The sequence below is a fragment of the Carassius gibelio genome, chromosome A22, assembly GCF_023724105.1.
Source record: "Carassius gibelio isolate Cgi1373 ecotype wild population from Czech Republic chromosome A22, carGib1.2-hapl.c, whole genome shotgun sequence".
In the NCBI taxonomy this organism is placed as follows: Eukaryota; Metazoa; Chordata; class Actinopteri; order Cypriniformes; family Cyprinidae; genus Carassius; species Carassius gibelio.
In genome coordinates, this window is record NC_068392.1 from 8,728,739 (window position 1) to 8,789,840 (window position 61,102).

General features: G+C 35.9%; 6 protein-coding genes and 1 long non-coding RNA gene across 9 annotated transcripts in view; 5 read left to right on the forward strand and 2 right to left on the reverse strand.

Annotated features, from left to right (window-relative positions):
* ankrd29 (ankyrin repeat domain 29) overlaps positions 1-3,989 on the forward strand; it is a 6,547-nt gene extending 2,558 nt beyond the window's left edge. For both annotated transcript variants that reach the window (XM_052538111.1, XM_052538112.1), the window contains exons 4-10: positions 368-466; positions 540-638; positions 1,469-1,567; positions 1,674-1,772; positions 2,079-2,174; positions 2,255-2,353; positions 3,254-3,989. In XM_052538111.1, coding sequence (XP_052394071.1) covers positions 368-466; positions 540-638; positions 1,469-1,567; positions 1,674-1,772; positions 2,079-2,174; positions 2,255-2,353; positions 3,254-3,337 — 675 coding nt within the window. In that variant the 3' untranslated portion in view covers positions 3,338-3,989. The remainder of the gene's footprint in view (positions 1-367; positions 467-539; positions 639-1,468; positions 1,568-1,673; positions 1,773-2,078; positions 2,175-2,254; positions 2,354-3,253) is intronic.
* Positions 3,990-4,547: 558 nt separating this feature from the next.
* LOC127943257 (vacuolar protein sorting-associated protein 4B) lies at positions 4,548-9,450 on the forward strand. Its single transcript, XM_052539582.1, has 11 exons — positions 4,548-4,695; positions 5,343-5,454; positions 6,205-6,355; positions 6,441-6,496; positions 6,585-6,704; positions 6,780-6,936; positions 7,041-7,189; positions 8,162-8,243; positions 8,326-8,545; positions 8,650-8,790; positions 8,866-9,450. Exons 1-11 carry the CDS (start codon positions 4,675-4,677, stop codon positions 8,965-8,967), a joined length of 1,311 nt encoding a protein of 436 aa, XP_052395542.1. The 5' UTR covers positions 4,548-4,674; the 3' UTR covers positions 8,968-9,450.
* A 215-nt stretch (positions 9,451-9,665) lies between these two features.
* On the reverse strand, positions 9,666-14,998 carry plekhb2 (pleckstrin homology domain containing, family B (evectins) member 2). The gene is made up of 8 exons (XM_052539583.1): positions 14,892-14,998; positions 14,536-14,590; positions 13,328-13,480; positions 13,039-13,141; positions 12,916-12,955; positions 12,699-12,785; positions 11,458-11,575; positions 9,666-11,381 (listed from the first exon to the last, which is right to left on the reverse strand). Exons 2-8 carry the CDS (start codon positions 14,570-14,572, stop codon positions 11,248-11,250), a joined length of 672 nt encoding a protein of 223 aa, XP_052395543.1. The 5' UTR covers positions 14,573-14,590; positions 14,892-14,998; the 3' UTR covers positions 9,666-11,247.
* A 6,914-nt stretch (positions 14,999-21,912) lies between these two features.
* On the forward strand, positions 21,913-35,174 carry si:dkey-121a11.3 (uncharacterized protein KIAA1614). Of its 2 annotated transcripts, XM_052539766.1 has the most exons (10): positions 21,913-22,798; positions 24,423-24,492; positions 25,630-25,770; positions 27,585-28,765; positions 29,811-29,867; positions 30,191-30,338; positions 30,941-31,199; positions 31,301-31,425; positions 33,445-33,617; positions 33,696-35,174. In XM_052539766.1, the coding sequence occupies exons 1-10, from the start codon at positions 21,913-21,915 to the stop codon at positions 33,887-33,889; spliced, it is 3,234 nt and encodes a 1,077-aa protein (XP_052395726.1). In that variant the 3' UTR covers positions 33,890-35,174. The 2 variants fall into 2 exon arrangements, with proteins under 2 accessions (XP_052395726.1, XP_052395727.1); XM_052539767.1 differs by lacking the exon at positions 29,811-29,867.
* Positions 35,175-39,765: 4,591 nt separating this feature from the next.
* stx6 (syntaxin 6) lies at positions 39,766-44,851 on the reverse strand. Its single transcript, XM_052539363.1, has 8 exons — positions 44,603-44,851; positions 43,596-43,765; positions 43,420-43,514; positions 43,281-43,343; positions 43,065-43,193; positions 42,858-42,964; positions 42,100-42,194; positions 39,766-41,496 (listed from the first exon to the last, which is right to left on the reverse strand). Exons 1-8 carry the CDS (start codon positions 44,635-44,637, stop codon positions 41,420-41,422), a joined length of 771 nt encoding a protein of 256 aa, XP_052395323.1. The 5' UTR covers positions 44,638-44,851; the 3' UTR covers positions 39,766-41,419.
* Positions 44,852-47,073: 2,222 nt separating this feature from the next.
* Positions 47,074-48,616, forward strand: LOC127943150 (immediate early response gene 5 protein-like). The gene has a single exon (XM_052539362.1). The coding sequence runs from the start codon at positions 47,381-47,383 to the stop codon at positions 48,194-48,196; it is 816 nt and encodes a 271-aa protein (XP_052395322.1). The 5' UTR covers positions 47,074-47,380; the 3' UTR covers positions 48,197-48,616.
* Positions 48,617-50,804: 2,188 nt separating this feature from the next.
* On the forward strand, positions 50,805-58,564 carry LOC127943291 (uncharacterized). The gene is made up of 3 exons (XR_008149620.1): positions 50,805-50,877; positions 56,987-57,075; positions 57,385-58,564. It is a non-coding gene; the product is annotated as an uncharacterized LOC127943291 (long non-coding RNA).
* Positions 58,565-61,102: the final 2,538 nt, after the last annotated feature.

Below are 61,102 nucleotides of genomic sequence, written 5' to 3' on the forward strand. Positions count from 1 at the left end.
AATCAAATGTAAATTCATTCGACATTTATTTATTTGTTAGTTTATTTTGTTCTATTATTTATTTTACTGTATTATTTGATTTATTATTATTTTTAATTTAATGCATTATTTTAATCTGATGTTATATCTATATCTATCTGTCTGTTTGTTTTGTATATTATTTTATCTCACTAGCATTTCTGCTGAAATCAGCCAGGCAATAAGCAGCAGTGAAAGCTATTTCTGTCTGAGCTAAATATATAGCTAGAGTGACAGGTTGTTAATAGTGCAGTAGTAGGTGCTAATATTACTCCTCATATGGCTGTGTGAGAGCTCAAGTGTGTTTGTGTTCATAAGTGTGCTGATGATGATGTCACTCTTCCTCCAGACTGGTTCCACCGCGCTCTTCTTCGCTTCGCAGCAGGGCCATAATGAAATAGTCAAGCTCCTGTTTGAATTCGGAGCATCCACAGAGTTTCGGACAAAGGTGCGGCATGTTTTATTGAAGAATGCTGTGAATAACTGTGATGATTGAGAGCTGACTGGTCTGTGTTCTCCAGGACGGGGGCACGGCGCTCTCCGCGGCCTGTCAGTATGGTCACTCCAAAGTGGTGGAGACCCTCCTGAAGAACGGCGCCAGTGTCCACGACCAGCTCAATGTTAGTCAACACCTGAGGCCAGGCCGCTGCTCTCTCTCTCTCTCTCTCTGAAAGCCTGATGCATGCTTGTGCCAGATCCTCTAAGGTTTCTGCTGATTCAGTGTTTAGACTCTGAGACACAGTTTAAAATAAAACATATCCTTGGGAGACACCAAACATTTTCAAAGAATCTGATGGAGATATTATTTGAAGAATTTGCCAATAATGTCATTGAATTTATTTTTTATTTAATGTTATTTTAGTCTAATGTTACATTTATTTATTTTGAATTTAATTTTGATTTAATATTATGTTACTGTAATCTAATCTAATATTTATTTGTGTGTTTATTAATGTTTTATTATTTTCACTGTTATTTTTAACGTAATGTTTAATTTTGTTTATAATCTTTTAATCTAATCTAATATTTATTTAAATGTATCATTTTTCCATTCATTTTATTTTTAATTCGATTTTCTTCTATTAATTATATTTATTAATATATTTTTTTAATGTAATGTTAATTTAATCTCATGTGATTTTTAAGTGTATTTATTTTTTTTTAATTCGTTTTTTTTTTTACATTTATTCTTTTATTTTATTTTTTATATAATGTAATATTATTTCAGTGTAAAGTAATATTTATTTATTTGGTTTGTATTTTATTTTGTCTGATTTGTATTTTATTTAATTAGGTTTTTATTATATTTATCAATTGTATTAGAATTATTTATTTTAATTTAATCAAATTGAAAAATTTGATATAATTGTATTTTATGTATGAAAGCTCACATTCTTTTATTCTCTAAATAGCATTTTCATCTGTTCTTTGATCATCTCCTCTTTTTCAGGACGGTGCAACAGCCTTATTTTTGGCATCCCAAGAGGGTCATGTGACCGTAATCCGGCAGCTTTTGTCATCCGGGGCTAAAGTCAACCAACCCCGAGAGGTCTGCTCTATAGTCGTGGCTTATGCCTTGTGGTTTGGTTTTGGTTTGCTAGCATGTATATTTGTTCTTCATGTTGATTGTGTTTTCTGTTTTTGGGTGGGGTAAGGATGGCACAGCTCCGCTCTGGATGGCGGCCCAGATGGGACATAGTGAGGTGGTGAAAGTTCTGCTGCTACGAGGAGCAGACCGTGATGCAGATAGAAAAGTACGCTTAAGAAATTTAAGTTGTTTATATTTAAATTTAATAGGTTAATTTTTCTACCCAGATATTTTATTTTACTTTATTTCATTTTATTATTATTTTTCTTTTAGTTATTTTACATTTAATTTAATTGTATTCCTTTTTTCTTTTTCTGTTCTGTTGCCCATATCTGTTCATATTCTACCCTGGTTTGAATCAAACTTTTCAGCCAGGTAGAACAGAAGCTTATTAGAAATGCATGAAGTGTTTGCCAGTGCCTCATTTATTGTGTGATCTGGGTGCGTGAGTCTCTCATGTTTTTGGCTGAAGGACGGCTCCACGGCTCTGTTCAAGGCGGCACATAAAGGCCACTGTAACGTCATCGAGGAGCTCCTGAAATTCTCCCCTTCACTCGGCCTTCTCAAGGTACGACAGCATCGTCTGATGTCCAAACAGTCCAGCAAGTGGTTTGATTGTGATGGTGTGTGTTTTGCCATGCAATCTAGAACGGTTCCACAGCTCTTCATGCCGCTGTCATGGGTGGGGATCCAAAAACAGTTGAGCTTTTGCTGAAGGCGAATGCTGATCCAGCTCTATCCAACAAGGTAAATTTGAGACATGGATTATAACATACCAATCCACACCACTCAAATATAGATCTTTTATTTAATTGTATTTTTTAATAATATATAATAATATACACTATAATATAATAATATACACAATTATTAAATTATTATTTCATTTATTTATTTATATATATATATATATATATATATTTTTTTTTATTATTATTATTATTATTATTTATTTTTTTCTTATTTGTGTAATTTATTTTATTATCCACAATATTTTCTCCATATGAAATAATGATATATAAATTATTATAATTTATTATTATGTTTTATATTTAATTCATTGTTTTATTTTTGCATTATTAGTAGCATTACTAGTATTAGTAGTATTAAATTGTTTAAATATTATTCAATATACATTAATATAAATTGTATGTGTGTGTGTGTGTGTGTATATATATATATATATATATATATATATATATATATATATATATATATATATATATATATATATATATATATTGCACTAATATTAATTTACATGGACAACTTGCAAAAATATTTATTTATTAAATTTTTATTTAAATTATTTTATGTGTGCGTGTATAAATATATATTACACACACAATATTTGTGGAATTTGTCCATGCAAATTACCATAGGAAAGATCCTTTTATTATAGGTATATACAATTTAAATGTTTTGTCTAAAATTTGTAGTTTACATGTTGAACAAAAAATAGTTGCTTGATGTCCCTCTCAGTGTTTTATTGTTCATATCTAGCTCTGCCATCTACTGGTCAGTGTGAGCGTTTCCGTATACTGAATGTATTGCAGACAAATAGCTCAAAATATGATAAATGCTCTATCTAATCGAATCAAATCATAAAAGCACATGATAATATGGTTTCATCTGACACTTTTGCAGAACAATGAACTGCCGGAGGATCTGACGAAGAACGAGCGCATCCTGCGAGTCCTGCGTCTGGCCGCGCTGAACGGAGAGAGTTGATATCTGCTGGGTTCGCTCTTAGCTCTCTGCTGTCTTAGTTTTTAAGTTGTTGAAAAACAAATGCACTACATCCTCCTGAGAGAGGAGAAATCCTGTAACAGCTTTCCTGTCTCATACAGCCGATGTTATAATGGTGCTTGCTTGCAACAACACAAATGCACTGAAAAGCAGAATTGCATAATGTTGTAACATGATGTAATGTCATTAGCATAAGCATTTATTAAATTTTTATGTTTTGTAAGAAGCAGATTATGCATTTTGTTTAAACAAATTAAATGCTTAAAAATGAGTTTATAAAATGAATAAATTATTTTTATTTTATTTATATTATTTTAGTAGTGTCTTGTAGCCTGCAAATATATTTTAATTTTATAGCATGTTTTCATCAGAAGAGATGATGAATCAGTGTTTGTGCCATACGACTACAACAACAAAGAAAGGAAAACTTCACAACCAAAAAAAAAAAAAAAAAACTCAATACTAATTCGATAAAACACTTCTCTTGGCTCTAGTAGTTTTTCTTGCCATATTTATTTTCGTCTTAAATGTAATGTACACTTTATTTTCTTTAGAAAAGTTTCAATATTAGCATTTTGTTTGTGAATGAAGAGTGTTAAACTGTGTATATAAAACAATAAATGTTCACAAAAATGCTGCTTTTTAAATGTCTTTCATTTAATGAATGATTATGAAAATCATTACATGATTTTTTTTTCATTTGATTTGAATTTTATTGCTTGAACAAAATTTCATTTTACTAAATTTTATTTATTTATAAACAGTACCTCTTAGCTTTTTTATGTGTTTTTTTCTTGCCATATTTGCTTCCCACTGACATGGATTTTGGACTTTATATTTAATTTATAACATTTTATCTAGCATTTTGTCTGTGTATGAAGTGTGTTAAACGGTTTATTTTTCCAAATAATAAATGTAGTCGAAAATACAGCTTTTTATGAGGGAGTAAAATATTTTAAAATATATTTATTTGATTACTTAAAACGTGAATTCATATTTTATTGTATTCTGTATTTCATTTATATCACTTAAAAATATTCCACTTTTATTTTATTTCATACATTACTGTCACCATATTTTACATTATTTGTTTCAGTAAACTCGAAATGTTTCAGTTAAAATTGCAGTGGGCGTGTCCTACGCGTGGTAAAGGTGTGGCTCATCGCTCGTCACTCGTGACGTCACTGTAAACACTAAACGCGGAAGTGCAGGAGATACACATCGAGATTCTGCTACGCATTCATTTAAAAAAAATGTATACATTTGAATTGTTCCAGCAGTAACACATTATAAGTTCACCTTCAAAACACTGGTCAACAATGACGAATGTCAACTTACAGGTAAGAGACTTTACGAGGGGTATAACTGCCATAAAAATTACCTTTTTATGTATTAAATGTAATATGCGTATTATTTATGATTCGTTGTACTTTTTCTGCTCTATTTAAACGTGTGCTTTGACAACATACAGTTTAAAATGTACTTATATTGTTGTGGTTTTTAATATATGAATCGTATAACCGGTAAACATTCAAATGTTCGTAATATTTACGAGGCTTGTTAAATTTTTTGATACATACATAAATGTAAGAAAGTACTTCTTAACTTATTTGGTACATTGTAAAGTTTTTTTTAACCCCTGTATGTATTCATCAGCCTGTCCTTAAACTGGTCTAACCAGTTATCCGTACATTACACCACACTATAACATAATCTTCTACAAAACAGACAGTCCTACACAGATTTAATTTGGATTTCAGGTTTGAAACATTTTAACCTGATCAAGTGATCTATATATGGACAGACAGTATTGCATTTGATTGTTTCATTTTTGTGTGCAGAATCATTTTATTACCAATTATTTTTATTTATGTTATTCCCAAAATGTGAAATATTGTACAATATTAAATTAGACTTAGCAAGAAAAAAAAAATGGGAAAATTTATTTTCCCTTTTTAAATGTCTCTTCTTTACCTGTGCTCAATAGAAAGCCATTGATTTGGCAAGCAGAGCCTCTGAAGAGGACAAGGCCAAAAACTACGAGGAAGCCCTGCGCCTCTATCAGCATGCAATCCAGTATTTCCTTCATGTGGTGAAGTGTAAGAAGCCAAAAGCCACTGTTTATAAACCTCACTTACATTTTACAGCACTTTTAAATATATTTATATTTTATTTTTATGTTTATTATCTATAATTATAAATTATTAGTACATCAATATAAAATATTATTAATAGAATCTCATAAAACATATCTTGTTTTAATATACACATATTTTATATATATATATATATATATATATATATATATATATATATATATATATATATATATATATATATAATTGGATTAATTAATTCATTGTATTATTTTGATATATGTATATATTTAATATAAAGGATTGTGCTTTATTAAATTTTTTTAACATGGATAAACAGATGGATTGTTATTATGTTTTTATGTATTGAATATTTGAATATGTTTAAAAAAAAATCCTGCCTATATATATATATATATATATATATAAACTAATAGTGGCACTTTTTAATGTTTTGTGGTGCAGATGATTGTAATTTATTTTATGGGGAAAATAATCCATAAACAAATAAAAGCACAATTTAATGTTTAGATATTTTTATGCTGCAGATATTTTAAGTGTAAAATAATATTTAAATTATTTTTATTAGGTAGATTATTTAATAGGTTTACATTTTTATTTATATTTGTATACTACTGTCTTTCATGTCTTACATTTATTCAGTGCTTATTTAAAAACGCAATTATTTGAGCAAAACATCCATGACCTAATGATGGCATGTGTTGATTATTATTCTGATACTTAATGGTGCAGATGAAGCTCAGGGGGAAAAGGCCAAGCAGAGCATCAGACTGAAGTGTGTCGACTATCTGGACCGAGCGGAGCAGCTCAAGCAGTACCTGAAGAAGAAAGAGAGCGCGCCGCCCTCCAAACCTGTCAAAGTTCCCCAGTCTGATGAAAAAGGGTGAGAGGATCTACTTCCTACTCGATCGGCTAATCCACTTCCTGTTACACAGAGTAAATAAAATGTTACATTTCATCTTGTACAGGACTGATAGTGATGATGGCGATGCGGAGAAAAAGAAATTCCAAAATCAACTTCAAGGTACAACATTTTGGGTTAAAAACACACTTTTTTTGAAGTCGCAATAGTATCTAAAAAAGAAAAAAACATGGATTTGCATGCTTTCCAGGTGCTATTGTTATGGAAAAACCCAATATAAAGTGGGACGATGTTGCTGGTTTGGAAGGAGCCAAAGAGGCCCTTAAGGAAGCAGTCATCCTGCCAATAAAATTCCCTCATCTTTTCACCGGTATGATGAGTTTCATGAATTCAAATGCCTGAAAATGTTTTTCTGAAGTGTGCTGAAGCTCATTATTATCGACAGGGAAACGCACTCCGTGGAGAGGGATTCTGCTCTTTGGTCCTCCAGGAACAGGAAAGTCCTACCTGGCTAAAGCAGTGGCTACCGAGGCCAACAACTCCACGTTCTTCTCCATCTCTTCTTCAGACCTGGTGTCCAAGTGGCTGGGAGAGAGCGAGAAGTAAGTGCTCTTCAAATGTAAAGCGGGAAATACATTTAGAAGTTTCAGATGTTTCATTGTTCTCAGCATGTTTTGTTGGAACTAATTCTGTTATTGTCTTTTAGGTTAGTGAAGAATCTGTTCAGTCTGGCTCGAGAGCACAAGCCTTCAATCATCTTCATTGACGAGATCGACTCCATGTGCGGCTCGAGAAGCGAGAACGAGAGCGAAGCGGCCCGCAGGATCAAGACAGAGTTTCTGGTTCAGATGCAAGGTAAACGCAAAGCTGGCGATAGCTTTATCGCAACAGCAAATTTCTTGTTTTGTCTGGGTCTCATTTGGCAGGGTTTTAATAGTTTTGAAAAAAAAAGATTCTTACATAAGTTCAATTTCCCAATTCGTTTTAATTGTTCAGAAATGTTTTGATATTTTGTTTATATTGTTTATAAATTATTAATTTATTTGATATATAATATAATAATATGATCCATCCGTCTATCCTTTCTCCAAACCACTTATCCTCTATTGTGTTGCTGAAGCCTGTATAATGTCAATAAATCAAATTCCCTCACACATATATATTATAATATACTTAATTTTTTTTACTTACGTTTTTTCATTGCTTTTTTTTAAGACCATCATTTATTGTAATTCATGTTTTACAATTACTGTGAATGAAAAATGAATAATAATATTTTCCAGATAATATTTTAATAATTTATTTTGACTTATTTTGACTGGGGTGGTCAAAAAGTAATTATATTTAAAATATTTGGTGAATTTTGATAATATTTAAGAAGAAAATTCAAATGTACATTTAATATTCATTTTGACAGCCCTAACACACACATATATATATATATAATTATTATTATTGTTGTTGTTATTATTATTATTATTATTATTATTATTATTTATTTATTTATTTTTGTAAAAAAAAAAAATTGTTCATAGCATTTTTATGTTCATGAATTAAAATATATTGATTATAACCTTAATTTTCCCAATCTATATGCTATTCAGTTATCATAAATTAATAATATTTTCCAGATAATATTTATATTACTTTTGACACTACTTTCTACATAGATTTATGTAATATTATAATAATTTAATAATGTTATAAAATAATATTATATTGAAGTCCTTTATTTGTATTTAATATTCTATTTACCATTAGTTTTCTTCACCGTTTTAAATATTTATAATGTTATTGATTCTGAACGTAATTTTCTCATTCTCGCAGGCGTAGGAAGCGATAATGAAGGAATTCTGGTCCTTGGAGCGACAAACATCCCCTGGACACTGGATTCTGCCATCAGGAGAAGGTGCGTCATGCAAATCCAGAAAAATTCTCATGGCTTTAAATGTCTTTAAATGCATTGGTTTATTATTGTCTCATGGTTATAGGTTTGAAAAGCGCATCTACATCCCTCTTCCTGAGCAGCACGCTCGCTGCTCCATGTTCAAGCTGCATCTCGGCTCCACTCCCAATAGCCTCGATGAAGCTGACTTCATAACTCTCGGGAAGAAGACCGACGGCTACTCAGGTGCCGACATCAGCATCGTCGTTCGTGACGCCCTCATGCAGCCCATTCGCAAAGTTCAGTCCGCGACCCACTTCAAAAAGGTACGGAATTACATTTCTTTTTTTATTGCATGGTGGAAACAAGCTTCCATAGGTTTGTACACCTAGAGAAGCGTTTAATAGTACTCTCATGTCTGTTTTATCAGGTCAGGGGAAATGCATGGAACAACCAGGATGTTGTGGTTGATGACCTGTTAACGCCCTGCTCTCCAAACGACACAAGTGCGATCCAGATGACCTGGGTGGATGTAGCGAGCGATAAACTCCTGGAGCCGATAGTCAGCTTGGTAAGTTTGCAGCTAGTGCGGGAAACAAAAGCTGAAGTCCCAGAGCTTGTTTTGACCTTCTTGTCTGTGTCTCAGGAGGACATGTTGAAGTCACTCGAGAAAACCAAGCCCACCGTGAACGAGGAGGATCTGGTGAAGCTTCAGAAGTTCACTGAGGACTTTGGTCAAGAGGGATGAATTTTTGCCGGATTCATGTGGCATTTATTTATATTTTGTCACCAAGTTTACAAAGCTCCGTCTACATATTTTTGGTCAGTCTTTAATCCTGAGATTTTTTTCAGGGTGTCACATTTTTGTGAGCCTCAATATTATCCTGAACACAACCAATCAGCACTAACAGCCATTTGAAAAATATTATAACAAAAAATCCTCTTATTTTTAAAAGGTTTATTGCAAATGGGTCATGATATTTTTACTTGTACTTGTATTTATGTTGGTCACTTGTGCCTTAATGGCTGGTTACTTAGTGCCAAATAAGACTTAAAATCACTAGCATTAACCTTAACTCTCGAAATCAAAGACAACCAGTGAGCTGTGAAATATATGAAATATGTGAATACTTGTTTTGGGTATAAAGAGCTTTCTTTGTCATCTCTAAAGTGTTTATTTTGTTCTACTCTGTTTCTCTCCTGTAAATTAAATATATAAACTACCTCTAAATTGCGTGATTCTCCTTTTTGTTGCTTCATGTATTGTACACATAAGGTTCTAGATAGAAAACGCAAACGGACAAATAACGCTAATGCAACGTTTTTCAGTTTACACTTACAAAACTGTGTCCACTGGTGTATAAAACACTACGTTTCATTTGTGTCATTTGCAGTGTTTCTTATAAATGACTGAAAACTGAAACTAAATGAGTGAACTGACTCGAATCACAAGACATCTTATTTTTAATAGTTTAGAAGAAAAAAAACAATTATGTGGGTACGTATAAACAAGTCAATTATTTTCTTGAGGTTCAAACAGCAAAGCAATAAAGAAAAGTGCTTTAGTTATATAATGCATTAGATGACAAATGTTTTGTGAATCACTGCTCCATTTAACTCAAACAAGGGAGCGGAGTTAAACGAAACCATGGCCTGAAATCCACTGATACATGTTCTATACATTAAACAATTACCTCTTATACACTCATGATTATACATGTTATGTAAACTCACCAAAGTCAAAGTACAGTAAAGTATAACTCTGTAAATCCAACCGATCACATCGATCCAACTTTTCCCTGAAGTTTCCCTAATCGCATCCCATCACAAACATTGTGAATAATAATTGTGCTACTTCATTTAAAAGATTTTGTCAAGAGAAAAACACACACAAACAGGAATCGAGACAAAATCAATCACATTTTTCAAAGAAAATAAAGCTCAAAGAAAGTGTCACTCCATAAAAAAGGGAAGAACACACACTTGATAACACGGAGTATAAATAAACACAATAAAAGGAGTTAAATAAAGGCTGCCACAAAATACAAAGGCAAAGAAAAGAAAAACTTGATAAAGGGGGAAAATAGATTTAAGAACGCTCTCTTTACTCTTTCCTGAATAACATCAAAATCCCCATCAGAGTATTGATCATGTTTCATCAGTATTTTACGAGTTTTTCTGTCAAACTAGATTTAAATGAATTTTTCGCACAAAAATGTAAATTCTGTCATAATTTACTAAACCTTACATTTTTCAAGTGAACTATTCATTTTAAACAAAAGGCAAAGAACGGAAAAAGAGATGTTCATTTAAGGATGAACTCTCTATAATTCCTGAATAAAATTGCAATTGCAGTCTGCATTATTACATGCTTTCTTGTCAAATTATATGTAATTTCTTTTTATTATTATACTAAATAAGTAATGTCCTGGGTGTAAATCCATCTTTATAGTATGGAAAATAGTATCCTGAACATCTTGTTACAGGATTTTTCTTTTTTTTTTTACAGATTATTTTTTTTAAAACTAAGATTATGACCGAATTTTCATTTTTGAGTGAACTATTCCTTTTAAACGAGACCGTCACAAACATATTTAATTCAACACTTTTTTGGCTTTGCAGCTACCAATGAAACTAACATTCATTTCATCAAGGCCTGAATCATCATTAGTATAAATACGACCCATTTTTATACTCAAAATCAGACACCTTGTGTTTCTAAACAGCAGCTGATCTTTAAACCTCACTGATTAGCATTATTTTAAGACAAGCTGCCAATATTGTAGTCTACATCTTTATATGCTACAGATTAAATTTTATTTAAAATTAATTTTAAAGTTGGTGCCTAATCCAAATTACATAAACTTTGGTACAAAGACAAATACAGAAAGGTAAATGAATATTATCCCAGCCCGGCTACATTATCAGACCTGCGATTTACGAGGCGTAAAGGGAAAGTTAAAACAACACTGGAAGGGTTTTCTGCACTGTAGGTCAGGTGGGGTTGGGCTGGGTTCACAAAAACACATTAGAATACGGAAAACAGGGAGCCGAGGGCCAATCCCGTCGCTGCACCAGCCAGCATCCCCAGAGCAATGTCACCTGAGTCCTCACGCCGGCGCTCCTGCACTATGACATGGTTGACGCCAGGTGCGTATCCCCCTAATAGAGACAAATAACAAATCTCAATCGAACTACATAAAACACAAATGTCAAAGGTCAAGCAACTTCCGGTTACCTTGATAAAGATACGGGTGGGCTACTGCATACTGCTGCCCATCTGCTGAGTAGACCATCTGTGTGGCATAAGGAGGAGGATGAGGAACATAACCACCATATCCATCAGGATAGAAAACCTAGATCAATTTAGAAAGAAATTAGGGGTGCATGATTTATCAGAACCAGGTATCATTTTTTAATTGGCATACATATATTGATTTTTTTTTTAAATCTGGATGCTCATTACATTTAAATTCTTTTTTATAAAATATAATTTATGTATACTTTCTTTGAGTTACTTATTTTTTATTAAATTAAATTAATTGTTTTATTATTTACATTATTGTATTATAATTATATTATATTATTTATGTAAATGTTATTTCATAAATATTTTTAAAATTATTTTTAATTTCAAAATATTTAATTTTTAAATGATGGATGCTCATTACCCCTATTTTTCGATTTCAATTATTTTGTTTTTATTTGTTTAAATGTATTTTCATTTTATTTTAATAATTGATTTTATTTTTCATAAAATTATTATGTACTATTAAATTATTATTTTTAATTAACCATTATTGTTCTTTTATATTTATTTGGTTTTTCCTACTATATAGTTACATTATATATTATGCTTAATAATTATAAAAGTTTTTTTTGTTATTTTTTGTAATAACAAAAAAAAAAGTAATTACATTATAACACGATTCAGAATATTGAACATTTTAATTGTGCATGTTCATTTTTTCTATGCTACTTATAAATTAAATGTGTGTGTGTGTGTGTGTATAAATATTTATACATAAAATTTATTAAACAATTGTTTTATTTAAATATTAAAAATACACTTTCATACTTATAAGTTATAATAAAACAAATGTATTATACATTTAGCATATCACAAAATTACAAAACAAAAATTATAAATTACAATTAATTTAGATAAAATAGCACAGAATTATAAAATTAGCCATAACATAACATCCTGTTTTCATCAAGTAGTTCATTTCAAGCAGTCTTTTGTCGGGATTTTGATAACATTTTTATAGGAGCCAATGCACTTTCAAGCATTGCTTGTAAACATAAGCCGTTGTCAATTCTTTTTCGTCAAACAAGTTTATGATCAAACAGAAATGACAAAGTCAACATCTAAAAAGAGCTTTAAAACACAAGCAACGACATAAGCTGGATATCCAAGTAAGAAAATATTATTTTCTGTAGTAATCTGATACATTCATGTTCCTTTAAATATATTACCTGTGGAGTTGGGTTTAACTCAGAATAGGGTGGAGGAGCTGATGCCACGATGTCCTCGGCAAAACCAACCTGAGGATGCTGCGCAATCTACAAAACACACCAACTCATGTCAGCAAATGCCTCTGTAACACTTCTGAAATCAGTTCCAGAAGCTGTGCGACAGGGAAGGTTAAATGTGAACGTGTTTTCCCACTCAAACTGCATTTGTGTAACTCACAGTGTTGAGTCTAGCATCCTGGAGAGCCATGGTCCAAGCCCTTTGCGAGAATACACTGAGTTAGTATCAAAAAATCAGATCTTGAAGCACACATTGTGAATATTAGTAACAAATCTGACTCACAAAGCATCGTCTGAACTGTCTGCGCAGATGCTGATGACCCGACCGTCCCGGCAGACGATCTGCAGGAGGGAGTCTTTGCTCTTGCCTTCAGGCGGCATGAGATCTGGAAATAAACCACGAACAACAACAAAACATGGAGACGTTCAAGTTACATACTATTCACTTTTTCATCCTCTCTTTGTCAAGTACTACATCAAAAGGCGCTTTTGACGTTTTTTTTTGCATCTTCTGCATTTCAAAAGCAGAAGGAAAGACAGCGGATGAAGACTAAAGTGTGCATCAGTCCCACCTCTACACGCGCTGGCGTTGCGGATGTTAATGCAGTCCACCTTCATGTGGATTTCGTCCTCCATGTCCCGCCGCTGCTGGTCATCGTAGAAGACCAGACGTCCATCTGACCAGAGGTCAAACCAGTTCCTCTTCCAGCGGCGCAAGAAGGTGCCTGATAAACGACAACATTAGATTCTAGAATTACATTTTAATTACTTTTTGTAATGATAAAATTGTATTATTTTGTTTTAATTACATTCTAAAACAATTTAAGCACAAGTTGTATTTTATACATATATATATATATATATAAAAATGCAATTATTTAATAATATAGTTTTTTTTGTTTTGATTATAAAATAGCAATTAAAACATGGCTAATATTAAACTTTGACTAAGTTAATATTAAAATAATTTACAAATTTATTAAATTTTTAAACAATTGTATGTATATATACATATACATATATATATATATATATATATATATATATATATATATATATATAATTTTTTATTATTTTAATATTAATTAAGTTAAAGTTTAATATCAGCCATGTTTTCATTGCTATTTTATAAACACAACAATAAACACAATATTATAAAATAATTGCATTATAAAATGAATCAACATTTATTTATATTCTTCATATCACAAATGCATTATAAATTGATTAAATTCTAATATATATATATATATATATATATATATATATATATATATATATATATATATATATATATATAAATGTAAAATAAACAAATTAAAACATCGCTTGTAAATGTAATCTGACCTCTACAGTTTAAAAATGTCATCCTCTACAAAAAACAAAAACAAAAAAAACAATCTTTAAAACAAGAAAAATAGAAAAAGCCAGATTGTCAGCTCACAGATTGTTTTGAGACACAAAGTTCAGCTGTATTTCAACTTCCGTTTAAATCTCATGACAAGATAACTTAAGCAGAGGAAATGACACAGTCTGCTGTAAAGGATAAAAACGACATGCAAAAGTAAACAAAAATAGCCCTTCAATTCAACCTCCAAGATAAATATTTCGCACAAGTTGCTTGATGTATATTTCAAAGGATTTAAATTATAAAAGTGTTATTTAAACTTTCATAAGAATTAGAAAGAACGTCATAAAATGCTTAAAATCTGCATTGGAAAGCCCAAAATAACTAAAACGAAGGATTTAAGGTCATATATATGGAGTAATAAACACTCACTTTGTCTGTGCAGCCATCCGCTCTTCACAAACGCCATCTCCAATAAACTCACTACCTAAACATATCAAAACAATTCATTTAAAGCCTATCGATACAATTTTTATGTATACAATATTAAATTAAGCGCATATGGGTGTAGATATTGCGTTTTGTTTTTTACAGTAAATACAGTTTAGCGGTTGAACTTCGCCTGTCAGTTTGAGAGTTAGCTTGCGCTCGCGGCGCCGTTGTGCTCAAATCGACGACAAGTCGAAGAAATATGCATCCAGAGACATCCCAAAAACAACTAAAAACATCTTGGAACACTGTACTTGTTATATCTTGCCATATTAAATAGATTAAATGAGTGAATCTACCCTCTTTCGGTGTGTTGACGTCTGAGGTGTCTGCAACTAGCTGAGTGACATCAGCGTCAGCATCAAGGAGTCTCAGCTCAAGTATAGGTCTCTGCAGGAAAGTAATGGGAGTTACCAGATCAGGGTGTTTTTACACCAAGAAACCTGATTGGCTGACGTCATAGGGATGTTGGGTTTAGGGGTGGGGTTGGGTAAGGGGGGTCATTTTGATTGCATGATTTAGAAACATCCAGCAGTTTAAAAACACCCATAAGGTGATAAACGCCCACTTTTGCTCTGCAGAGACCTAATGCCACCCTATCAGAGGATCAACACCACTTTTATTAGGTTTCACAGACTTTTATTAACTTTACACAGTTTGTTTTGATGAGTTGTTATAGTACAGAGCGTTTTAATCAACAAATAATACAAAAAAATACAAATATTTAACGTGGGATCAAAAACAGGCAGTTCAGTGAAATTAATTTTTTATTCTTATTTTACGTGCTTTTTACTTATTTCAGAGTGTTTACAAAGTAAAATACTGTTTTAAAAAGTTACAGCAGTAATATATATTAAAATATTGTTGATCACTTAATATAAGCCTATTATTATAACGAGAAAGATTATAAACCCTAACAATAAACAGTATTATGTAGCCTATACATTGTTTAGAATATGAAATGTTATATATAAATGTATTATAATGTTTTATAAAATATTGTACTACATATTTATTTTCTTATTTTTTATATGATTTTTCTTAACATTATTATATTTAATAATTATTTTCTTAAGTTATTTTTCCTTTAATATTACGCACACACACACACACAGTCTTGCATGTGTGGTTTGCGATAGTCATAATTCTCCATTGGCATAATGGTTTTTATACTGTACAAACTGTATTTTCTATCGCCCTACACCAACCAAGCTAATAAATATAAATATAAAACACCTACACACATATAATTGTAATCATTTATTATTTAAATTATATTACATTATAATTATACAATTTTATACTTCAATTACATAAAAAAACATTTCACCATTTTTTCTTAAGAATAATTATTGTTTTATTCCACATTATGTAACTTTTTCCTGCACATGTATTTTATTGACAAATGCAATTTTACATGGGAGTCATTAAAAGGATTGCTTTACTGATTTCTTTTAAAATGACCATATTTGCATTACACTATATAGTACAACACTATATAATATTTAATAACATCTCATAATTTTCAAAGTCATAATTCTCAAACATCAAAGTTATTCATTATTCTTCTGTAAGTGTGAAATTGAATTTTACAAGGACCTCATTTTTTTCTCTTACTGTACTTTGTCTTTACATAAATTTCATGTAAACACTGGAACTAGACAGATGAGATCATCACTAGATGGAGCCATTTCACTGGGAACTGGGTGCATTTAATGTTCGTGCAAAGAACATTATCCAGCTCAGTTTTTCCCCCAAGTGAATGATGGTCAAAACTAAATGATACTGAATCATCAAACCCTAAACCCCTCATTTATGAAGTTTCAGAAGCAGGATTGCATTAGATCTTTTCAAATTTGCATTCACACTAGAAAACCCGAAACACAAACCACTTTGAGATCCAGTTTAACATTCAGAGGCTCAGTGTTATGATAATATGGTGCAACATACCTAGAGTGTCACTTCTTTACATGGACTGTTCTGAGAACAGATAGCCTGATCTAATCCGACTGTAACCTGTAGACAGTGTCCACTTCCACAGCTGGGTTCAGAGTAGGTGAAAAATGTCTCACCAGTGGTTGGCTGTTGCGGATTTTTAGTTTTAATTTTTGCCAGATTAACCGACCAAACCAATTGTGTGCCTCCACGGGACTAATGTGTGGGAAGAACTTGTGAAATGTGAGTCCCTGCGAACTTCATCTAGAGGAGAATATATTGAAGTATAATAAATGTATTTGCTCTTTTGATTTGTTTCTTCCTTTTCTGAATACAGTGATGGTCAGTTATGCACATAACAATGACTGACAGGTAAGTGTCATAGAAGTTTACATTAGTATGTATTAAGTTAATTTTTTTTTTTTTTTTTTTTAAGTATTCTGTAGATATGCAACATTTTTAGTTTTTAATAGTAATTAATCATATATAAACTGAAATAAAAAACATACTTTATTATATTATGATTAAAAAAAGATTTAAAATGTATTAAATAGTATAAATAGAGTATATACACACACACACACACACACACAAAAATATATATACATACATTGTTATTAATTTTATGTGTAAATCTGTAAATTAAATATACAAAATGTAATTTATATTTCATAATATTTATATAATATACCTAAATAATTAAAATGTTTCATTGCAAACTATTTTGTATCATACACTATTTTACATTAATAATTTTGTATTGTTTACATTTGACAACATTTTAGAATGTTAATATATTAGATTATTAAAAAAATATTTAACATTTTTTTATTTAACTAAATATAATTAATTTTTATTTTATACTATTTATAATTTACTAGACTATTTATATCACACACTATTTTACTATATAGATTTTATATAAAAAACTTAAAAAAATACTTTTTTATTTTATATTAAATTATATATTGATTTTAATACATAATTCAAGTAATATGTAATATATGTTTTAATATATAATTATATGTATCTATTTAAAACAATTCTAAATAATTTAAATGTGTTATTGCATTTGAAACTATAATTATTTATTATTTATTTTATATCATATGCTATACTACATTATTCATTTATTTTTGACATTTTAAATTTAAATTACAAAAATGTGATTTAAATAAATAAATAAAATACCTTGAAAGAGATGAGATGGAAAGCCCTGGTGTTGGTACCGTACATCATCACCTGGCCTTGGAAAACCTTCAGGCTCTCTTCAGCATCCCTCCTCCTCTCTGCAGTTGTTAAACTGATTTGTATGTGATTACAAGGAGTGTGTGAATGTGAGAGGACGTTTGAAAACTCAGATAATGACTTTTGCTTAAAGCAGAAGCTGTGATTGAGAGCGTATCTGCTCTAATTACTGGGCTCCTTCTTGCTGCAGGCAGGGCTGGGTTTATGTCAGAGGAATGCACAGAGAAGAAGGCCTGTTCATTTTTTGTCTTGCAGTTGTTTATGCGTCCTTGGACTCGACTGTGCTTGAAGTCCAAGCCCTGTGCTCTCTCTTACAGCTGGCTTTGCTTCAGAACTGACCTCAGGCCAGGGATTCAAGCGCTTAATGCAAGAAAAATAATCACGTATGAAGTCTGAGTGAATTCTGTGGATGAAAAATCAAACTAGTTCTCTGCATAGGAGACGTCTAGGCTAATACACATTTAGACGGGCACGAATCAGCGGGTGCGCGCTCACAATCAACAAAGGAAATTCCTTGGCAGCTGGAATAGGTGCCTGGAGACTCGCGCACTTCCTCTCCACCCAGAGTAAGGATTTTAAAAATCCTTCCCTCAATTTTCCACCCAAACTCAAGGATAGAATTACGCCCCTCCCACGCGGGGGGGCGGAGCTACGCGGGCCGCTCCACCAATAGGAACGCTTCACAGGTCAGTTCTTCTAAAAGGTGGTCGACTGTCTCCATAGCAACGTAGCGAGCTTTCCACAGCCACAGGTCGTTGTTTACTTTTACAGTTTGGTCCTTCAGTAACGCGAGTGAAGTGAACGCGAGCCAGTCCGGTTTAACTCGACAAATTTGAAGTGTAGCACACTTGAGCTGGCCAAAAACAGCTGGAGGAAGAGAGGGAGGAAGAGAGGGAGAAAGTGAGGGCAGATTCGGGACGCTCAGAACCGAAAGCAAAGCAGAAACTAGAGCGAGATGGGATTTGACTGGCCGCTTATGTTTGTGCTGACTCTTTGTAACAGAATATGATTTTATAAATCTTGAAATGACTTTGTAAGGGCGCATGTGGCTTCTGTGGAATACAGACAGCAGAAGGACAAAGTTAGGTAAGATGTTTGAAGAAGATATTTATTGTGTTTTCTTTCTTCTGAATGACTTACAGCTCTCGTGAGTTGTATGTCCAGCTGTGTGTGTGTGTGTGTGTGTGTGTCAATGCGTTCGGATGGTGTTTAGTTTTCCTGACCCATGCTTCTGTTCGCTCCAGTGTAAAACAAATGTGAGATGAGAGAAGTGGTCCCGCGGGAGAGGGTTGTTTTCGTTCCTGGCCCGACAGGGTGACCCCCGTGTGTTTGGGGGGTCACAGATAGCAGCAGATGGGATAAAACATGATGCGTAAACACTGACCTGAGCTCAAGAAAGAAAGCATCACGTATGACTTGTACTTACTCATTCCTTGGAAATGATCTCATTTCCTGTACTTTTCCCATCAGCAACAGATTGCGCTGGAATAAAAAAAAAGAAAAATAGAAATATTAGTTACAGACCTGAAAGGTAATGGAAATGATTAAACTTCTAAAGTCGGTGGAAAAATGATGGTGAATATTTCTATACAGTATTTATTGGTATGCTTGACTCGTATGCTCGACTTAAAGGGATACAAATCTCTATGTGAGCATATTTTATTTATTCCTTTATTCATGGAACTAATTCATGGAAACTTCTAAACTAGTAAATATTTCTGCATTCGATTTGTTTTTATGCTTGACTCTAACAGGCATTTTTTTGGCTAGAAATAGAATTATTTGTTTATTTATAAAAAAAAACTAATACAAGAAAATCAGGGATTTCTTTCTAGATTCGATTTTTATGTATTATTTGATTTATATATATTATTTGATTTAATTATTTTTTTATAATTATAATTAAGTTTTTTGGTTAGAAATTGCTCTTTTGAGCATTAATTGAATTGTTTATTTTAGAATCATAAAAAGTTTTAAAGTAAATATTTCCAAATGCTATTTCATTTTTATTCTTGACTGTAGTAGGCAGCCTATTCAGTTTGCTAGAATTGATCTTTGTGAGCAGAATAATTCGAAATATTATTTATATATTTATAATATATGAATAATATTTATTTATTAACATTTTTAATATCATGATCAGAATGTCTCGGAACCCTTAATAAAAATAATTCTATATATTTTTGGCCCTCATTAATCCCCATTAATGGATGGTCAAACCATCTCAAGATTAAACTTGTTAAATTTCAAGAAAAATGACCAAAAATGTTTAGAATAAACTCATAAAAATAATAGAGTAGGCCTATATGTCAGAGTCATTGCGTTAAATTTCGAGTAAGAAAGTCGAAATAAAATGTTGAGAATACATTGAGTTTATTCTCAACATTTTATTTAAAAAATAATTCTCAAAAAACTGTTTAATCATGCATTATGCCTTTAATCTTGAGATTTTTATTCTTTTTTATCATTGCTAAGCTCCAATCCTCTTACTCACTGGTTGGTGTTTATCCAAAATATTTATCTTTCTCTCTATCTATGAAAATTACAAGGTCATCATCAGTCAAATGCATTGCTGTATCTCGTCATTGAACTACTAGATTTTGTTATAACTATCTCTTTAATCATATTTGTGAAGGTTGATGTTTGAAGTATGGCCTTAATATTTGGGACATGGTTTGTTAATATTTAAAAAACGTAAGTGATTAAGATTGCTTGTGTTTCTCAATCTTGTGAGTGTGTTCAGACAGAATAACGTCTGTGTATCCAAGTGTGAACTACCGACTGGGTGTCCTAATTAAGAGAGGACCAATTAAATCAAATGAAGAAAACTCACTCGTTTGTGAACTTACCTCAGAGGAAACTTGCTTGTCTATCCTGGTCTGTCATATGTTATGTGCACACCATAACCTAACTATTTATTAAATAAAAGTTAAGAGCATTCAGATGTTAGTTTGAATACATTGTGCTTTGTTACATGGTGATTGGAGCTTTGAAAGCAGGATAGTGCTGTTAAGCCGAAAGCTAAAAGGGAGATCATGTGTCACCAAGCCCTGTATTATTCCCAGATCAGGTTAGTGTGTTGTATTGGTAAAAATATTTGTTCTACATCAGTTAATGGTTAGTAGAGCAGATGAAACTGATTTGTTTCATAAAAATATTTATTGGTACTTTCCCTCAACCTTGGGAAAATCTGAATGAGTTGATTGTGGCTCAAAAATATATATAAAAAAAAAAAAAATATATATATATATATATATATATATATATATATATATATATATATATATATATATATATATATATATATATATATATATATATATATATATATATATATATATATATATATATATATATTGCATAAGATGCAAAAGTCTTTTTGTCCAAACATTTTTTTTTTTTATATAAAAAAACATATTTTAATAGTGATTTATCAAAAAATTATTTTGAATGAATAATGTGCTTTCCACTGGTCTGAGGAGGACAGTTACAAATGGCCTTAAAAAGACAGTTTAAAATGCCAAATACAGCATTTAATGCCGTAAGTGATACTGGGTAATGAAGGCCTGTTTGCACACAAGTATTTCCCGCAATTCATTTTAAGTGTCACTCAAAAATGCTAAATCTATCACTACATTCCATGCACTGAAAAACTCTTATTCGTAAGGAATATTTACTTTTAAAACATAAAAGATTTAGTTGAGAAGTGACACTGACTTTTTTTTAGATCTTGAGTGTATTTATTTATTTATTTTTCACATTTAAGTGATAAACGTGTTCAGACGAGAAAAGAGACCCTCTTCGAAAGCAAATTCTAAACACAAATACATAACTGTACGTTTATTTATTTTTTCTTCGGTCAGAACCCTGCAGATAAAAATAAAAGTTGTTGATTAAAAAGTTTTAAAGAGTGTGAAACAGATCTGCAATTCATCATTTATCCAATGCAGTAAGAAACAAATAAACTTGAATTATTGAATATGCTTTCTCTAAAAAAAAAAACAAGTCTTCATTTTTTATCCAGTGTTGTGAGAATTATGAATAATCCACACAGCTAGGTATTAGTGAATAAGACCTAACTTGTTTCTTTCCTTCCCCTCAGCCACCACAATGCTCCACTGACTCTCTGTTTCAACCATGGAGGATGCAGTGACCTCTGAGGATGCTGAACCCCTGCCTGTCGCCTCCCAAAACACTGACATCCACCTCAGGGAGCCGGAGGATGAGTGTCCTTCCAGCGCCAGCCTGGAGCCCAGCTCCCCGTCCTCGCCGCTCAGTCAGCAAACTCAAGGCTCTGCTGTATCGGCGCTGCAGTCCAAGGTCAAGGCTCTCTCTGAACGCACAGTTGTTTGGAAAGAACCTGGAAGTAAGAACCAGGACAAACGTGTGGTTCCTGGGTCCTTCATACTGGGATATGCCTACACGGACGCTTGGGGCTCCAGCAGCAGTGATGAAGAAGGGGAACCTCGCAAACCCCTGATGTTCCTTTCAGGAGACCACAATCCTCAGGTAGAACTTGACTATGATCCCGTCTCTTCCGAAGCTTTGCTGGCAGTTCCACGCAGCCTTGGAGAAGGAGCAAGCCTGGAGAACCTCTCGAGCGATGCTCGCGGTGCTCAAGACAATGCTTCTCCAACTAATAAACCATGGATGCCACCGAAGTGTTTCTGGAGGTCTATCAGACCGGAGATGCAGGTTCTAAATGGGAATGTTCCTGTGGGGAAAGATGGAGCAAATGGAAGAAACTTTGGCCACAAAATAGGCAACAAGTTTTCAAGGGAAGTGCAAAGGTCTGATAGCCTGGAGAGTCACCTACGCAGGTATAATCCCGGTGAGGTGGGACAGTGTGGACTCTGGCGGGCTGACAGCTTGGAGAGCATGAGCAGCAGTGGAAGCTCGCTGTCCCTCGCAGAGAGGGTTGAGATGAACCGCGGCTTTCTCAAACAGATGCTGCAGAACACCCAGAACAAAGACCATGTGCCAGGACAGAGGATAGAGGACCAGACCCAAGCTGGTGGAAGAGGTAAGGAGATCCGCTGGGTAAATGATATGACACTTTTTTTTTTTACTATTATTTTTCAGAAATCAGTTAAAGATGCAATTCATACATGAATACAATGGATTTAGAATTGTTTTGGGGGGGGCGGGGGGTAGAAGATTATGGGGTGGTATAACTGTTCTTATATAACAATGAAGAAAAGCCTATGAAAAATATGAAAAACTATGCCATTATTATTATTATTTTATTTTTGTTTTATGAAACACTTTTACCTAATAACTTATTAATCACTTTATTAATTAATCATATTAATCACATTTTGTATTTTATTTTTACGAAACTGATTGACTCTCATTACTTAAAGTAACTGAAAAATATTTGCTTGCCAAATCAAAGTCATGCAGAAAAAATGATAAAGTATAAAACAGGAAGTGACATCATAGAGGACCCCCGCCGAGCCTCATCACTATGTATAGACTATATTAAATTTGACCTTTTTATCTTTAAACTTTTTATCCTTAAACTCCAGGTTTTAGAATGTCGTGTGGTGCGACTTGCAAAAAAACGAATAATTAACAATATATATATTTTTTTTCTTACCTTGAAAATATAATTTTAATTTATCAAATAATATTGTTTTTATGACAAAAAGATAATAATTAAGATGTGTGTGTTATTTCTTGTAATCGGATAATGACACCACATGACAGTCTTTGAGTAAATAAATCAAAACGTCTCTTGAAAATCGTCTAAATGTTTTTCAAAATCATATGTAAACATGAACACAAAAATCTTTTTATGTTGATCATTTATTTTAAACATAATAATTAAGGTTTCTATGTTTTTAATTGTTACTAGATGGTGACACCACATGGCATGTTTAGAATAATTAAACTGATCTCCTCTTGAAAATGCTATAAAGACCATATACAATCTTATTAAAAAGCGTAATATGTTCAAAACATATTAAAAAAACAACAACAGACACATTTTTAAGAACCTGGGATATGCGTTTTCAAACTTAGCTTGATATTGTTCATCTTGTTTCTGGAAACTGAATTGTAATCAGCCTTATCTGCTGTAACACAATGTACAATACAATGCGTAGCAGCGCTAATCTGAGGTTATCAGACAGGTGTTAAATGCTGTTAGCGCATGTCTGATCAAATGACATTGTTTCCTTTAGCATGTTTAAGGATTACACACAATGAGCACACATGAGCTCCCTAATGAAGCAGAGGTCATATAGACAAGAGAGCTGGATAATCCAGATATGAGAGGACGGAAGGATAAGAATGAGAAATACACTGATTAAAAACAGCTCAGAGTAACAGTGATAAAGGCTGGGAAAACAGAGACGGTGTGATACTTCACTTGTGTTTCTCACTTTTGAAGCACCAGATGTTGACACAAACACGATGACCTTGTCAGGCCAAGTGAGATAAAGAACTGGCAAACACAGTTCACTCCACTTGAAGTAGATGTGAAACTGTGGATGGCGTAGAGTATTGGTCGTGGTGGTCAAAGAAAGGACAAATGCCTTAATGCTTGCAGTATTTATATAGATTTAATATGAATTCATTATTAATTAGGGAGGTCATGACCCTTGTAATCTACACCCTGAATGTCCCTGCATCTGTTTCCACAGGTATCTGTGGCGTGAATGACAGTGATTGGGATTCTGGGATTTCGCTCCAAGGTAGTGAACACAGCCAAAGGTGGGCAGCACAGATTGATGCTCTCACATTAAACTCACACACACACACGTATGTTTTTGTGAAAAGTGGGGACATCCCATAGGCATAATGGTTTTTATACTGTACAAACTGTATATTCTATTGCCATTCACCAACTTTTCCCCTAAACCTAACCCTCACAGGAAACTTGCATTTTTACTTTCTCAAAAAAACTCATTCTGTATGTTTTATAAGCGTTTTAAAAATCGTTATTAACATCAATGTAATCATGATATTTGGACTTTAATAAAAGCTAAATTTATGTAGAATTTTTTTTTTTCATTTTTTTATTATTATTTTTTTCCTTACATTACACTAAACAGAGCTGAAGTTATTAAATAATGAGTGTTAAAATTTTTAAAACAAAAGTATTAAAAACATAAATACACACACACAAAAAAAAAACAATTAGTGAATTAGTCACTGACAGATAAACCAATTTTTTTACATTTATTATTATCAGTTAAATTGCACACTAAACAGATCTGAAGTTATTAAATAATGAGAGTTAAATAGATTTTAATGATATCAGTAGAAAGTAGTAAATAACTAGTGTTATATTTTTGCTTGGATTTAAAAAAACAATAATGGATTAGCAATAGACTAAACTATTGGCTAATAATTTGAAAAAAACTTCAATTTATTTTATTATTACTTTTCCTTTCTTTTACATCACAGACATAAACGTGGCTGACAATTATATACAGCTTATAAATATATTTTTTTACAATATATATAAAAATATGTTTTACATTACACATTAATGGGAGTTAAAGTTATTATTATGAGACTAAGTTTTATTTGAACAATATCAGTAGCAAATCCTGAGGTATAGCGGTTCCTGAAATTGACTCATGCATTCTTATTTATATTAATATCATAAGCACTTTAAGTCTTGATATTGCCATATTCCTGATTTAAGAGTAATATTATCCTTTGACCACGTAAACATATGCATAAGCTCATCTATTGCATCATAATCAGGTACAAACCACACAAACACTCAACGTCTGTCAGCCTAATTAGTGATGACGGCCTGCTCCACTTAATCCCCCTCACTCTGCACAGGAGCTGACGTCTTTCTTTCTCTGTCTCTCTCTCTCTCCGGCCGGCCCACAGGGCCTTTGTGTTGGGCGACAACCTTCCGCTGAGCCCTCGCCACGAGCAGGCCAAACGACTGCTGGAAAGAGCGCGTATGAAGGCCCGGTCCAACCCTCTCAAAGCCGACCACACCATCCTACCCGTCCAGAGGGACAACCTGTAAGTTTTCCCAGTCTTTTTCTCTCTAGTGTTGGGGTTTTGAGGCTCAGGCATCATGGGAAGGGAGGGCATCTACATGGCTCTCTTCATATCAAAACAAGGAAACCTTTGCCCACTCACTCTTGAGGATTTGTGAGGGGGGTGTAGATCTTAAATTATATTATTTGGTTCTGGACTGATGGTCTTTTACTCTCTTTGGAGACGGGCAGCTGATAAAAGGGAAGAGGGGGGATGGGGGGTTGGCAAATCTCTTTTCAGAAGCAACAGGTGCTGTTTTCTATTTCAGTCTGGCCTTTTAATATGGCATAAATTATGGTGTACATCTCTAGTATCAAAGAAAACAAAGATGCCCGTTCCGTGCTAGCAGTGAAGCAGCTGGAAGCTAATGGTAGTCTGAATTAAAACTTATAAACTGAGTATACTGGCGTCCCCCTCCAAATACTTCTGTTATATAAGACAACTGAATTATACAATGTGTGCACACAGCTGGTGCCTCTAAATCCCACTTCCCCGTCCAACTTTAGAAAACACATGGAAATAAAAAAGCACCAGCAAATTAAGAAAACATCTTCATCAGTTTGACAACACATGTGCTGTAAATACCCACAACACAACTATAGTAACCATGTTTTTGTATTTTATCATTATTATTATTATAGTAAAAGCATGCTTAATTTTCGTAAGGGACGTTGTAAAATGAGTTAGCCAGCTTATATAAGTTTCACAGTTACAGTAATTGTGTATTTTTTAGGCTAATAATATCCATTCTATCTGTATTTGGTTGTGTTGTGAGAATTTGCAGTGCTTGTATTGTCAAGCTGATGAAGATGTTTTCTTAAATTTGTGTTTTTTCATTTGCAGCACGTAGAGCTCTCTCAGCCACCGTACTCTGTTCTCTACCTCAGCACTTTCACACAAAGACAGATGGGCGAGTCGCCCCTAACGCCTGTCTCCTTGTTTGGTATGAAGACAAGTAGTGTGCATTGCATGGCAGCAGCATCCGGAACAGATTAGGAAAAAAAAGAAGAAAAAAAAGAAAAAAAAATTATATATATATATATGTTTTAAGAAATATATGTAAATAATAAAAAGTAATATTTTTAAGTGAAATTAATAAAATAATATTTAATAAAACAAACAAAATGTCTATATTCTGGCTTGGATTCAAAAAACGATTAGTGAATAAGTGACTGACAGATTAAAATTCTCCTTTTTTTAAGCAGGAGCTTTGATGAAACTGCTTTGCCGTCCTGCTCCACTACACCTGTCATGTCTGCCAGCTGTTACTTTCCTTCTCCCTAATTCCCTCCCTGCCTTTCTCTCACGGGGAAAAACAGCTCAGTGATGTTGAGTACACTGCTGTCAGCTTGCTTGGGTTAACTTAACACTGAACTGCCTCTCTCGAGATTGACTGTTTAAGACAAACACACGGCTGCATAAAATCCCATAGGTTTCAGAACACTGCACAAAGCTTAATGGGCATAAAAAGTCCCAGTGCACAATAATACACCTGTAGATTACTACTCCCGCACTTTTACCTTCTAGCAAGCAGGGAATATTGAAAGGAGCAAGTTTTGGTTTCCTCATGTTTAACGAAGAGCTGACGATATCGAAATGCCTGGCACGCTGAAGATGTCCTTCCTTAAAGGAGTAAAAAAGCATGTCAGGAATGTGCACAGAGGAGCCAAAGCAGACAGAAATTTTTCCTCAGGAATTTGCCTCTCCATGCTGACCACTTTGGCATGCGTCTGTTTCTTTGTGTATCTATGTGCTTAGCAATGCAACTTTTTTCATAAATGTGCATGTGTGAACAGGGAGCTGTTGTCCTGGGTTGGTGTACCCTTACACCAGGCTCCTCTTGCGGGGAAGGAAGGCGCGGCGGTGGTCTCTGGAAACCTTAGCGACTCATCTAGCGGTGACTCGGCAGGAGGAACCCGGCGGAGACACGGCCAGTCCCCTACCCGTGTGCGTTTCGAAGACGAATCGGAGAAAGATGCTGAGGTGCGCTATCTGGAGCGGCTACGCCAGCGGCGCAGGGCTGGAGAAAGAGCGCAGGGGCTGCTGGTGTCCAAACCCACCTTGTCGTCTTACATCAATGGACAGGCAGAGACAGGACACGGCTCGAGTGATTCAATATTCTGGAAGACAAAAGCCAAGAAGAGTTTGTTCAATTGCAAAGGTCCTGAGACAGCAAACAGACAGTGCAACTCTTGTGGGACCTTTCTAAATGACGCCCATGGGCCTTGCTTGAACTCAAATACTCTGCCCTTACCTAATGGGGAAGTCGAAGGGAAGAAGATACCATGTTGGGTCGCTCCCACCCTTCCCAACCGGCTTGTCCGAATCGAAAAGATAAAGGAGACATACATTGGGAAGAGTCCTACTATTGTCCACAGCGACGGAACGCACTGCAGTCCTGTGGAAAACATGAGCAGTAGGGGGACATTCCAGAAGCTAAAGAAGAAGGTCCGGAGACAAGAGAGCAAGCAGGAACCCTTGTACGTCAACGGCCTTCGGGTTCCAACACCTCCAGACTGCAACAATGGAACTCAAATGTGTCTCTCGAATGGACTAGCATTGCCACTCAACCCCTATGCCACGGATCCACTCGGACAGAGAATCCCAGCCACATGCACCCCTACATCCAGTAAGGGACATGTGGCACCTCCACTGCCCCCCAAAGAAGAACCATTCAGCTCCCACCTTCCTCAGCCAACCCCTCCGCCTCTCCATCCGAAAAAATCAGCCCTGAAATCCAGCTCAAAGAACCGCTGTAATGGTCAGCGGACCGCCATGCTCAAGTCTTTGCCAGAGAACCAGCTGGACTCCACGGAGGCGGGGGGCGCTGTGGAGAGCTGTCCCCAGGAACAGGCTTCCTCTGGAGCGGGTTATTGTGAGGACAGATCTGCGATGATCATCTCTGGTCCCAAACTCAGGATGAGCCCAGTTCTGTGTGCTCGAAACTCACCCATACAAGGGGAAGAAAGGCTAACAGGTTAGTCTAAGTACATGGGCTAATAGCAGAAGGTTTATCCAAAGGAACTTAACATACTCAAGCAATGTCCAAACTTTCTCCTGAAGGGCCAATGTCCTGCTGAGTTCAGCTCCAACTTGCCTTGAAGTGTAACACAGCAGCCTGCCTGGAAGTTTCTAGCAAGCTTAAAAGACGTTGATTAGCTGGTTCAGGTGTGTTTAATTGGGGTTAAATCTAGACTCTGTAGTACAGTGGCCCTCCAGGAGAAGGATTAGACACCACTGTATTACACTTAAGCCACTTTCACACTGCAATTCCGTAAAGGTCCCGTAACGACACGTGACGTCAGGATATTACGTGTAATGCACGAGTCGAAAACGCTAGGCACGTTAACTTTTACTGAAGCTGGCAAACGATCTCAGCTTCAGCGCGGAAAGTGAGGAACTAACTGATCTCTGCTTTATTACAGTTTGCAAATATTGGTTTAGTCGCTAAATTTGATCTGCCTTCAAAACACCTGGTAAAAAAGTCGCACGATACCGTGAGTTATCACTACGACACACTTTACAGCACTAGCTATGGCTTTTGTTTACACAGCGCCTATTCTGGGAATGAACCCGGCAATGTTACTAGGTCCCCGACCCGGGAACTATCCCGGAATCAATCCCGGGACGTGTTTGCGTTCACACAGAAGGCGACCCGACAATGTTCCGGCAATTTACCGGGTCCAACGTGCAGTGTGAAAGAGGCTTTAGAGAGATGCCTAATTTAAGGGCACATTGGTGATTGCCATTTGACTCAAACCAGCAAATTTCTGGTTGCTAGCACTGAGCTTTAGTCACTTAGCTAAAATGCTCTTTTCAGCACATTGCCTGAGAACTGTAAAGCACTACTAGCATTAGGTGTTATTGTGTTACACAAGTGTCCTACCTAATAGAACTTACACAATAATGAATGCACATTTGAGCACACTGCAGTTAATATTTAGCACTGTGAAAGTTAGATTTCAAATGCACGCTTACGTACTCTACTTTAAAAATTAATCGAAGCTTTTCCCCAAATCAAGCGGCAATTCCAGGTAGACCGTTGAGTCCTGCTCCGGTCAGCAAGGTGACACCTATGGGTGAGAACATGTAGACTTCTCTTCACTGCTCCTGTCCCACTGGGGATTGTTCAGATCAGCAGATCCACACTGTCCTGTCAGAGGAATCCCACAGTGGGCCAGTTGCTAGTGCGATCAGCCACCAGTCTTTTTCCATCTCCTTCAACAATCATTTTGACACTTACGTTTCAGTTACACAAAATGGTCCACTAATGTTATATTGTTATGATTAACATATTCAATTTACACATTATCAAGATTCATCATGTTATTTAACAATTTCCATGGGAGGTTTCATCCATTGCTCTATGATATGAATAGCCACGCTTTCCATTCTTCTTTAGATGTGGACCAGCACCAGAGTAGAGGACAGCTGGGATCTGATGCAAAATCCAGCAGTGCTGAATCAACCCAGACTGGTCTCAGTGACGGACACGTCAGAGGGCCAATCAGACCAGTGCATCACAGGGCAACTAGTCCAAATGTTTCACAGTGAGTAAAGAGACGGTGGAAATAATGAATATGCTATGTCCATATCCACAGCTTCCTCCCTTTTCAGTAATCCCCCCCCCTTTTTAGGCTAGGACTTTAACAGACCAGATACTTTACTAAAATGTTAAATCCTTTCTCCGAACAATTTAATTTCCGAGGCCACAATCATACAGAATGCTTTGCCACTTAAGGCTAAAAGTAGGTCAGAGGAGATGTGGGCCAGGCATGTCTGTCTACTACAACACTGCCACCTACTGACTGAGAAACACAATTGCATAAACATTTAAATTGTAATGTATGTGTATATATATATATATATATATATATATATATATATATATATATATATATATATATATATATATATATATATATCAAAATCATAATTGCGGCTTAAAACATAATGAAATGAAAATAAATAAACTAATAAAGAAAGCCAAAAGTCAGTGGGATTTGTTTAATAATTAGTAAAAATATTTATTGGTTTAAAAAAAAAAAAAAAGGTATGTCAAACCGTGTAATATTGTCAATGTGGAGATTAAAATAGCCAGAAAAAAAAAAACATACTGAAATAACCTGTTATGACTTACCCTGTTTTTCAGAGCAGGGACGGATGCAGAGCAGCGAGAGGGTCGACCCAAACTCTCCTTGCGGCGGTTCTTCTCTGCCATGGGGCTGAACAGTGTGGGGTTGCTGGGAAGAGGACGATCCAGCAGCATGGATCAGCTCAGCTTGTACCCCAAACCCAACTCAGACCCAAACCAAAACACTCGGCCAACCTCCCCCTCCCCCTCCCCCAGCCCCACCCACAGACACCACCACCAGCTGAAGAAAGCCCCCTCACTGCAGACTATACGTCTGGTTAGCATACAATTTGAAGACACAGTTACATGGCTGTGTCAACATGCTAGTTTTTCAAATGTCAAGAGAGCAGCGCTTACTGTGTCATTTCTCACCACTAGGGGTCTCCGTTTCTCCAGATGAGGAGATCTTCATCGGCTCAAAACCTCCAAATCCCCAGAAAGAAAACAGACCGTTCCTCTGCATACACTCCAGGAGAACAGCCCTGTAGTCCTGTAATAACTAGGTACAGTAGAAACACAAGTGATGCATCACTTCAAATTACACCAAACAATATAATATAATATAATATAATATAATATAATATAATATAATATAATATAATATAATATAATGGTTCAATGATACCACCATGCTTTCAGGCACCATCATGATAATAGAACATATACAGCTGCCAAGAAATGCATTGTATTATATTCATACATTTTTTTAATATCTTTTTTTTTTCAGGGTTACATTTTTTGACCCGGATAAAAATGACTATGGATTATATGAAACAATTATAAAATATAAATATCTGTAGAATTTTATATATATATATATATTCCAATAATATTAAATATTTGTTTATATCTACATATATCTCTATATATATATATATACACACACACACAGACACACTTTGATATGTCAAATAGAAATATTAGAAATATGTATACAAATATTAATGTTTGAGTCATGAATATTACATTGAATATTGATTAAGATTTTAAGGGTATTTTATTTATATTTTAAATTTTACGTTTTATTTTACTAATATTTATTTATATAATATTTATTAATTCATACACATGCATACCACTTGATCTCAATAAATCTGCCTGTTTACCTCTTTGTAACATTCATAACATTTTAGTGTTATGAACAATGGCAATCTGAAGCCATGCGGAGCACGCATCGTGTTTCTGTAATGTTCAGACAGCTGTCATGTTGTGCAATGGGATAAGTATTTTCCATTGACTGGGTCAGCAGCAGCAGTAATAAAAAGAGACCGAGAAGGAGGGAGGGAGGGAGGGAGAGAGGGAAGATAAAAATAGAGGTGTGTGTATCTGCCAAAGAAAGACATGGAATGCAGGGAATGATCACTGGTCTGATTGCTGCTGCTATATTCAGCCTCTTGTGTGTGTTACCAGATGCTGCCCCTTAAGCATGTGTGTTTGGATTGCTCACAGTGCCAGATAATGTGTTTGTCGCTGGGGTTGTGATTCAATAGTGCCTGTGAGTGTGTGTCGTGTTTGTGAGTGTGTGAATGTGTGTCTGAGTGAAGGAGAGATAGCCAGAGAGGAATTCCAGCCCCAGTGACTGGAGAAGATCTGCAGCTTACATCATCCTTCTCGAGAGCCAGTAAGAAAGCAGAGAGCCGCTACAGAGGCGTGCTATAATTGGCTGTTCGCAGGGATCTGACACAGAGATAAAAAGACAAGCTGAAATACAAGGAGCAAACACTGCAGTCTGTAGATTGTCTGTCTGGGGACTATCATTATTTGACAGGCTTCTATGAAAAAATTGCACAGTTAAAAAAATCAAATACATACAATAATAAATATTAAGCTGTTTTATATTTTATTTGTTTTTATTTATATTTTATATGTTTTATGTTTTATATGATATTATATTATATTATTCTTTTTTTTTAGTAAAAAAAAATCATGTAATAAGGGACCTTTTATAATATATTTATATTTATTTTGGACATGGTTCAGTGATACTACCATGGTTTTTTCAATTGTGAAACCATAGTTTTCTTTGCAGTACCTGGGAAAGCCATTCAAATACCGTGGTATATGGCCCAGTGTGTGTTTATATTATTATTTTTAAATGATATCTTATTATATTATAAATATAATTATCTACTAATAAAAAATAAATACTTAAAATATGTAACATTTAATATAGAATTTTAATTAATCAAATTATATATTTATAATAAAATCAATAAAATAAAAATAAACATCATTTTAAAATATATCCACCTAGTAACCAGACAATAAATTCTAGAAACTATAGCAATATATTACAAATATTTTTCAACGGCTCTGGCCTAGTGGTAGAAACTTTCACTGTTAAGAACCACTTACAAATTTAGAAGAAAATAATTAAATCATAAAACTAGAACTGCTTAAATGAACATAATTCAAAATAATATAAGTGTTAAATAATAAGTAACTCACTATATAATCTAGCTAAAATAGTTCTGTTGCACTTTTGTGGTCCTTCTAAGTAGATCAATCTGTGTGTGTTTTAGGGGTCTTCAGCGTGCCTTGAGTGTAGAGGACGTGGGGCGGCCCAGTGCGGTGCGTCCGGTGGGACGGGTGGCTCAAGCCTTCCCTGATGGCACTATCCTGCTGGAGCTCTCCAGACCCCCCAGCGGCCCCTTCGGCTTTCTCATCTCCCGAGGAAAAGGCAGGCCAGACTCAGGTGAGTGACCCCCGCTATCATTTTAATGCACTTCTGACATAGTCAGAGAGTTTAAAATTAACTGGCTTTATGTTTAAGGGGTGTATGTTGAAGAAATGGGCGACAGCAATATGGAGAAACTCTACGCGGGGCTGCTCGGGGTCGGGGACGAGATATTAGAGGTGAACGGTGAGAAGGTGGCTGGACTCAGTCTGGACCTGGTGACACGTTTAATGACCCAAAACAGCACAGCTTCAATCCGCGTACTACGACATAGACGCTTACAGCGCTAACTGAAGTCAAGACTGTACCAAAACCACGTTTTGTTCCAGTCAACATGAAGAGAACTGTAAAAAAGCATCAGAAATGATCAGGGATGAGTTAGTGAAAACGGCAGTATTACGTTGACCTTTGGAGTTTTATCACAATGATCACAAAACACGGTCCCTATTAAAGGGATAGTATTTCGTTCCAAGCCATTTTCTTATTTCACTGTTATGGCTAATGGCCTGTTCACACCAAAAACAGTAACAGCTGATGAACGACAACACACATTGGCAGCCAATCAGAATTAACTCTGCTTTAAACTGTTTGAGCATTTAAAGAGGCAGATGACAAAACTGCAGTGCTTGTTTTAAACAGATTGCTATTGCGCGTTGCTGTGGATGCTAATATAATTCTGTCATGACAACTCTCAGAGAGTTTAGCATGGTAATATAAATGGCAATGTTAATGTGTTTAGTCTGCTATGCTACTGCTGCGACAGAGAGAGATAACAGAGACGTGCTACTGCCAATACATCGACAGACGTACTGCTGTGAGAATGAAGGAAATACAGCTGCTGCAGATATATAAAACAACCCCCATAAATAACATACATTAAATAACCCCATACAGAGCTACACAGGTGGAGCTGGGGAAGGGGGAGGGTTTCTGATGCGAGCTCATTGGCTGTGAATAATCATGTGATTATATCTGATTTAGTAAGAACCTACCGGCCTGCGCCATCTGGAGTTTCATGACAGAACTTTGCATTTATCATTACAGTTAACACTGTAGTTACTGTTTTTGGTGTGAACCGGCCTTAGTTTACAGTGACGGCTTGAAAAACAAATATGCTAATGAAGGTGTGGTCACATTAGCAAACTTTCAGTGGAAAACAGGTTCACTGTCCATCGAAAATAGAGTAGAAACAATGTGTTTGCCAAAAAGTGTTTTCTATCTTCTGAAAATGTAGTTTCATCCAAATCCTCTGTTGTGTTTATATTGGGTTCTAATAGGAAACCTTCCCCATGCTGCTGACTAGTAAACAGATCTGTATTGTATTGAGTGCACATGCTGCAGTCACACTGATCATCAGCTCTAAATGCGCTTTAGTAAACTGATTGGATATTTCTCCATGAGCCAGCACATTGTTCTGCATCTACAGTGCAGTGCAACACTATTAGCGTGCTGTCTTGAAGGATATCAGTATTACGGTACGTGCAACGCAAAAAGCTACCTACCTAATTGTTACAATTCTTACATTTATTTATACGTGTTACTATGAAATAAAACAAGTGGCTTTTGACAAGAGAATTACATTTATTTATTTTTTTATAAAATTGAGGTCATCAACATTATGCTACAAAATGTGTGGATTTAGAATAGTACTGAACTCAAAATGTTCCTTTTTTTTTTAGGGATATTTCACCTACAAATGAAACTTCTGTCTTCATTTACTCACCCTCAAGATGTTCCGAACCCATATGAGTTTCTTTCTTCCAGTGAACACAAAAGAAGAGATTTTGAAGAATGTTGGAAACCATTTTTTTTATGGAAGTCAATGCGTACCATTAACTTGAGGGTGAGTAAATGATGATAGGTTTTTATTTTTGGGTGACATATCGCTTTAAGAAATATTTAAATTTTAAAACGCATCTCTAGACCTTGCTCTTTTTTCCACTACCCTGCATCTCGCATTTTTGAAAGCAAAGATGCATTCTGTGTCGTAGGGGTAAAGGGTTACAATGAATACATTTTCCATTGCACTTCTTTTTTTTGTGTGTGTTTCTTTATGAACATACGCAAAACATACGTGTTTGACCACTGCACTCGCATCTTGCAACTTTAGCATTCTTTTGCATAAAAAAAACTATGCTCAAGATAAAAGTAATGAAACTTTTTAAAAGACATAACTAGGCCTTGCATTTGTTTTCATTTCATCACTCTGCATCTTGCATTTTTAAATGCGAAAGTGCATTCTTATTAAAACGGCGCTCAAGTTAAAAGTAAAAAAAAGTAAAATTATCAACTGCCCTGTATCTTGTTTTTAACTGGATTAATGCGTTCTGTGTTTTAGGGTTAAGGGGTCGTTCACACAGAAAACGTTTTTCCATTCCATTGCATTATTTTTACATAGTTTTTTTCTTTCTTCTATGTAAACGTGCTAGACGGGCATTTTTGACTCATTTCGTTTTTCAAAAACAGCAAGTAAAAAAAAATAAAAATAAAAAAAGCAAACATGTTTTTCATGTAAACATGCGCTAAACCTTTGTCATTAAACATTACACTCATCTCACAAGTAAAAAAAAATTATACTTCAAAGTAGTGTTTTTTTTTACTTTCAAGTGAAGTGGCTGTGATGTGTGATGAGTAAAGAATTTGTGCTCTGCATTTAACCCATCCAAGTGCACACACACAGTAGTGAACACACACACAGTGAACACACACCCAGAGCAGTTGGTGTGTTCAGCGATTGAATTGAGCGCAATTGGAAGGCAATGTGCTGATGAGTTGATTTGTTCGTTTTTATATGCTTCTGGTCTACAGCTTTTTAGATTAATGCTGAGGCATTTTAGGTCGGGTAGAATCTACAGTCTCTGACCCAGTTTGTTGGTTTCCATGGTTGTCAGATCTCTGACAACCCGAGGTGTCGAAATACTATTGGTTAAACTGGCAGTGGGCGGAGTCACACAGACTAAAACAAAAACAGGAATTCCGACACTGAACGACGCGTTTTCAAATCAGAATAACTGGCTTCAGAATTGTTTTGTTTTTTCCGGAGAAACAAGAATGTGAATCATGTTTTATGCTTTGGTATGGTCAAAAATGTACACACACCACCTTTAAATGCAAAAACACCTTTTTCTGAGTATGTTTTACGAGTACGCGGCAGTTCAAATACAACCAGTTTTTTAGCATCCCACTGCGCTGCTTTTCCATTGCGCTTACGTGTTTAAAAAAACGCAGTGTTCTAAAAAAAAATCAAGCTCATATTAAAACAGGTTAAACGAGTTATTATACCTTGCGTTTTTTTCCCATTCCAGTACTCATTTTTTCAAGTTTTCAACACAAACCTGGTTCTGAGAGTGCAGGATTGGGGTTTTCAATGGTTAAATGATACAAGCCGGAAAATCTTACAGATGTGTAAGAGGGTCTTGGATGCTCCAACAGTCAGGGTGAGGTGAACGTGAGGCACGTGTGCTGGTCAATAATTTGGCCTGTCCTCCCCTATTGATTAGACAATTACTGATTCCATCCTGGTCACAACATTCAAAACACACATATACACAAAAACACACAAAACAATCAAATGCATCCATTTATTAAGTCAGAATACTTAAAAAAACAGTCTTCTAACCAATCTCATTCATGTCTTTATAGATGCTTAAATGCATTTAGAGGCTTCAGCTTTAAGCAATTATACCCTTCATTAGCCAATATTCATAGCTGTGTCACTGATAACGAAAAGAAAAGCTCACGGTTGTCCGTGACAGCTGTTTAAAAGGACTCCGAGTAGGTTTATAGTCGTTTTGTACTCTCATAAACATGATAGCTGCCCTCAAGTGCGGTTTCATGTTGTGTGTAGCGATGCTAATGAGCTCAGCTGGCGGAGGAGTGCGTTTCGTCCCCCGCCCCCACCTCCCCACGGGTACGAGGGCTCAGCTGTCCCCTCCACTTACTGTGGGATAAAAGATCCCAACACGGAACCTGCATCCTGCACCTGCTGCCTCACACACACACACACGGTCTCTAAATCTGTCATTAGAAGCAGCTATGCAAAGCCAGTTTTAGCCACAAATATCACAACTAATTTGAGCCAAACTTTTTTTATGTACTACCTCTCTCCTTGATTAATATTAAAATAAACAGAGTAGTAAATATATTGTACTACATGTGCCAGAAATATGTTTATTAAATATAAATGATTACATAAAAATATTAAATGCATAAATGCTGCAACATTGATCCTAAAATGCTTAACCTATACACAAAAATATACAATACTGGCATTATTAAAATAATATATATTGAAAGAACAAAAAAAAATTATAATATATAATAAAATACAAAATATTATAATAAAACATAATAGCGTTATGATCAATTTTAGAATTCATATTTTAGTATTTTCTTTTTATTTAATGTTCAAATACTATGCACAAATAATAAAATATTAATTCTATAATATTAATCATAATGTGACACTAAATATACATTAAATGTTATTATTTTGATATATAGGCAGTACATATTTAACACCATGTTTTGTGTGTGTGTATTATTTATTATTTAAAACATATTTACATTTTTATTTTTTAAATATTTGTTCATTTGTTCCAAAATTACTACCATAATCATAATATAATTTTAATATAATGAACAATAAATAATAAGAAGAAATATTTCACGATTTGGATCAAATACAAAAATAATAATCATATATAAAAAATATATGTAAAAAAATATGTGCAATACAGAATATACATAAATGTTATATAACAATATTAAAATATATTTTACATATTACTTAAATATGAAATAATATATAAAACATCAATGCTATAATATTAATTACAATAATGAAACCAAAGTTTCAGAAAGTGAAAATATTTTACATACTATATATATATAATATAATATTATGTGTATTAGAGTATTATGTGTTATCATTGCTATAAATGAGCAGTATAAATGTTTAAATGCAGTATAATCCTGTGATGCATATATGTACACATACCTTTTTGGATGACTTTTTTAGTATATTAATGCAAATAATTGCAAAAGTAGATCATATTATAAAATCAATTATATATTTATAATATTATTTTTTTAGATAAATATCAATATTTTCATATTCACAGTAGTATAAGAAATATAGTATATAAGTAATATTCCTCTGTTTGGTCCACAGATGTTATTTGTCTATAATAGCTCAGAGTAAGGGATCGCTGATAACGCTGTAGGTTCTGGTCTTGATGGTTTGGCTGATGTGTGTGGGACTCAGGTGTTGATCTCTGATCATTAGTGGATCACACAAAAGAGGGAGGATGGGGAGCAAGAGGAGAAAGACGCCACCTGTCATAAGATCAGGGTGAACGCTCCTGCCTGCTGGATTAATGGATCAATAGAGACCACCACTCACCCTCAACACAATCATCAATGCTGATATTCTGATCTAAGAGCCTGACCACACAGCCAGTAAAATACAACATCACACAGAGGATGTTTCACCATCAATACTCATTATGCTCTAGAAATGTCTCTCTACAGATTGTACAAAAAATAAAATAATATTTATATAATTTTTATAATAAACTTAACATTCATTTTGTTATTAATAAGTCAAAAAAAGTTGAGAAATCTTTTTTTTATATATTTTTATATATAGACTATACATGAATCATATATTTTAAATATAATTTACCATATTTAAATTATTTTTTATTTATTTATAATAACACACAATATACAAATATATATATTTTCGATTCACATGTAATATTAAAATATGTATCTTTTGTTCATTTTAATTAGATTTTATCTTATAAAATTATAGTAAATATAAAAATATATTTTTAAAACAATTATAAATCATAAATTTCAAATTCTAATTTGCTACTCAAATTTGCATTTTAAATAGAAAAAAAAATGAACATATTTTCTTAACATATTTCATAAATATAACATAAATATAAAAAAAATAGTAAAAGTATTTTTTTGTAAAATGTTTAAGCTTTTTTTAATACATATGAACTACATAAATCAAACATTGAACTAGTAAATTTTCATAATATATCTGACATGTTTTCACATAAATAAATTAATATATTTTGATTGGTAACTTTTATTTGGTATTTAGATTCCTTTTATATCCTCAGATCGACAGGAACTCAATCCGACACCATTTTTCTTCAGTGGTCTGTTTTTAATGGGCCTCAGAGCTTCACACAGTGACAAACTGAGGGTACATGGGGAGGTGTGACAGATTTCTGAGGGACGAAGAGAAACAATGAGGGGTACAAAAAAGACCTGGCATTCTCTTCAGGAGCAAAGAAACATCACAAACCAACACGTACAACTGAAATTCACACCGTCAGGAAGAACAGCGTTCACTACCTTGACCTCTCTGCTGCATCACTGTGACTCGAGAACAGTTCAATTTAATTGTGCAATTGGAATTTTTTTTTTTGTATGGTAAAAATTGCACAATCAATTCAGTAAGATTTCGAACCAATCAGAGCTAACCTACTGCATCATGTGACCGAGGGCAGTCAGAATCAGCTGAACACTATTAAACAACAAACAAACAAACCCAAAACAATACTCATAACCAGTAAGATAACCATACTTCTGTTTTCACAGTATATGTAGTGTTGTGCTGTCTAAAGACAACAAATACAATGATTTTCAAATTAACTGCTGCTTCATACGTTTCCATTCGAGTTCACAGTTTACCAATGTGAAGCGCAACCTGAAGCTTAGCCTGAAAGCCTGGCTTTCTAAAGTGAAATGTATCTTCACGCTCATCTGTGCTAAAGATAGTGACCTATAAATATAAACATTAGATCATACAAAAATGAAATTTACTGACCGTCAGGATATCCGAGACTTTAACTGATGGACTGGAGCTGTGTGGATTACTCATCAATTATTGTGATGTTATAATCAGACTCTCAGTCTGACGGCACCCATTCACTACAAGCTAAATAACCAATGCAATCTGTTCTGATGAAGAAATAAGCTCATCCACATCCTGGAGCTTCTCACCTGTGCGTGAGGAACTTTTTCATCAGATTTTCATTTCTGGATGGACTATTCCTTTAACTATTAGTTGTCAAATTTGGATTTTTATACTAAAATACACTTGGTCCCAAACTTCACTTCCATCTGAAGCCATCCATTTTCAGACTTTTGCAGATTAATAACCAATCGTCATGCAATTCACATGTTTAATGCTTACTTAAACCCAATCTTTTGTTAATATTTGAATTGTTTACCTAATTGGAGACTTTTAGATTTAGTTTAGTTATCCGGAGTGTTCCATTCAGTTTAAAGAAAACGAAGCGGAGTGCGCTTAAATCTCACTAGTAACGGATTATCAGTAACGCAAACGTAAAAAGTAAACAAAGCAGACAGAAATAAACACTTAGACAGTAAATAACTCATTCAAAATCAGTATGATTAGTATCATAAACAGTATCTGGTTTGTTAAACTCCAGTGTTTAGTAACTGGATTGGTCTTGATAGTTTACAGTGGTCTAAACTGACTATTAAAGCAGCGCACAGGAAATGACACAGTAGCACTTGATACTTTTCAAGTATTTAAAAGTCACTGTTCATTTGAAAGAATTGCTTTATCCTGGATCTCACCAAAACTCAGACCGTGTCATCGCCAAACCAGCTCCTGCTGTGGTACCCATTTGTTTTTTGGTCTGGGTTGTTTCTAAGGAAGCAAAAAGGTACAAAGCAGCAGCGTTCTGCGGTATCATGGACTAAAGATGGAGAAAGAGTTTTGTTTCTCTCCCGAGCACCTCTGTTGGAGGACGGAGGAGGGCTGTTCACAGAACAATCAAGAGAATGATCACGACAAACAGGATGGCCAGAAGAATGCCGATAGCGCACCACTGACGACGATCTGCGGGGTCAAGCGGGAAGACCACAGGTTAAAACAGAGAATCAGGATCAACTAGTTTTCAACTGTTCCTGTGTTTAACGTTTTTAAAACATTCCCATAACTTTCAGGAGTTCAGATTTCATTCTTGGCCTCTCAAGCAAACTTTTCCTTTGAAAAAGGCCGGAAGTTTGACTTCCTGTTCATGCTTTGCCTTGTAAAGGGCACTGCAGCCAATCACCTTTAGCTTCAACAGGAAGACACGGGGTCCTATTAACAAGAAACTCATGATGGATTTCTTTTAGAAACAGAGTGCCAACTTGATGAATTATGACAATTTGTTTTGGCTTTACATAAAAACGTCAATACTACATAAATACTGCTAAAGTGTCAGATACCAACTTCATGGCCCAAAGTGCTTCACAAGTTTAGAATTAAATACAATACACACACATAACTTACACACAAGTAAACAAGCATTTATAAAAGGTTCTCAAGTCAGACTTTCTCTACTTCAAAGGCCAGACTAAAAAGAAAAGTCAAATATTAAAATCAGAGGTTTCAGTTTAATGTGTAACAGGCATTGTAAGCATTATTTTAGCCAGTGAATGAAGCAGTGTTACCCACCGCTGGTCATGTGAGACACTTTAGCCAGTTTCTTCATGACATTATCCAGTCTGGATTGAGTGCTGTCCATCTCATGTGAAAAATCGTCCAGGATTCTGCAAACAGGCCAGACACACAGTCCGAGTCCATGTTAACTGACCCGCACTGTCAGGATTCAGGCCAAAACAAGATCGCTTTTGCACTTTGTGTTCTGGTTTGTAATTAATGGAGTGTGTGAGTGTGTGGGGGGGGGGGGGTTAATAAAATGTATTACTAAAAATATATATTACTAAAAAAATAATTATAGAACAATGTAAAATAAATAAGTTAGATATAAATTAATATATATGCAGTTTTTCCATGCACAAGTTTGAGTTGTGTTCTGGTTTGTAACTGAATGGATTAAATATGAATAATAAATATATGAATAATATATAAAAATACATTGAAAAAAGTGTATTTTGAATAGTAATTACTATATATATATATATATATATATATATATATATATATATATATATATATATATAGTAATTAAAAAAATAAATTAAATTTATGCATTTGGCAGACGCTTTTATCCAAAGCGACTTACAGTGCATTCAGGCAAACAATTTTTACCTATCTTGTGTTCCTGGGGATATATATATACATATATAGTATATATAAAAAATACAAATACTATATATTGTTTTTCCCCACATTATATGTATACTTTATATTAAAAAATGACATCAAATTTTACAAAGTTATTATACTTCACCAGTTTAAAAGTGACTTACACAGCTTGCTCATCCAGCTCTTGGCCGATCCTTTGGGACATGTTCTTCAAGACGCCAATAGTTCCTGACACCAACTCCAGCTGCTCATCCTGCTGTTCTGCTATGAGCTGCGATGTGCACGTACAAATAAAACACGCCGTCCTGATAAATGCTCATAAATAACGTTCGAATATGTTAATCATGTGATCATTTGCTGTTTTGACGTACATGTTGCTGGGTCTGTTGTTCATCGATGAACTGTGTGTTTGCCGTCTTCAGCTCCCGGTCCAGTCTAGTGTAATTATCTCCACTGGGTTGCCAGATTGGGCCACGTGACCCGCCATCGCCCATTAAAGTCTAATACAGGATCATTAACGGTCATAAGATGATACGCCACCTGTCAAATCATACATTGGCTCCTACTTTGATAGTTTAAGTACAAACCTGTCGATTTTTCCTCTCGGACACTGTAATGGCCATTGGACTAGTCATGTGGTCTTTCATCTCCTGTGAAATTAAAATCAATTTGAGATATTCATGAGCCGTGAGTCCAGATACATGCAAGACTCTCAGATATGCTCACCCTGACTGTTTGCCTTGTGCTAGTGATGAAGGCTTTCCTCTTGGCCAGCTCCATCACATCGAGATTGAACTTCTTTGGATTAGCCTCCACAATACTTAACGACAAGGTTAAGGCTACAACCTATAAACACTTGGAACGTTTAGTCCAAACACAGGCCGCTGGGAACGAAAGGATATTGATCGTCTCATCCAAGTCCTCCAAGTCCCATTCAATGGACCTCAAACTGTTCCTCAGCTCATTAGTGGTCCAGTCCACTTCCTCCTTGCTGGCTCCACCCGGGTCCTGTAGCAGCTCCATCCATCTCTGATGAAGCCCCTGAGCTGTGTTCACAGCCTTCTGCACCTCTCTAACGAAAGGCAATTCATTAAACCTCGCTATAAAGTGAGGAACCCAACTGCGTTTGGATAATGACAATGCAAAATTTTGATATGTATAAAAATACGATTTATAAATGTATAGCATGAATGCACAAATGTAAATACTACAGTACTTTTGGCACGGTGCGAATATTTTGATTTCAGACATGGCACAGCGATGGTATCACAAGAAAATACCATGGTATTTTGGTATTCACAAGGCATTCCAAGAATACCATGGTACAGGTCCAAAAAACCATGAAAATGCATGGAAATACCATGGTAATTTGACTTAAACCTTAGCTTTTACTTGGCACTCCAAAGTACTTCCAAATACACCACTGTACAAGTTTAAAAAACGTGATAAATCCATGTTTTGGACATATCTTGGTACATTGGAGACATCACATGGAAATGCAATGGTAGGCTATTATGAATTACACCCTGGTATTTTCAATGGAACTCCAAGCTACATCCCAGAATACCATGGTAAAAGCGGTAGTAAAATGGCACCTATTTGTAAATGTAAGACAGCTACGAGCAGATATCTAGAATCACACAAAAATACCACTCGGAAGAATAGATATCGATTAAAGGCATGATACAATGGTGAGAAAATCGATAATAATGGTTTCCATGGCAACACGACAACGATCACTTACACTGCTGTTTTAGACGGTATTACGAAATGACATACGACCTCTCATAGCGTTTACGCGCAGTTCTAACATTGGTAAACAGATAAGTTTAATCATAAGAAAAACTTTGAGTCAATAATTTCTAAATGGATATTCGCCAACAGTCACCGATCTAAGCCATAAACTCACCCTTTCACCACGAAAAACGGATCTTCCATTGACATTTTGATACTCAGATGAGTCGATTGTTCTGCGATAATCTCATGCTCCTGATGGCAGGCTGGTTTTGCTTGTTTAACTTAAACAAATGAGAGCGCTTCGTGTGTTATTTACATGTGGGACGGAGCACAGATCCGCTCAGCCGCCATTGCTCGGCGGAATCACATCCGGGTCCTTGAGCGACTAGGCACACGCACGCTCACGCTTCCCGGTAAACAAACACCGGCGTGCTCTGCGTGGGTTGTTTTGGTTTGTTGCAGTAAAAGAACAAAGCAATATTCACACAGATGGCACATGGGCATTAAAGCAAGATTGTATTTATAAGAAGAAGAAAAAAACGATGACAAAATACAGAGTTAAATAGTTATTTATTAGCCTGTTTAATTCAGATACTGCTTTATAAATGTAGTTAAACATTTCAACACCACTACATCATCCCAGTCAATATTACTTTATTCCGTTATAACTGAAAATGGCTGTATTATATCATACAGTATTATTGTATATTTATATATTGTATCTTATTATTATGGTTTATCTTCTACATTAGATATGCTGGATAAATATGTAGTTACAGGCATTTCAACACCTCTATAGCATCTCAGGTAATATTACTTTTATTATTTGATACTGATATACTATGCACTTTAATTATATTATTATTGTTGTATAATTAAATAGACAATTATAAGTATTTAGAATGTATTTATTAATACTACTACTATTATTATCTAACTTTTCCCAGTCTTGACTTATACTCTAAAAAGTACTGCGGTAATACCATGGTATTGTGATATGTCATACCACTGATGCTTTCAAATACAGAAAATTATGTACCATGGTATTTTTAATATTCAACCATTCATATTACCCAGATACAGTATAACCATTTTATTGTGGTTGCAACCAGTGTACTTTTTATTTTTTACTTGAACTTCAGAATTTACTTTAATACACTGTATGAATTAAACACCTTCGATCTATTCCCCCAATAAATAAAATACAAAAATTGATAACAACATTTGAAATAATCTAAAATAATAATTAAAATGGCAGTTATGAGTCTGCCATTGGTTTCTCTCTCTCTCTCAAAAAACGTAGTTTTGCACCTCCTCTGCCTACTAAAACAGTGCTCAATGCATTATTCATCACAGTGCACTGCCTTCTCATTAGCTGACAGTCTACACCAGAGCTATCCACTGGTGAGTGCACGGTTGTGTATGATGTAAAACTAGCTGGAAACACTTCAGCTCAGCTTAGTGAGTAAAGCTGCATCAATTATTAATCAACTCTGGTTTTATTTATTGTATCAGTTGCCAGTTTCCCATCATCATGCAGACCTGCAATTGAAGAGCTGGGAATAGATAAGGACACCCTATACAATATTTTACATAGAGCTTGTATTGTATCCCTTTACTAACTGCAGCCTAATGATTTATTTATATGACAGCATTAAGGCTTTTATTTAATGTTCTTGTCTATCAAAAATATATTTTAATCTGAAATACGGCTTGAAACAAGGATTCTCAAATATATTGTGCAGTAGGCATGATGACTGTGATCGTTTATATTTAGATAAACAATCTCTTAAAGTGTCTTACGTCACAGACCGCTCTTCTTGTCAGGTTTGTTTATGACCCACATCTTAATGCAGGCGAACCAGCCACACGGATTACTCATTAAAAATTGCATATGAAGACTGAAAGCAGCGCCGTTTAGATTGCATTATCAAGGTAAAATCTCCCACACTATTCATTGTCGTTCATGAGTAGCAGCTAACTGTTTTTCAAACAAAACAGTGCCCTTCCCCCCACTAACTGCTCCATTCACATTTGCCCAGACACCGCAATGGATTTGCACAATAGAGTCACATGACACGACTGTAGCAGACTAACCATTACATCAGTCGAGGAAGTCAGTTGAAAAAATTAAAGGGGAAGTACCAGTTTTTCTGAACATAACACGAGATGAGCTGCTATGCGGAAACGGTGTAAAAAATAATAACAATAATACGGAAACGTGTAGATTTAAAAATAATTTTGGAAACTAAACATGAAACAACGAACCTACCCTCAATATACTACATAATCTTAAAAAAACATGATGTAGTATCTTGTACATGTCGATTTGGGCTTGTTATTAGTTTCAGTTCGCTTAAAAAACGATATTTTGTTTTAAATATTAGTTAATCGATCATTATAACAGAATACACAGAAAGAATTGTAAAAAAAATCTGTCCGTTTTAGCTTGAAAACAATTCTTTCCCTTTAAACAGTTCTCCCACGTTAGTATTTAAATATGAGTCATCGCCACAGCGCTCTCTCATTGGTCATCGCCTATTTGGCGGGGTGTGATTCACAATAGTGGCAGAACGCACCTCGCGACGTGATTGGCTAGTGTAGCCGCTGACGTTTGACTATAAAACCCGGTTAAAAATAGAAACGATCTCATTCCTCCGTAGACCGTTGTTGGATACTGAGTAGAATGTGTGAGATATTAAAAACTTCTACGCTCACCCAATAACACAAATATCATTTTTTGTGAATATAAATGAGGCTTGTGTCAACAAACTACAGGACGATTTGATCTACGGGAAGAAAAAACTACTGGGACGTTATTTATTATCGTGTTTCCGTGTCAGTGGCCAATTCACAGTAGCGGTTTGAGGAGAATCCTGAGAGGAAATCAAACGCGAAACGCCCGGCGAACTTTGTACTGCTTGTGAACTTTACCGTATCGATTCCAGCCATGGAATACAAAGTGGAAGCCCATCGGATTATGAGTATTTCCTTAGGGAAAATCTACAACTCACGCGTTCAACGAGGCGGTATTAAATTGCATAAAAACCTCCTGGTCTCGCTGGTCCTTCGCAGCGCGCGTCAGGTCTATCTGAGCGAGTACTACAGCGGCGCGTGCCTGAACGCTCAAAACGAACGCGAAGGTAACGAATGGGACATCACGGACTCAGAGCGGGAGAAATTCCCTCCCTCTGCAACGGAATGCGACCGAGTGGAGAGCACGGAGGAGCCTCAACAGAGCGAGCAGTCCGAGAAAGGGCGCGACTATCGCGAAAACGACGATGAGGTGAAATCAGACCAGGCGGATAGTACTTCCACTTTACAACAAGAGCAAAACCAAAACTCCTCGTTAGACTCTGTGGCTAAGGTTTCATCTGAAACACCACCGGAAACCAGTAACGAGCCCAAGGAGAGTCCCTCAGACAGTGCGGTAGCAGAAAGCGACTCAACACCTGAAGCCAACGGGGAATCACATCAACCACCCAAAACGCAAAGGAAAAGAAGCGCGGAGGAGTCGGAAAGTGGCGATTCGCCTCAAAAAAGGACCAAAGTTGCCTCCTCAAACGCTGAAGAGGACGAGGAAGCCGAAGAGATGGACACGAGTAACGTGTCCAACCTCATAACGATATTTGGTTCCAGTTTCTCAGGACTTCTCAGCAAAGACGGCGCCAAACCTGAGGCCGAGGCCGAGGATAGTGGACAGATCTGCTGTGACCAAATGCTGAAGAACCTAAACCCTTGGAGCACGGCGATAGTAGCTTTCTAATTGTATTGTACTGCACTGTACTTCTCATCCGGGTTGCCCTGAGCGCATTGGTAACACGTGGTCAGGCCCGACATCGTAGTGGGGGACTTCCCAGCAAGCATGAGTGGTGCTACTAAAGTACAAGCTCTGTAAGATGTCCAGGGATGGCCTTTCTAGTGAAGGAACTATCTGAAAGCTGGTCCTGCTCTCTGGGATCTACAACAGACAGTCCTTGAAGTGTTGAAGCCACGTGAGCGAGTGGCGTTACAACACATGCAAACGTGTCATGAAGGTCACACCGTCACTGAACCGATTCAGAGGCGATCACACCAAACTTGACTGTACGAAGTTTAAGCCACTGTTTTAACGTCTTTGTTTTATAAAGACCTGTACATTTTGTAATATTCGAGTGTGTGTGTGTGTGAATATAATGTTTCCCATGTCGCATTCTGAATCTATGTATTTTGGTATCATGACAAATTACGTGGTGATCACGTATTAAAAAAAAGAAAAAAATACATCGTTTCTGTGCTTTCTGTTCATGAGTGGTAGGAAAGTGAGGAAGTGACTAAATCTTAGTCACATGACTAAGAATGACACCTCATCCACCTTTTTTTCCAAATGATGCAAGCTTTTTTTTTCTTTCTAGAATATGATTTAAAATTCCAGCTCAATGCTGATCTCACGGTGATAGTAGAATTACATGGAAATTACTACTATGAGTCTAAATACAAAATGTTAATATTATATAAATATATAATAATATTTAATTGTCAAAAACTGCAGTTTGTGTGCAGTCTCTGTAATATGTGTGTTATATATATATATATATATATATATGGGTTATATATATATATATATATATAACCCATATATATAATAAGGTTGATACAGGAAATCTCAATGGCAAAAATGTCCCAATTTACCTGAATTCATATTTTAAATTTCTAAATACTATATATTTTTAATTACAAACACCTATTCACTAATTAAAATTATGAAACTCCTGTAACTTAATTGGTCAAAAAGTGTGAGAAACCATGTTTCACACACTTGATTCCGAATCTAAGCTTGAAAATGAAAAAACATTAAGGGTTAGTATTTAATATATTTAAAATGCAGCTCCCCCAAACAAAACTATCTGAACTAAAATTATCCAACAAGTTTGAGAAAAACAAGAATGTTCAGCTGCTCTTCCACTGCATCATGCACTTCCAGACAATTTTTACTGCATGTTGTAAAGAGAGCTATCGTGCCCCTGAAGCATGTGTGGTATGCAAGGTTCAGTTTCAGCGCAGACTGCTGTCTCTTCTCCCGGGGTCTGGATTTAGTCCCGGGCTATTCAACATGACATGCCTTCTCCTACAACAGAAATAGCAGTCATAATAGAATCATTGACGTCTAAACCTTTTTTCATTATTAGAGGCGATATGATTCAGAATTTACAAAGAAGAAATATACACTACCATTCAAAAGTTTGTGGTCAGAAAGATTTGTATTGTTTTTGAAAGAAGTCTTATGCTTGCCAAAAAAAAAAAAAAAAACAGTAACATTGTGATTTATTATTACCATTTAACATAACTTTTTTATTTGAATATACTTTATAATGTCATTTATTCCTGTGATGGCAAAGCTGAATTCTCTGCATCGTTACTTCAGAGAATTTCAAGAATCTTTGATGAATTAAAAGTTGAATAGAACAATATTCAGATATCAGTGTTTATCCATTTAACATCCTTGCTGAACAAAAGTATTAATTTCTTTCAAAAAAGAAAGAATAAAAAGTACTCCAAACTCTTGAACAGTAAGTTGTTACAAATATGAAATAATTTAAATGTAAACCTGTAATTTAGCATTAAAAAAATATTCCTTTCAATTATAAAATTGAATATTTAAAAACTGAACTGCAATCTCTATATCTCTATTACTTTAAAATCCTCCTCCAGGCACAAATAACTAGAAAACTAGTCACTGAAACTGACTAGTCAAATTGGGTTAGATCAGTTATGTAAATACCTTTAAATTGTCAACAGTAGGTTTAAAGTGTGAGTAACATAAAAAGAAAAGTAAAAACACTTTTTATGACGTTAACTCCAGCAGAACCAGCTTGGTGCCCGGTGCAGCCGCATTCTTTCACACAGACATGAGCAGCTATTGATAGCTACATTCCCTCGAGAAACACCCGCGAAATGTGGGTCATTCGAATCCCGGCCATGGTGGAGTCAGCTGACCACACCAGCACAGAACAGTAACAGAGCTGAAGCAGACGGTGAGGGCGTGGCCTCACGTCACTCTTAGCCATGGTGGACTTTTTCTTAAATTTCCGCAGTTCCTTTAATAACGTAATACCTCTCATTATCATTGACATAGGGAAATCTGATCCAAAACCTGTAGATCTAAAAATATCTACGATCAAGATGTCTAAATGTTTGTCGCATGTGATGCAACATCACTGGCTGTTTCACAAACCATGCTTAAACACATGCAGCTGTCCTCTCCTGACTGGCCTCTCGCTCCTGCATTCCTCAGTCCTGGAAGGAAAGGGGGTAGGGGGGTGGGGTGGGCGGGAGGAAAAGAGCAAAGTTCTGAAAACGTTTCCTGCCAATGTGGAGCAGGAGAGCATGTGGGTCTGGAATGTTGAGTCAAAAGCTGACAAATTTAGCGGGAACATTGGTCAGATTACAAGTTTGGAAAATTATCAGGTAATGGAATGTCAGACTCATGCAAAATGACAATGCAACAAGTTTTCTTTATATTTTCTGAAAACTTGTGTGTGTGTGTGTGTGTGTATATATATATATATATATATGTATATATATATATATATGTGTGCAGTTGTTAGGGTGCTTGTTTACTTGCATTGGAAAGTTATATTTCAGTAGGACTAAAGCAATAATTTGTCTGTTTAAGATGTCTTGTAAGTGCTTAATAATCAGCTGAAATCATAGCAGTCTAGTTTTTGCAAAGTCGGACTAAAGGCCAAAATTTTGCCAGCAAAAAAGTCCATTGTCCATTTTCAAGTGTAGTGATGAATGAAGCACTATTCACACGGATGTCACTTTCAAACCATGCAGTGAAACTGTGTGACCAACTTGAACCCTATATGCAAAATCTTCTTGCGGGAATCTTTTGCCCTCAGAAGAAATTCCTGAATGTGTGGATTCCTATTGAAATGACTAGACTTTACCCATGAAAATTCACATTAAATGTGTGACTGCACATATTTATTAGGCAAATATTTGATTGCACATAGTGTCACGTTTACTTAAACAACTTGATTACTCGTATACGTAACTCTGTAGCTTGACTAGAAACTCACTTTATGATATCTTCTTTTTTGTCCATTTTATCACAGGCCAGACAAAACTAAACAGTATGACCCTTTAGAAAAACTAATATCATTCAGTACTTGGTGTGAAATCCCCATCTTTTGCAAAGCTTTTAGGAGAGCACTGAACAACAAAACGAGACTATCAAGCAATAAAGATAAGATGTCAAGGACTGTTTTAGGTGTTTAGATGATTTATTGTGTGCTAAGAGCCATGCCCTGTCCCTGTTTAACATGATCAGCCCTAAAGAGTAGGGCGAAAAGATGCCTGAACAAAACACCAGGCTGGATACAAGCAGAGACAAGATCTACTCAAGCAGTTCTTTTGTTCAATGCAAACGGAAAGTCAGGAAATCTTTCAACTACTCATTCAGCAAGATGGATATCTCTGCATTGACACATCAACTAGAGTGACCCACAAAGCAATTTGTCAATGATCTCATCAGTCTCCACAATGCTCCAAGTTACTCATCCACTTAGTTTTTAAGGTATTCCTCCAAAAGTACCTCAAGGGGGAAGGGCGAAAAGTGAGAGAATAATCTCACAAACCAATATGTGAACTCTCCCAGATTCACGCAATGGTTTAAAGGAGTCATTGTCCATTTTAATCAGCTTTGCACGTGCAGGAATTACCGAACTTAATCAGAAGCCTTCAAAATACTAGCAAACCATCTGCCATCCGCCGAAAGATAAGATGTACTTTCTGTACATGAAGTTTCCAATAAGCATATTTCGCATTTTGGGTTCCACAAAGAACTTTCCAGAGAACAGTTCTTAAAAGAACTATGAGGAACATTTAATCTAATGAATCTTTTTCCACTATAAAGAACCTTTTGTGTCATGTAACGTTTCTTCATGGAACTATTGATGCCAACAAATAATCTTTCTTTTTAAGAGTGTAGTGAAGAAAATAGATACAACATTTGTTGCGTAGAGTATCTTCTTGATTGAGATTGGTTGGCGAGTGATGCCAAAATACAACATCACATAATACGGATTATCTCAGATTAAGTCGTTTAACTGAGACTGCAAAATAAACGGAAACTCTGGCTCTAGTGTGCAATAAAACCAAACAGGGAACTAAAAGTTGTAACCACAAAGCAGTTAGAACTTTGAAACCGGTCTACAATGACTCAACGCCCATCCCCCCGCCAGAGCACAATCACAAAGACAATTCTGCAGTGATCTTTTCAAGGAGGAGAGAGAGAAAGAGCCCTCACCGTGGCCCCACTATTCATTCTATTTGACCCCTGCCGGAGCCCAGACAATCTGAAGTCTTTGTTTATCTTGGGAAACTGGCAGAGGACAGGAGGGGAAAAGGGTCTGGGTGGGGGAGGGTACTCAGGAATGGTTTGAGGGAAAATGGGATCGGGGGAGGGGTATCCTGGGAAAAATGCCAGCATGGGATCAGTGACAGGGCCGGGCTTCCTGAAACAGGAGCAGCCTGGGATGGTGAACGGGGTGTCGTTGTGGAGTGGTGGGGTTGGGGAGTGGGTTCACCTTGTTGGACCAGGCCAGAAGACCGGAGATGTACTACACACGCAATACGTCACGTTGATGAATGTTTCCTGTTGGCTGTGGGGGTCGCGTTTAATTACAATTCCGAAAGCTTTATTGACTCCAAAAGCTGACAGCAAACAGTCATGTGGCTGATATGTGAGGGTTCTGCAATGACAGCAGACCTCGTGTGTGAACATTTAGTTGTCTCCTCAAACGCTACAAGCTGGGGCATGTTGAGAGAAAGGGAAGCTTGGGGCAATTAAGGCAGACAGATGGTCGCTAAGAGAAAAAAGGCTGGTGTAGCTTTCTCATGTTTTGTTGCTACAGGAGGGTCATGTGTTCCAGCAGTATAGATCTAAAAAAGAGTGAGAAATTTTAATGTTAGTCTGGCACTTTAGACAGACACACTAGTGATCACTGTTCTTGTTTTCATTGATTGTAACTAGATTTTTTTACTTTCACAATGGCTGTTTCTCAATTCCAAGAATGCAAAGAATGGACTTGAGTTCTCGTGGAGACCGTTCTTGCCAAGGTTCAAGGAAAAATGAACACAAGGATGCGATTACACAGTACGCATACTTATTAATATTGAGATGTGCTTCGTTCTTGTTTAACTGACCGCATAATCACAGCAGTGAACTATAAATATAACATAACATTACAAACAAATGTCATAACTTATTAAACAATTTTATACTATTATAGATATTATTCACATATAATTGTACAATGTTTCATTTTACAGCGTTATATGTTTAACTATGACTAGATTATTTTAATATGACAATAAAAATACTGCAGACTTTCTCCGGGTCTAATAAATGTATTAAAATTAAGCAAAACAAAACGATAAATGTTTACTTTCAAGAGACGTCAGGTATTTGCGAGAGCGAGTTAAAAGCTTGTAGGCTTCCGTACACCGGCCACTCGCAGCGTCTTCTGGGATTTCTAACGTCTGGATTCTCCATAGACAGTAAAAGAAATGGACACAGCGACCCCATTGGAACTCAATTGAGACAAGTGAAGCCCATTTTTAGCGTTTTTTTTAGCACTACCGTTTCTGACGCGCAGACTCAAACGAAGCTTGATGACGTCAGCAACCTGTCTGCCAGATGTAAATCTTCTAGTAGCTGTGCGTGCAAACTGCCCTCGTTAATCTTGCAGAGACGGCGAGCTTGAGCGGGGAGTTCTTTGACGTGAGTGAGCAGGAGTAAGTATTCTGATTAATTATTTTGTGTAGTATTTTAAAATGTAACGCCAGTACGCCATATTAAGTTAATTGCCTGCGAGCTTCTCCTCCTGTCTGTACGGTAATGCGACAGAGAGTTGCGTGGTTATGACGCAATCGTTAGCTTATTTGTACAAAAACTGTTTCTACGGGGCCATAATGTAACATAGAAGATAATGGAGCCCTTTATACATTGTCGTGTATCTTTGGACAAACTGAGTCTTTAAACGCCTCAGATGTAAAGTTATTCGCTGTCAAAGTGACGCCAAAATGAATGGGAGTCAATGGGAATGCTAACGCAAGTGAAGTTCTGCTACAAGATGGCGGCACCCGGCCGACATCAACTTCCGGTCGACTTCCTTGCCGCCTGGGATTCTCTCAAGTCTGCACTCGATACATCCTCGATATCAAGAACACATCCGGGCACTATCATGCGTCCTCTGTACTTGCGTTCTTGAGAATTGGAATTGAACTTCGAGAACACAAGGGCGCAAGATCGCTGAAGAATGCATATTGAGAAACAGCCAGTGATTCTCACATTCAAACATTTTGCTAAGCAGTTGCTAACAACATCTGAAGGGTTGCCAGAAAATTTCTTTGCAGTTGTTTAGGTGTCCTGAGTGGATTTGGTAGGTTGCTATTCAGTTGCATATGTTGCAATGCTATTCTAACATTCTAAAATTTTGCAAAGCAGTTGCTAGGGTGCTGCTATACAGTTGCTAAGGTATTCTGTGTGGTTTTAGCATCCTGTATTGCAGCTGCTATAGTGCAGTTTCCAGGGTGATGCTGTGTCATTGTTACGGTGTTCTCAGCGGTTCTAACTTGTTGCTAAGTCGTTGCAAAGTTGTTCTGGGTGGTTGCCAGGATGTTGCTATGCAGTTGTGTTCTGAATGGTTATAGTATGTTGCTATTCTGTTGCTATCCAGTCGCAGGTGCAGTTGCTAGGGTGTTGTATGTGGTTGCTAAGGTGCAAGTTTAAAACTATCTGCTGAGGTTTAAAATTATGGAAGACTATTTATGCCTGAGAGTAAAGCATAAAAACATATTCGAGATAAAGTAAGAAATAAGAATAAAAAATAAATAAGAAATAAAGTCATATTATGAGGTATAAAGTCACAGTTACAAGATATTATCAAAACTGTGAGAAATAGTCACATTTATGAGACATACAGATGCATTTACCTCGTTTGACCTTTTAGGACATTCCATACTTAGACCTTGAGGTTCAGAACAAAACAAAAAGTTAGAAGTCGGTTAACTGATACTACGAAAGGTTGCACCAACAAAATGTTTTAATGCTTTATGATTCCTCAAAAAAAGAGGAAGTATGTTAAATTTTGCATGGCCAAAAATACCTTTGTAGTTTTCTCACTCTCTTAGTTCCTTGAAATGGTCAAAGTTCAGTTGAGAGGCTGGAGGAAAGTTCAGTACTTTTTATTTGCTCACACAAAAGTCCACTAAAAATGACACGATTACACTTGAGGTGATCTTTCTTGTTTGACAACTGTTAAATCTTACGTCTACAAATCCATTTGTTTTTAAAAGTAATAATTATATAAGTGATAATATTCCTCGCTGGGAACTTTGCCTCTGGGTTGTAATGGCGTCACAGGATCCTCTATATCTAAATGATTCCAAAAATCAAGGTCAGAGCCAGGAGTTTTCTGGGTTTTGACGTAACAGTAAGTGTTTCTGTGTGCCGAATGTTTCTAAGGAGACAAAACAAGCATCGTGCTGGAGAGTCAAAGTGGTTTAGTAACCAACAGCAGCTGCCTCAACAATAAACACAACGGCGCACGCTAGCACACTATGCATAGTTTTACAGTAATTCATTCCATTCATGCATTTACCAAATCAAAACATACCTATCTGAATTTGATTAATAACAACTGTGCTAAGCATGGCCCTCAATACTTCTAGAAAACTTTGGTTTTTGCTGGAAATTTGGTCAACACTTTTTGTGGTTAGTTCTTTAAACTATCGGATCTCTTTTTCAAAACAAAGACAACATTGTGCTGTATTGCTTAGCAACAATACAGTAAAGTGATCTCTGTTCAGGCAGCTAGCGGCTCCACCTATTATAAGACCATATGCCGTATGGAAACACTGAGAATATAAAGGACACCTTTTTCTCTTTCTGGCCTGCTGCTGAAGAAACTCCAAACATTTGGACTCCTTTGGGAGCAGACAGTGATTCTGATTCGGAAAACACATGAGAACCGTGATTTAATGTGATCTTTTTGGGGGGAAAAAAAAGTTTAGATTACTACCAAAAGGGTTTTAGAGACAAAAACCATGGAAGAAAAAGTTTCCACGGCTTTAAAATATCTATTTCTGGTGCTTTTAAGTAACTCAAAACCAAAACAATGATCTGAAGAGCCTGTCATGTAAAATCAAGAACGTTTGCTCTCCAAAGAACCATCTGGAACCACTGTGGAACCATTTAAATGGGCAGTTTAACCAAAAATGAGAATTTGTTCATCTTTTATTTACCTTTATGTTGATCCAAACCAATATGACTTTATTTGATACGTGGAAAACAAAAACAGACATTTAGGAGAATGTTCATGCTGCACTTTTCCATATAATGAAACTCAATGGAGATGACCGCTGTATTATCAAGAAATAACAGCTATAACTATAACTGACTAGCTATGCAGTTTGTTCCTCCCACAAAGTAAATGTTTGGCTTGATATATGAATATGAATATGAATCATTTCAATTACATTTACAGTACATTTGTCATTTTTGAAGCTATACAGCATCAGTCCCCATTAACTTTCACTGTATGGAGAAGAGCAGAAGAAGAACATCTCCTGCTGAGAGGAACGAACAACATGAAGGTGAGTAAAAAAGCCTGAATTTTCATTTTGGGGTCAAATTATCCTATGAGAAATGTACATTAGTGAAAGTACAAAATGTCATAGACCAAAATGTTCTTATCTCATTCAACACCGGCTCAGAGTGAGCGCCGCCCTTTTAACTATCCAAACCAAACTATCAAAGAACTGTTAAGGAGATAATGTCATGTCTCATGTGTCCATCACATTTACACTTGAACAAGAGTGAAAATATATGTCCAAGACTCTACAGCACTGATGTGTGATGTACAGGTTAAAGCCAACATTGACATGTTAATGTGTTTCCCACAGTACTTTGCAGTTCGGCGGGTCACACAATCCTGTTCATTAGCCTCCTGCTCTAGTGACCCGCAGGAGGCCATCAGATTATGGCGACGCATCTCTGCTCACCGCGTTTTCCTGCTCCATGCCAAATCAACAGATGCCTAAGGAGACTAGCGGATTTTACACACAAGACCCAGACTGAGCCAGAGAGCAGAACCTTCCAGCAAGAGCTCAGGCTGAGAGTTGATCACAACCTAGGAAATCCTGTGCCACCCATTGGGGCTGATGGGAAGGTGCTGCTTTAAAAATAGAAATGTGTGCCAGGCCGGGAACAAAGAACAGTTGCTGAGTGCAGCGGAAAAGAATGGGCACTGAGTGATCGCTTTTCCTTTGACGTGTGATAACTTACACTTAACTCTTACCCCACCGCTGACGAGTTATCTTGTCTTTTAGAAGACAACACTTCCCCGCCAAAGACGAGTTTTTACAGCTTTTTGTGTTTTCACTGTTATACACTCGGGGGCGCTATTACACATCTTCTGAACGAGTACAAAACCTCCCGAACAAAAACACACGTGAACAGGATGGAGAAACGAGCAATCTCTTATATAAACAGATGCATATTAGAAATAATGCAATCATCAGCATTTAAATGGAAATTGCATAATGTTACGGAGTAAAATGTTGCTGGAGGCTTTTTGCTGTACCATGTTTTTGTAGCACCATGGTACTTTTTTGTGAGTCATTAACAAGATACTCATGGTATTTACATGGTAAATGGTACATGTCCAAAATGGTAGTACTGTGACATTTCAAGTCATTAAAAATGATACTATAGTATTTGACATGGTACCATGTTACTGGTTGCAGATACCATGGTCCGTTAATATTTGTATATTCTAATACAATGTTACATCTCAACGTACCATGGTAATGCCGTCTAACACCATCAGTGTATCATGTTATCACCCCAGTGCTTTTCTGAGTAAACACCATGGTATATCTAAAAGTATCATGTGACATGTCACATACAATGGTAGGCAAACAGTATGTACTGTAATGTTATGCAACAGTGCTATGGCTAATAATTATGTTTCAAAATGGACTGATAGACTGTAACAAAATTGGGGTTTAAAAGGCCAGATTCTTTGTGTGTGTGTGTGTGTGTGTGTGTGGGGAGCGGAAACAAAAGATGGTGGAAGGGGGATGTTGGAGCAGAAGGGGAGATTTTGAAGAAATTGGGGGTGGAGGTATTGGTGACAGCAGATGCTGTCCCAGCATGACTTCAGTGAATCTGTGGTGGGGGTTGTTGTTGGGGGGGAGGGGCCACTGGCCTTGTTTGACATCAGCTGCAAATCTGGTCCGAGTGTGTATTCATTTGTTTGTTTGTGGATGCATCCGCCCACGTGTGCTGGAGAAGGGTGAGGGTGTTGGAGACGTATGTTTTTGTTTGAGTCTCTGTGTGACGTGGAGGAGGGGTGGTGCTACTGTATGCATGAAAAACATCCTTGGGTGCTTAGGTGTCAGATACGATTTGAGCTGTGCCGAACAGTAGCAGACTGTGGGAGTGTGCGCATATGTGTGTGTGTGTTTGTGTGTCAGACAGATGGATTCTGAGATAGATAGATAGATAGATAGATAGATAGATAGATAGATAGATAGATAGATAGATAGATAGATAGATAGATAGATAGATAGATAGATAGATAGATAGATAGATAGATGGATAGATAGATAGATAGATAGATAGATAGATAGATAGATAGATAGATAGATAGATAGATAGAAATCACAATACATTCTGAGATAGATAGCCAAAACAAGGTACATAAAAAGTCAGCATAATGCTTATCACTTGAAACTGTGCCTATGATGCAAGATAGTGAGGTCACCAGGTTTTGTGACAGAGCTTAACGTTTGTTCCCATGGCTCTCCTGTCTGTGTCTTTGTATTGGTGCTTCTACCATCACGTCTGTGTGTAATCATGCACTTCCTGTGAACACTGACGGCCATTCATCATCCAAACACACACACACACACACACACACACAGCTCTTTTTTCCTCTTTGCAGGCCCCTTACATACACCCATTTCTCTTTCACTCTTCTTTCCCACATATTCACACTTTTTTTTTCTTTTTTTTTTCTCTTCAATCCCTTTTATACCTCTAGATAGACAACACAGACAGATTTAATTTGATCTGTCCAGAAGAGAAACAATCACACACAGACAGACAGACAGACAGATAGATACTTCTCGATAGATATATCCTTAAAGATAGATAGATAGATAGATCCTTATAGATAGATAGATAGATAGATAGATAGATAAATACTTCCGTTCTCCATCACCCCTCCTGTCTGTTTGTTCATAAGTCCAGAGCAGCAAGGACACTCTGTCCTATATTAATAAACTTGAAATTGCATAACCAGGACAGAAGTGGGGTGATGTTTAGAAGGGAGTAACACGAAACGTCCCTCGGTCTCACACTGCCCAGTATGCAGAACAGCTGAGTGTGTTTGTTTTACTTCATTCAGTTTCAGCGTGTGTGTGTGTGTGTGTGTGCAGAGCTGTTAGCCCTGTATGGCGGTTGCTATTTTTGTAAACAGAGCAGAGAGAGAGAAACAGCATTAGGATGTTTTAATGTCACTGCTGTGCGTCACAAGAGTGTGCCGCATGGGATCTAGCCGGAGGCATGACAGCAATCCGGACCCCTGAATTACACACCTCATAATTGATGCATGTCTCCTAGACATGCAGTAGAAACACAAACATTAGCAGTTACATAATAGCTCCCCTCCCACTACTTCTACTATCAATAAAAGAGATTACCAAGTCTGTAATCTAACGTCAAAACAACCGCCACTCCTCCACAAGCTTCAAAACAACACAGCTTGAGAGAGAAAGGACAAGTTTGTTGACAACTGGATGTGGAGACAATCAGACCCTGAGGCAAAGGTGTGCTCCTGTGATGTCACACTCTAAACTGGTGGAACGAGCACAAAACACACAATTGTGTGAGGTGAGCTCACTTTACAGTCATCTGGTGTGACCTTTACCCTGGGCGTCACCATTATATGATCCCAGCAGTAGCAGCTCAAATCATGTCATATCATGATCCTCAAGTGATTGTTTAGGTCCCACGACAAGTTTCACTACTTTTGTCCAATACTCTCCCTACCGGTTTTTCACAAATTGCTAATAAACATACTCATCTCTAAGTAGTTTCAGAAATTGTTTTTGTCACCTTGCTAAGAAAGTTAGCAAAGCATGCCATTTTTTTCAATAGTTTCTGCCACTGTTCTCTGCAAGGATTGAACCCTTTTCCAGAAAGGAGCCATTGTACCTCTTTGGTCAGCAGATAAGAACACCATACGCTCCCGGGGGGGGGGGAAGAGAGCGCAGTCGTCAAGCTGCGGAACAACAACAAACAAGAGTATTGAGGCGGGCCGATGCATTACCGTGTTTATAGTTGCATGCGGGGGAAAGTGGAATTAGCAACCCAAACAGTGTAATCACTCCGGGTGCTCCAGGCAGCGTGCGTTATTATTTCAATTACTCTGAGGGTTAGCTGTGAGCCCTGAGGTACGCCAGATATCAGCCCACCGACTGCTCTTCTTCTCTGAGGGGGAAAAAAAAAGAAGACAGAGTTGATAAATTCATCCCAAGAGGAAACCGAGGAGTCACACGGGAGCGTCAGAGATGTTACCTTAAGCTAATGACATATCACAGATGTCAGAATCCT

Excerpts from the sequence above, each read along its gene's own strand:
- si:dkey-121a11.3 (XM_052539766.1), top strand. The coding sequence starts at position 21,913 with ATGGAGGATGCAGTGACCTCTGAGGATGCTGAACCCCTGCCTGTCGCC. Across the intron at positions 22,799-24,422 it reads GACCCAAGCTGGTGGAAGAG|GTATCTGTGGCGTGAATGAC; the intron begins GTAAGGAGATCC and ends CTGTTTCCACAG. Across the intron at positions 30,339-30,940 it reads ACTAGTCCAAATGTTTCACA|AGCAGGGACGGATGCAGAGC; the intron begins GTGAGTAAAGAG and ends CCTGTTTTTCAG.
- stx6 (XM_052539363.1), bottom strand. The coding sequence starts at position 44,637 with ATGTCAATGGAAGATCCGTTTTTCGTGGTGAAAGG. Across the intron at positions 43,344-43,419 it reads GCACAAGGCAAACAGTCAGG|GAGATGAAAGACCACATGAC; the intron begins GTGAGCATATCT and ends TTAATTTCACAG. Across the intron at positions 41,497-42,099 it reads AGTGTCTCACATGACCAGCG|ATCGTCGTCAGTGGTGCGCT; the intron begins GTGGGTAACACT and ends TTGACCCCGCAG.
- plekhb2 (XM_052539583.1), bottom strand. The coding sequence starts at position 14,572 with ATGGCGTTTGTGAAGAGCGGATGGCTGCACAGACAAA. Across the intron at positions 13,481-14,535 it reads CGGATGGCTGCACAGACAAA|GCACCTTCTTGCGCCGCTGG; the intron begins GTGAGTGTTTAT and ends GTCGTTTATCAG. Across the intron at positions 11,382-11,457 it reads CCACCCGTATCTTTATCAAG|GGGGATACGCACCTGGCGTC; the intron begins GTAACCGGAAGT and ends TGTCTCTATTAG.
- LOC127943257 (XM_052539582.1), top strand. The coding sequence starts at position 4,675 with ATGACGAATGTCAACTTACAG. Across the intron at positions 4,696-5,342 it reads TGACGAATGTCAACTTACAG|AAAGCCATTGATTTGGCAAG; the intron begins GTAAGAGACTTT and ends TGTGCTCAATAG. Across the intron at positions 7,190-8,161 it reads GTTTCTGGTTCAGATGCAAG|GCGTAGGAAGCGATAATGAA; the intron begins GTAAACGCAAAG and ends TCATTCTCGCAG.
- LOC127943150 (XM_052539362.1), top strand. The coding sequence starts at position 47,381 with ATGGAATACAAAGTGGAAGCCCATCGGATTATGAGTATTTCCTTAGGG.